This window comes from Cucumis melo, chromosome 5 (assembly GCF_025177605.1).
Source record: "Cucumis melo cultivar AY chromosome 5, USDA_Cmelo_AY_1.0, whole genome shotgun sequence".
Classification (NCBI taxonomy): domain Eukaryota; kingdom Viridiplantae; phylum Streptophyta; class Magnoliopsida; order Cucurbitales; family Cucurbitaceae; genus Cucumis; species Cucumis melo.
The window spans coordinates 21,340,781-21,412,869 of NC_066861.1; the positions used below are offsets into that span (position 1 = coordinate 21,340,781).

General features: G+C 35.3%; 4 protein-coding genes across 15 annotated transcripts; 2 read left to right on the forward strand and 2 right to left on the reverse strand.

Moving 5' to 3' along the window:
* Positions 1–1,473: 1,473 nt before the first annotated feature.
* LOC103492279 (protein trichome birefringence-like 5) lies at positions 1,474–6,084 on the reverse strand. The gene is made up of 5 exons (XM_008452585.3): positions 5,353–6,084; positions 4,316–4,508; positions 3,653–3,846; positions 2,655–2,813; positions 1,474–2,160 (listed from the first exon to the last, which is right to left on the reverse strand). The coding sequence occupies exons 1-5, from the start codon at positions 5,916–5,918 to the stop codon at positions 1,824–1,826; spliced, it is 1,449 nt and encodes a 482-aa protein (XP_008450807.2). The 5' UTR covers positions 5,919–6,084; the 3' UTR covers positions 1,474–1,823.
* Positions 6,085–14,622: 8,538 nt separating this feature from the next.
* LOC127149566 (uncharacterized mitochondrial protein AtMg00860-like) lies at positions 14,623–15,752 on the forward strand. Its single transcript, XM_051085351.1, has 2 exons — positions 14,623–14,649; positions 15,336–15,752. Exons 1-2 carry the CDS (start codon positions 14,623–14,625, stop codon positions 15,750–15,752), a joined length of 444 nt encoding a protein of 147 aa, XP_050941308.1.
* Positions 15,753–25,477: 9,725 nt separating this feature from the next.
* On the forward strand, positions 25,478–28,014 carry LOC103492297 (uncharacterized). The gene has a single exon (XM_008452606.3). The coding sequence runs from the start codon at positions 25,751–25,753 to the stop codon at positions 27,449–27,451; it is 1,701 nt and encodes a 566-aa protein (XP_008450828.2). The 5' UTR covers positions 25,478–25,750; the 3' UTR covers positions 27,452–28,014.
* Positions 28,015–52,166: 24,152 nt separating this feature from the next.
* LOC103492324 (uncharacterized) lies at positions 52,167–55,377 on the reverse strand. 12 transcript variants are annotated; one of them, XR_007820736.1, is made up of 7 exons: positions 55,106–55,370; positions 54,498–54,602; positions 54,246–54,356; positions 54,011–54,076; positions 53,378–53,568; positions 52,802–52,917; positions 52,167–52,504 (listed from the first exon to the last, which is right to left on the reverse strand). XR_007820736.1 is itself a non-coding variant. In XM_051084460.1 (7 exons), exons 3-7 carry the CDS (start codon positions 54,252–54,254, stop codon positions 52,466–52,468), a joined length of 327 nt encoding a protein of 108 aa, XP_050940417.1. In that variant the 5' UTR covers positions 54,255–54,274; positions 54,498–54,602; positions 55,106–55,370; the 3' UTR covers positions 52,167–52,465. The 12 variants fall into 12 exon arrangements, 4 of the variants coding, with proteins under 4 accessions (XP_050940417.1, XP_050940415.1, XP_050940416.1 ...); XR_007820729.1 differs by having other exon boundaries at positions 54,202–54,356; XM_051084460.1 differs by having other exon boundaries at positions 53,378–53,430; positions 54,202–54,274.
* Positions 55,378–72,089: the final 16,712 nt, after the last annotated feature.

A 72,089-nucleotide genomic window follows, 5' to 3' on the forward strand; every position in this document is an offset into this window, starting at 1 on the left:
GTTTAAAAGCATTAATGCAGACCAAAAACAAAAATAAGAGAACAATGCACAGAAAATGACGGCTAAATCTTTTAATCTGCGACACTTCTTGCACTTGTGTGACCTTCATTGGTTGATGCAAAGATGAACACTGCAGCACTACATGGCAGCGCCACAACGCTCCTTTGTTGGGAGCACTGTGAATGACATCGCAGTGCCAATTCTTTAGTCTCTCTTTTTACTTTCTTTTGCTTCTATTCATGTAATTGAGTTTCATTTTAGTCGGTAAAAGCTTCATGATCCTAACCTTGGTTCTACCTCTTTCATGCATGAAACATGTAAAATCACTGAATAAACATACAAAACCAAAGAATGAACTAGAATGAACTGAAACGATAGAGCACAATTTCAAGACATGTTCTGTAACGCCTCAGGTCCAGGATTCGAAATTCGGATCCCCAACATTCCCCTGCATCTCTTGCAACCTGGCAACATCACCCTTACTTGTCTTAAATGCTTATTAGAGTGAAAGTTCTCCCCATAAACCAATACGAGTTCTTTCAGCATGCTTTGTCTTCACTCACATGCATCCCAGAAAAATTCCTAAGAGGTCACTCAATATATAATTGCTCTTTAGCTTAACTTTGGAGTTCCTATGATCGAGCCAGAGGTCACCTTGTTGATATAGATAATAACTTTTAGTTCTTTTAGGTTTTTATTAACCTTACTTTTTATCGGATCCTGAGAACATCAAAAGTAAGGTTAAGAAAGACTTAAAAGAACTAAAGGTCATCCGAATCCAATAAAAAGTAGGATTAAAAAAGACTTAAGAAAACTAAAAGTTACTATCAATACCAACAAAGTGAACTCTAAAGTTAAGCTTGCTTTTGCTTAGAGCAATTCTATGTTGGGTAACCTTTTGGTAATTTTTCTAACATGCATGTGAGGGAAGACAAAATATGCTGAAAAGACTCTGTGTTAGTTTGTGGAGAACATATCTAGATCTATTGCAAAAAAGTTAACATGTGCTAATTATGAAATTAACAAAAGGGTTTTAAAGTTATCATCTCAACTCAATATTTGGAAGACAAATATAATAAAATGAGAAATATTGCATGAATAATTTTAGAATTAATGGGCTTGACCCATGGGAAGATTATGAGATATTTATGGAAAGATTATGAGATATTTAGGTTACTCGATATCTCATTTTAGTATTCTTTAGGGTAATCGATGATTTACAATAAGTACTCGATATCTCATCTAGGGTACTCAAATCATCTCAATATCTGTATAATTTTCTCTTTTTTTTAATTGCTTTCAATAATAAATCATGATAGTATAGCCAATCTTAGACTTAATTGGTTAAAACATATGTAATCGACCGAGAGATAAAATGTTTGAATCCTTGACCCCAATTATCAAACTAAAAAAAAAAACCCAGAAATTTTCAGAAGTCCTATCAAGCACGAGTACAATTGAACTTGAGAGGTGTAATGAACAAAATTGATCATTTATTATATGGATATCACTTTGCCAACTATATTGCATATCTGTAATATATATGAAAATACACCAAAACAAATCTTCAAAGCCTCCCTACCTATTGAATTTCATACATCTTCTTCCGAATCTGATAAGCATAATATAAATATAAGAGATTCTATACACAGCAGCTAGGAGCAGTTGGTAGCAAAAAGGAATGGTTAACAATCAAGAAGCTACGGCTGGCGTTTGCCAAAAAGCAGCCAAATCAGACTGTAGCCTTCACCAAGGGAAACTTCTTCAAGGAAACCCTTCTTGATTCTTTCCCAAATTAGGAAATGCATGTTGCTGTTGCTCAGCTAGATGGACTTGGATTTTTTCGATTGAGAAACTAAAGCAGCGTAAATAAGTTCATTCCAGGCATCAGGAACCCCAGGGAGGCACCAATGGCTGCAGTCCTGCCGTCTAGTTGAGACCTTTCTCGAAGCAGTACGATTCTTACCATAGATTGATGGGTGACCGTCCTTGCGGAAATTGGTTAACCTTGTGACATTCAAAAGTATGACTGGAACCCTCATTTCCTTAATGGTTTCCTCAACTATCTTCATTTTCAAAGGATAGTTGTCAAGGATGGCACCATTTGAGACTGGTTCAGTTTCACCATTGCATGACCCTCCTGAATCCCAATCTCCACCTCTGTTTTGCAGAGTTCAACATGTAAATGTAAAAGTAGACAGGGAATTTTCTATCCCTTGTGAACAGAAATCTTTTTCAAACATGAATATTTTATTGAGGAGTGAATCACTAAATCCATTCATAAGTCATTCAAAGTGAAAGACCCTTACACCAAAAAACTTGAGTTGAATGGTTACAGCGAGTACATTAATCTTGTATAAGATTCCTCTTCGCATGAAAGTTTAGATAAAACCAAAAAAGTGAAAAAAAGAAACGATACAAACTGACCTCTAGATACTATATAAAATTGCAACTAAAGTTTATGCTGAAAGGTTAGGTCTATATTTAATGTTAAAAATATTCTTAACAAGAACTTTGTAAGAATGGTTGATTACTTTGTCAATTTTCACGGTATAATCTTCAAAAAACTCTCCACCCTATCTTTCCATCTCATCAACATATATTGACATATATATACAAAACTATTTCAAAAGAAGAGGGAATGAAATTTGCACCTGAAATGAGCAGAAGAATATCCTCTATAGAAGACTAGCTGCTTAGCTGGATTTATATTATTATCGATCCAGTTTCCCCATGTCTTGAGTGCTCGTCTGTAAGCCTCAACAGCATCGAACTGCGGGTACAGAACGTCACCTTCTTTATAATAATTTTTCCTGCGTCATCAAACTGTATCAGTAAACTAAACTAAAGAATCAAATTAGTTCTCATACAAAGTTTGATTAGGCTTATTTGGTCTCTATATTTTTAAGCAATCTAGATTATTTATCTCTTTCAAACATTCTATGAAGATTCCTCAGTTTCAAATATTTTGTTTTGGTTCTTAAATTTTGTACAAAAAGTTATTTTAGTAATGTGTATCAATTTTCCTTTGTTTTGAACCTAATGCTAATTATTTTGAGCTCATTATCTTTCATGCCATGATTTGGTGTAAATGTACATCTTTCTAAAGTTCTAACCATCTATCCGATCTTTTGACCAATTGGAGAACTCTTTTGTAACTCCATTGGTTTCGCCTTCACTTTCACTCTTTTTTTTGTAAATTTTGTACATCAATTAAATTTGTTTCTTATAATAGTTTCTTTACAAAAGAAGAGAAAAAACCCTAATACTACATCATGTAGTTTAAAATATTGATCCACACTAGATATATGTATCTAAACAAAAGACATGTATGTGTTAGGTTTCCGTTAAATCATGTATTAAATAAAATTAAGAATAAGGACCAAAATGATTCTAATTCAAAGTTTAGCTAAAAGTAAATATTTAAAGATTGTATTTAAATAGAATAAGCATGGAAATTTAGGAACTAAATAAGATTCAAAAGTTTTTTAAAAATTTTGAAGAATTAAAAACTCATCGAAGTCGACTTTACTGCAATTCAGTTTTGTGTTTGTCAATTTGTTTGCAAACACAACTTTTTCTAGTTTCTGCGATAATGTAAGGTAAAATCCATTCAGGGTATTCCTTATGCAATTAGAAATTAAATCCTTACCCACGAGCGGTTTTTCCATGAGTCCACCAGTGGCCAGTATTAAACACAAGAATGTCAGCGCGCTTCCAGCGTCCAGAAGTCTTGTCAATTCGATCTATAGATAGAGTCGGATTTGAGTTTCCTTGAGCATTTATACGAATTCCCTCCCTCACAAGAAAATGTGATCTCACAAATTCGACAGTACAGTCATAATCCTGCCAAATGTTAACTGAATTAGTTATTTACTTACCAGTTACCAGTAGCTGCAAAAGCTGAACTAAACGAACTGGCAGTAATAGAACTGTTCAAGAATAAAGCAGGTAAGAAAATATTTACTAACTATGGTGCCAACAACTATCCCTCTAAAATATATATTTTCAAAATAAGATAGATAAAAACAAGCAGACTGGAACTCGAGAACACTCATTCCGTTGCCTTTATAAGTGGTTTAATGATCTAACATATACAAACAAACGGTTTCACCAAACAAAATGTCGGCTACTAGATGAAAACTGAAAGTCATATCTTGCAAAAAGTTATCGTGAACTATTTTCCTCTTAAATATGAAGACCTCTATCACACAAAGTTTTAATCTAACACAAAACACCCTGCCAAAGAAGTTATATTCATGTGAAGAAATCTATATTAACCGCAGTAGTAATATCATTGCAATTCTTTTATTACCTTAAACTTGAAAACGAAGTAACCTCTTCCCTTGGTAATTTTGTAGCCATGGGTCTCAAACATTCTCTTCTTATCTTGAAGGCCTTCTCTAAGGAGACAAAGGATTGATTCAAACTGGTTTCTGTTCATAGAATCTCCAACGAGCATCAATCTTTTCCCTCTCAGTCTCACCAGAAAGTCTGTTGCATTAAATCTGAGCTACAAGTGAAAAGATGATACATTTCTTAGTATACGTTAAATATCTACTTGACTGTAAAATACTCAAGCGCTCATTTTTGTTATTTTAATCAGAAGTAAAACATGAAGTCAAACAAACATAATTACAAAATCAAAGGAGAGAAGATAGTCAGTTAACGAACTCAAGGCATAGGAAACCCAGACACACAAAAATAGGAGCGGAAAACGCCCACTCCTTGGGGCTAACTCCAAAAGTAGACAACAAAAAGAATAACAAGATCCCACAATTCTCCAACTAGCTTTATGTGTACACCTTGGAAGACTCTTCAACTTCTTTGGGGCCTCAAGTACCTAAGTAATTTTTAAAAAAGCATTAATCCAACTTCCAAATTGACAGGAATCCCATAAAGTATGTGAACAAGACAGCCTCAAGTGTTTCTAGAAGAGACCATTGTTACGTTGAAGCATCAAGCAATTTAGCCCACCAATACCCAATAAATGATTGGCATAATTTAGATTTCTTTTACAAGGCTACACTACCAAGGCCATTTGGTAGACAAGGAAACGTGTGGGGACTTTTTTAAAGAATTCTATCCCTCATATTCATCCCTCAAAAACAACAATTACGCAAAAGCTCGATGATTAGCTTAAGTTGGATGAAGGTAAAATTAATATTATAGTAGCTAACGAGAACTCTTGAATGACTCCAAACCTAAATTTAATATTATATAATCTAACAAAATGCTAAAGAAAACCTATTAGTACCCAACTGAGCAGTCAAAGAAGGATACATTCACTCAAATCCATCTCAAAAAACTGACCAAATTAAAACCAACAAAATCCACACACGTTGCATATACCTCGGGAGATCACAGCCATAAGGCTTCCATCGCCATTTCGTGTACTCAGAATCAGCTCTCCCATTGTTCCCACAGTCGTAAGCCTCATCAACATAAGGGCAAGAACCCACTTTATAAATCGGATAATGCTCTTCATCTTTAACCCAAGTCCCCATGTAAAGATCACATTGCTTCAGACCCTCCATTGACAAATCCGGACCATCATCAGCCACAATAGAAGCAGCAGCTACACCATGAGGAACCGAACCATTTTCGCCATTAACAGATAACTTATTCTCAATTTGATGATTAGAAGTCTCTGTTTCTTGGGCAGATGGGTTCGTTAAGGACTCAATGTCAGAGGAACCAGACCCAGAATCAGGAAAAGAGATCTGGGGCTCGGATACTGAAGGAGGAGGAGGAGGGGCGAGAGAGACGGTAAAAGGGGATTGGGAAGAGAGGTCTTGGTAGAGAGAAAGGGAAACGTCGGCATTTCGTTTGGTGAAAAAGATGAAGGAACATAGGAAGAGGAGGAAGAAAATGGGAGCGAAGGTAAAACGGTAATTAGGGAGAGAGGAAAACGCCATTGAAGGAGCAGAGAGAGGAAGGCGTCAGTGTGTGTGATCTACAAAATGGTAGTGAAAAAGGGAAGAAGGGTGTTTGGATTTGGACATCAAACCCACTAAACTAAGATCTCTGTCACGTGTTTGTGTATTTGCTTTGATCACAGGGGGCAAATTGAGAAATTGGTAAAGAATGGTAGAGGTGATGGATTTATAGTTTTTGATATAGAAGTTAGATTAAAGTGGGAAAATGTATATAAACATTTTCGTTTTCTGTTCCTAAACATATTATTGAAATGTAGTTGTTATTGCTCTCTCCTTGGTCGAGTGAAATGTTTTCTTCTTTTTTATAATTTGTAATGGTCAAATACTCCACCATTAACATTTTTTAAACATTAATTAACATTGAATAAGAAATTTTTTAACCAATCACAAATTGATACGAAAATATTTATATTTACGATTAACTAAAAATTGACATGTGTCACAAATGTTAAAATTAAATAAAATAGACAATTAGATAAAATTAATTATTTTGATTGAGCCAAAGGTTGAATATGACCCCAACCCATGCAATTGAGCTCATAGGTTTGGTCCATGAATCAACTATGCCCAAGTTCATAAAAGTCAACCAAAGAACTCTATAAATAGAGAAGTTGAGCCAGAAAACTCTCTAACTCATAAAGCCATTGAAGTTTCTTTGAACATATAAGTTTTCCTCAAATTAAATTTTAGATATCGAACCATATCGCATCAAATCAACATAAATACAATATCAACCCAAGTTCAACTTCACGAATCAAATTTATCAAAAATCTATGTGAACAAATTGGCACGCCTAGTAGGACCTCTCTACCTCTCATCTCTCTCTCATCGTCCAAATCTACAAGAAAATCAATGGCTTCAAAGAAGGTTGCATCCAAATGTTTTGTTGCAAGCGATGCTTACACGACCCGTCACCTGCAGTCGTTCTAAGGAAATCATCCAGGAGCAGGATCAAGGTTCTGTCATCGCGCAAAGCATTATGAAACTGCTATTGCAAAATGAATTTATTCATGTACTTGTATTCCACAAAGGTTTTCCTAAAAATGTCATTCACTAATCGTTAGATTTATGTTTTAAGTTTCCTCATCTCCAAGTAAGTGAAGTGTTGAGGCCATGTGGTGGAGGTAAGTCGCTGCGTTTGGTCCAGGCGATAAGAGTTGTTGTAAAGTGTTGGAGTTTAAGTTTAGATGTTTTGGTCTTTAAATTACAAAAGTGTTTGTCTTTTATTTGTACTAAGTTGTGTTAAGGAATGAATAAGGTTTGTTAAGTTATTTCCAACTTGAAGTATTGTGTTCATATCTCGTAGCTTGTTCGTGGAGAGTTAAGTTAAAGTTTTGAGTTTAAGGTTTATGATCGGGCATTTAGGCACGTTCTTTAGGGGTGTTAGGATTACCCAAAGTCGTGTTCGCATCGAGAACGCGAGGAAGGGACGCACATTTCGGGTGGGGCATGACAACATAGGCTGCTGCCTTGCAACGTAGCGGCGCCCCACAAGGCCTCAAGTGGTGTTGTAAGGCAGAATGAAAGAATTTGCGAAAACGCCCAAGTGCTACGCCGCTGCCCTAGAGCTCCGCGATGCTCCATCGTTTTCTATATATGCTAAGTTTTCGTCAAACATTGAATCCTAGTTTGGATTCTAATCGTTTTAGGCTCATTTAATCCCCATTTTCTAAGTTCTTTCATGGTGTTTTGGTTTTCGAGCAATTCCTCATCATTCGACATGTGGATGAAAAGATAAGGTAACTTCTTATAGCTTGGGTACGTAGAAATCTTCCTTGTGTCCTTTGAGTTTATTAGAGTTTGAACTTATTTTTATTGTAATCTTGGTTTAGTTTTGTTCTTTGATGATATTTTGTTATATGTTTGGACGATGAAAAATATATAACTTTAGCTTTGTATTTAATCTTGGTTAGAGCAATAGGTTAGGTTAGCTCTTAAATCTACTTTGATGCATATTGATTCTAACCAATCTAGAATTAAACCTATTGAATGTCAATTAGACGATGGAGATTAAACATTCTATTTAAGGATTTGTAGAACTTAATGCTATTGAAAAGTTTAATATTGTATGATTAATCATATTGAACTAAAACAATTAGAACCTTGGGATTATTTAACTAACAGTTTCAATTAAATTGGTTAGATGAAGATTGCATATAGATAATTGATGATAGCTCGATGAATAAATTCTTTGGAGAAGGGAGAGATTGATAACCCAAGCTAACTCTTTTATTTTCTACAATTTACTTCCTTGCATTCAATTCCAACTTCAATTCCCCCTATTTATCACTTAACTAATTAATTAACTAATATTCGTGCTTTCCTACGGATCTATCAGGTCTTGCTACTTGTACTACATAGTAGTATAGGTAGTATCGATCGGTATAATATAAATTTCATTTGATTTGTCAATTTACAGGCAACAGTAAAAAGACCACAATAAATCTATAAATAAAGGAAAGGCCTTTATAAACCCGAAGTGAGCAAAGTTAAGCTAAGAGAGAGTAGAGACTAAAATTCTTGGAAAAGCAGCAAAGTTGGTGATGGGAAAAAAACACCAAAGAAACATGCAGTGGAAGACAAGGATCATGATTTACTCTATATATAAGGACCCGACTCCTTATACTAAGTTGAAGCCTTTACAAATTTTAAAAGAAATAAAATTTGTAAAGGCTTCAACTTAGTATAAGGAGTCGGGTCCTTACAGTTGGTATCAGAGCCTATGTTCTAGGTTATGTAGACTGGCTTACGATGTAAGTCTTTGTTTTGGTTTTGTTTTATTTTACCCCTATGGCTATACGGTCCTTCGTCACTCGCCAGGTATGTTTTAAGACTTTGCTAAATGTTATGGTTACAATCTTGCCTGAATAAAATGAGTGTAGTTAGTATAAGTTTTGTGGTTGTTTTGTAAAAAGTTTCTTTTGGTGAAACTTTAAGAAAATATGCCGCCGCGTAAAGGTGCACGTCGAGGGGGTGGTAGGAGAGGCAAAGAAGCTGGACGTACCCAACCGGAGGAGCAACCTGCTGTGTGTCAAGGGAATAATTGACCAAGGTATTATTTACCTATGGCCGTATGCCCGAATACCCCCATATCGCTTTATCTTTATGTCTTGAAAGTAGTCCATGTTAATTCTTTCGTTTTTGTGTCGCCGAGCCACAGTGTGACATTTCGGCTTTTTCATATGCAAGCGTGCCAAGGCCAAAAATCTCAATATGTACTATAGGGGGTACATGACTAGTCCAACCCCCGCCCAAGCCTTGTCGCACTCTTTGCAAGTTAAGCTATTTTCTTTGCAATTGACAGTCTTCAATGCTTTCTTTATGATGTTTTCAACTATTTACTTTCTCTCTCTCGTTTTATAAAAACATTTTTCCAAGAACGTAGAGGGAGGCTACATCATACCGCGAGTTTGTCCGCAGATTCTAAATTTCGAACGGCTGACTTGTTGATCGAGCTAAACAAGTGCCGCACAATCGTGTTGAGAAGTTACGATTGTGACAAGTGGTATTAGAGCCAGGTTCGGCTAATTGACGATAAGACCAAAACATGTCATTCATGAATCCATCGGGCAAGGCCTAGAAAGACCGATTAGTGGAGCTAGAAGAGTAGATGCTATACCTAGTCGAAGTTCCCGACTCCATCCGCTACTTGGAGTCTCGTCGCGACGAAATTTCTGAGAAAATCGATGCAATCGATGCGGTAGATGGTCGTGTCGAAGAGTTATCGATACAAGAGTTGTTGGCAAGAGTCGACACCCTAGAAACAAACATAAGCGTCGGAAGAACTGTTAACTACGAGCATGGAGACAGTTCATCAGGCTTTGCTGCCAATATGGAAGAATGTGTCAGCGAGCTAGATAGCTCTCAAAAGACACTATTAGAGATGATAAACGGCATGTCGGAGGATTTTAGAGTCACCCTCGATGTCGTTAGGAATGAAATCGCAGACGTGAACGCGAGGCTGAATCTCGCGATACGAGCAATGGCAAACCAAGCTCTAGCTGGAGGAGCAATTTCGGTTAGCAGAGTAAAGATCCCGGAACTAAAGCCCTTCTGTGGGGCAAGAGATGCAAAGGCTTTAGAGAATTATATTTTCAATCTTGAACATTACTTCAAGGCTACAAACACCATCACCGAGGAAGCCAAAGTGACATTGGCAATAATGCATCTGTCTGAAGATGCCAAGTTGTGGTGGAGGTCCCGATACGTGGACATACAGGAAGGGCGTTGCACAATAGATACTTGGGACGCCCTGAAGAGAGAACTCCGCTCGTATTTCTTCCCCAAGAATGTGGAAATCCTTGCTCGGTGAAAGTTGCGCGATCTAAGACACACTGGCGAGATTCGGGAGTACGTGAAACAGTTCGCGGGGTTGATGTTAGACATTCGCGATATGTCAGAGAAAGACAAAGTATTCTGTTTTGTCGAAGGGCTAAAACCGTAGGCAAGGGCCAAGTTGTATGAACAAAGGGTTCAAGACCTCACGTCAACTTATGCAGCAGCCGAATGGTTGTTCGATTTGACAAGTGACTCTCAAGATGTGAGACGTCACTAAAGTTCCTCACTTGGAAGGAACATGAATAGTCGTCCGAGTTCTCCCAAAGCTGTCAGGGGAGACGAATGTCCTGGTAAAGACCGCAGATCTCACCAGTCAAACACAGAGAACACATGGCGAAGGCTGAATAATCGGAGCCCACCCAAGCGTCCCCTTAGTTGTTTCATATGTGGGAAGCTACATCTGGCAAGAGAATGCCCGAATAAAGTCGACTTCCATGAGTTTCAGGCCTCATTAATCGCGGATTCAGACGATAAGTCAAATCAAGTTGAGGATGAAATGGGCCAGATAGGTGAGAGCAAAAAGACTCGAATAAGGGCCATAAAATACATGTCATCTCTCCAGAAAAAGTCAGGGGAGAGACACTTACCAACAAAAGGGGGCTTACTGTATGTTGACACCTGGATCAACCAAAAGCAGACTGAGAGCACTATGGTTGATTCTGGTGCAACCCACAACTTCATAACTGAGGCGGAAGCTAGACGTTTAAGGCTCCGTTGGGAGAAGGATTCAAGAAGGATGAAGGTCGTGAATTCCGTTGCCGTACCTATCGTCGGACTGGTGAAGCGAGCGACGATAAAGTTGAGAGGATGGAAAGGCCCCGTAGACGTTGTGGTTGTAAAGATGGACGACTTTGATGTAGTACTGGGAGTGGAGTTTCTCCTTGAACATCAAGTTATACCAATGCCCTCAGCCAAATGTCTAGCGATTACCGGATCTTTCCCCACGGTAGTACAAGCAGATATTCGTCAACCTAACGGGTTCAAAATGATATCGGCCATGCAACTAGACAAGAGTCGCGTCCAAGAGGAACTACCATCTATGGAGATCCTGCTTGGGGCGTTGGAAAAGCCGGGGGAGACAGTCCCCAAGGGCACTCTGTATGTTCCAGAGAAGTGCCATGGTGTGATGCCAAGTAGTTGGCCCAAGTCCTCGTCGATGCGAAGGAGAACCGACCATGGGGTAGAGTCGCCATCAGAGGCAAAAGCGCATGCGAAGAATGCTTATCGCATGACGCCGCCGGAGTTAACCAAACTTCGGAAACCATCAAAGATGTTGTTGAATACAGGATTTAGTAGACCTGTATAAGCTCCGTATGGAGCCCACGTCCTTTCTCTGAAGAAGAAGGACAGAAGCCCACAACAGTGTGTTGACCGCCGTACCCAGAGTAAGCTCACAGTGCGGTGTAAATATCCATTCCCCATGCTCATGAGGCGGGTGGACCGCCCCCATGGGGTGAAGTACCTCCCGAAGTCAGACATCCGATCGAGGTACTGTCGAGTAAGAACAACAAAGGCAAAGGGACTCGAGACAACTTGTGTCACTGGACATGAAGCATACGAGCTCCCCGTGGTGCCACTAAGTCTTACCGATGCCACGGGAGGAAAGTGTTGTTCTATGCAGAGCCAGATGAACATGCTGGGTCATGTGGGGGAGTGCCACCAAAGTGGGTTGTTGAAAGAAGAAGACACTCAGTAGAGTGAGAACCTCGAGTGTCAGGTCGCCTTCAATGGTTCAAAGCAAGCCATGATCGAGGGGCCAAGTCTTGGGGTCGTCGATGCGACCAAGACTCCTGAAGTTGAAGCCGAGCAATTCAGCTGTGAGCTCGGAGAATACCTGCATCATTGTGTTGATGGCAGACAAAAGAATTGGGTTCAACTGCTGAAGGTAGCCCAATTCGGTCATAGTGCTCAAACAGACTCGCTGATCAAGAGAAGTCCGTTTGAGATTAAAGGTAATAGGCATTCTGTTTTGCTGCCCCTCGCTGATGGCCCTTATGTAGGGAACCGCCCTCAAGTCCATCGAGTTGGAGAGGAATGTGAACAAATGGCCGACATCGCTCGAGTGTGCCTAAAAGAAGCTTCAAGGCCGATGGAGGAGAGGGGAGATCAAAAGCGATGCCCTCTCGAGTTCGAGTGGATGACCAAGCTTCCAATTGACGGTGCAACAACGTCGTATGATTATCTGTCAACCTGAACCTGGAGGAAGACAGAGAAGTCAAGGAAGTCCTTGCTGACAGAGTAAGAACTGGTAGAAGGCCCACGAGGGAGACACATAAATTCCTGTTGAAGCAGAAAAAGCCCCTCGTGGAGGTAACAAGAGAGGACATGTCGAAGACCTTAAAGCGTGGATGTAGAACACCGAAGAGCTCCAGATTCGCCAGTTGACGAGGACGTCAACCATTTAAGTGGGGGAGAATGTCAAGGGCATAATTGTCCAAGGTACTGTTTACCTATGGCCATATGCCCGAATACCCCCAAATCGCTTTATCTTTATGTATTGAAAGTAGTCTAGGTTAATTCTTCTGTTTTTGTGTCATCGAGTCACAGTGTGACATTTCGGCTTTTTCATATGCAAGCGTGCCAAGACCAAAAATCTCAATATTTACTATAGGGGGTACATGACTAGTCCGACCCCCGCCCAAGCCTTGTCGCACTCTTTGCAAGCTAAGCTATTTTCTTTGCAATTGACAGTCTTCAATGCTTTCTTTATGATGCTTTCAACTATTTACTTTCTCTCTCTCGTTTTATAAAAATATTTTTCCAAGAACGTGGAGGGAGGCTACATCATATCGCGAGTTTGTTCGCGGATTCCGAATTTCGAACGGCTGACTTGTTGATCGAGCTAAACAAGTGTCGTACAATCGTGTTGAGAAGTTATGATTGTGACACTGTGCAGGCAGCCAACCCTAACGCACCTGTCACCCAGGTGGATCTCGCTGCAATGGAGCAGCGATATCAGGACATGCTACAAGCTGCTTTAGCACCTTTTCTCGCTACCCAGCAGACCCAGGCCGCCCTTGTTTAGGCCTAGACCGTCCCTCCTCCAGCCCCGGTGGGAGCTCAGTCCGCGCCGGTTCAACTGTCGGCTGAGGCCAAACACCTAAAAGACTCTAGGAAGTACAATCCTACAACGTTTGATGGATCCATGGACAACCCCACCAAGGCTCAGATGTGGCTGACCTCTATAGAGAAAATCTTCAGGTACATGAAATGCTCTGATGACTAGAAGGTTTAGTGCACAGTTTTCTTCCTGGAGGATAGAGGCACCGCGTGGTGGGAGACTGATGAGAGGATGTTGAGTGGAGATGTCAGCAAGATAACCTGGGAGCAGTTCAAGGAGAGCTTCTATGCTAAGTTCTTTTCTACCAACGTGAAGTACGTGAAGCAGCAAGAGTTCCTAAACTTGGAGCAAGGCGACATGACTGTGGAGCAGTATGACGCTGAGTTTGACATGGAGGCCAGGACCGAGAAGTTTGTTAGAGGTCTTAGGCTAGACCTCTAGGGTATTCTCCGAGCCCTCAGGTTGACCACTCATGTTGATGCTTTACGCCTGGCTTTAGACTTGAGCTTGTATGAGAGAGCTGATCCGTCCAAGGCTGCCGGCAGAGGGTCAGCCCTTAGATAGAAGAGGAAGGTTGAGTCGCAGCTTGACTTGACACCGCAGCGAAATCTGAGGTCAGGAGGTGTTTTATAGTGGCATCGTCGGGAGCTTGCAGCAGTCGGGAGAACCTTGAGAGAGCTAACCGTTTGTCCTAGCTGTGAGAGAGTTCATAGAGGTCGTTGCTTGACCGAGAGCGGAGTTTGCTTCAGGTGCAGGCAACCAAGGCATACCTTTGACGCTTGTCCTTGGAAACCCATTGAGACTACCTCGCACCAGCCTCCCGCTTCTCAGCAAGGAAGAGTTTTTGCCACTACCCGTTAGGAGGCCGAGCGAGCTGGTACAGTGGTGACAGGTACGCTCCCAATCTTGGGGCACTATGCTTTTGTGTTGTTTGACTCTGGGTCATCCCATTCGTTCATATCCTTTGTGTTCGTTCAGCATGTTGGTTTAGAGGTAGAACCATTTAATGGTGTTTTTTCTGTTTCTACTCCATCTGGGGAGGTTTTGCTGTCTAAAGAAAAGATAAAGGCATGTCAGATAGAGATAGCAAACCAGATGTTAGATGTGACCTTACTTGTGTTAGACATGCAGGATTTCGATGTAATCCTAGGCATGGATTGGCTGTCTGCTAACCATGCAAGTATAGACTGTTTCTGTAAGGAAGTCGTTTTTAACCCTCCCTTTGGGACTAGTTTCAAATTTAAGGGGACAGGAATCGTATGTATACCCAAGGTCATCTCAGCTATGAAGGCTAGTAAGCTACTCAACCAGGTACTTGGAGCATCTTGGCAAGCGAAGTAGATACCAGAGAACCAGAAGTTTCCCTGTCCTCTGAACCAGTGGTAAGGGAGTACCCCGACGTTTTCCCCGACGAGCTTCCAAGACTTCCGCCTTCTAGAGAGATAGACTTCGCCATCGAGTTAGAGCCAGGCACTGCTCCTATCTCGAGGGCCCCTTATAGAATGGCTCCAGCTGAGCTAAAGGAGCTGAAGGTACAACTGAAGGAGTTGCTGGACAAGGGTTTCATTCGACCTAGTGTGTCACCTTGGGGAGCACCAGTGTTGTTTGTGAAGAAGAAGGATGGGTCGATGCGCCTTTGCATTGACTAAAGAGAACAGAACAAGGTGACAGTCAAGAACCGCTACCCCTTGCCCAAGATTGATGATTTGTTTGATCAGTTGCAAGGAGCCACCGTCTTTTCTAAGATCGACCTGCGATCAGGCTATCACCAGTTGAGGATCAAGGATAGTGATATTCCTAAGACTACTTTCTGTTCCAGATACGGGCATTATGAGTTCATTGTGATGTCTTTTGGTTTGACTAATGCTTCTACGGTATTCATGGACTTGATGAACAGAATGTTTAAGGATTTCTTAGACACGTTTTTCATAGTGTTCATTAACGACATTTTGATTTACTCTAAGACTGAGGCTGAGCATGAGGAGCATTTGCACTAGATTTTGGAGACTCTTCGAGCTAATAAGCTGTATGTCAAGATCTCCAAGTGTGAGTTCTGGCTGAAGAAGGTGACTTTCCTCGGCCATGTGGTTTCCAGTGAAGGAGTTTCTGTGGACCCGACAAAGATCGAAGCGGTTACCAGTTGGCCTCGATCGTCTACAGTTAGCGAGGTTCATAGTTTCCTGGGTTTAGCAGGTTACTATAGGTGGTTTGTGGAAGACTTCTCTCGTATAGCCAGCCCCTTTACTCAGTTGACTAGGAAGGAGACTCCTTTTGTTTGGAGTCCAGCTTGTGAGAGTAGCTTCCAGGAGCTTAAGCAGAAGCTTATGTCTGCATCAGTCCTTACAGTGCCAGATGGGTCTGGGAGCTTTGTGATCTACAGTGATGCCTCCAAGAAAGGACTAGTTGCATGTTGATGCAACAGGGCAGGGTAGTTGCTTATGCCTCCCGTCAATTGAAGAGTCATGAGCAGAACTACCCTACCCATGACCTAGAGTTGGCAGCAGTGGTTTTCGCACTGAAGATATGGAGACATTACCTGTACGGTGAGAAGATACAGATTTTCACTGACCATAAGAGCCTAAAGTACTTCTTCACCCAAAAGGAGTTGAACATGAGATAGAGAAGATGACTTGAGTTGGTCAAGGATTATGACTGTGAGATTCTGTATCACCCGGGTAAGGAAAATGTAGTAACTGATGCGCTGAGTAGGAAGGTTGCAGATTCAGCAGTGCTTATCACCAAGCAAGCTCCCTTACTCAGAGATTTTGAGAGAGCCAAGATTGCAGTCTCAGTAGGGGAAGTTACCTCACAGTTGGCTCAGTTGTCAGTGCAGCCGACCTTGAGACAGAGGATTATTGTTGCTTAGCTAAATGATCCTTATCTGGTCGAGAAGCGTCGTTTGGTAGAGACAGGGCAAGGTGAGTATTTCTCCATATCCTCTGACGATGGCCTTACGTTTGAGGGACGTTTGTGCGTGCCGGAAGACAGTGCAGTCAAGACAGAGCTTTTGACTGAGGCTCACAGTTCTCCATTTACTATGCACCCTGGAAGTACGAAGATGTACCAAGACTTGAGGTGTGTCTATTGGTGGAGGAACATAAAGAGAGAAGTGGCAGACTTTGTCAGTAGATGTTTGGTGTGCCAGCAGGTGAAGGCACCTAGACAGAGGCCAGCAGGGTTGTTGCAACCCTTGAGTATGCTGGGATGGAAATGGAAGAGCGTGTCGATGGACTTCATTACAGGACTGCCCAGGACTCTAAAGGGCTATACAGTCATTTGGATTGCTATTGACAGACTCACGAAGTCAGCCCACTTTGTTCCAGAGAAATCCACTTACACTGCCAGTAAGTGGGGATAGTTATATATGACCGAGATAGTGAGACTGCATGGAGTACCGTATTCATCGTTTCTGATAGAGATGCTCATTTCACATTGAAGTTCTGGAAAGGACTTTAGCTTGCCTTGGGCATGAGGTTAGACTTCAGCACAACTTTTCATCCTCAGGCTGATGGTCAGACAGAGAGGTTGAACCAAATTTTAGAGGACATGCTGCGAGCTTGTGTGCTAGAGTTTTTAGGGAGTTGGGACTCTCATTTACATTTGATGGAGTTCGCCTATAATAACAGTTATCAGGCCACCATTGGCATGGCGCCGTTTGAAGCTCTCTATGGTAGGTGTTGCAGATCTCCTGTTTATTGGGGAGAGATAGGTGAACAGAGACTGCTAGGCCCTGAGTTAGTGCAGACCACCAATGCACCATAAAGAAGATTAGAGCTCGTATGTTGACAGCATAGAGCAGATAGAAGAGTTATGTTGATGTACGGCGTAAGGATCTCGAGTTTGATGTGAGAGACATGGTTTTTCTGAAGGTAGCACCTATGAGGGTGTTCTGAGGTTCGAGAAGAAGGGGAAGCTAAGTCCACGTTTTGTAGGACCATTTGAGATACTGGAGCGGATTGGTCCTGTAGCTTACCATTTGGCGTTGCCTCCATCATTTTCTGCAGTACATGATGTATTCCATGTCTCCATGCTGAGGAAGTATGTCGCAGACCCGACGCATGTAGTTGACTTCGAACCATTGCAAATTAATGAGAACTTGAGCTACGAGGAGCAACCTGTTGAGATTTTGGCAAGGGAGGTCAATAGGCTCCGTAATCGAGGAATTGCACTGGTCAAGGTTCTTTGGCGAAACCACGGAGTTGAAGAGGCCACATAGAAGAGAGAAGAGGACATGAGAGCCCAGTACCCCGAGCTGTTCGAGGATTAGAACTTTCGAGGACGAAAGTTTTTCAAAGGAGGGAAGATTGTAACACCCCAAATTTTGGATGTTTAATATTATTTGATTTGTGATTATGTGATTTTGTTAGACATTACCAATGGTGGTGGTGCTTGGGAGTTGTGTTAATTGGATGTATTTGAGAAAACTTGATTAATGAAATTTTTTGTTGTGTAATTAATTAAGTTTTGAGGAATATAATTATTTTATTTGGATAATAAAAATTGGTAGAGATATTGTTTGTAGATAAAGATGATTGGTTGGTTGAAGAGGGAGGTTATGTGATTTATTTGGGAAAATTAAAAAAAAAAAAGAAGATAAAATGGGAAATTTGGTGAGATTTATTTGAGGAAAGAGAGGATTTGTTGTTTGAAATAAAATAAGGAAAAGGAAAGGAAAATTCTTTTATTGATTTTATTATTAGTGTTTAAATAGGCATAGGAATCCGTGCACCAAAACCCATTATCTCCTTCTTTGGAAAGAAAAAGGAGAAAACCCTAGCCGCCGTCAGACCCGCCGTCGCTGTGTTCATCTGACCGCCGCCTGAAGTGAACCGCGACTGTTCGTCAAAGCCGTGAGCCCGACCCACACGCTCGTGTCCCTTCCTCCGCAGTCTACCCCGATCCGTCGTCGTCTGCACCGATCCACCGAACGCCGCCCCGTTCTATCGTCGACCATTGGAGTTCGCCGCCACCAGGTCAGCGTCGCATCGTCGAAAGACCGAGCCCCACCATCTCAGCCGTCGCTCGAACCCGATACTCGATCCACGCGCCCGCGTCTTCTTCACCACGTGAAGCCGGCCCAACCTGCGTCCCTTCCCCGCAACCCGAGCTGTGCCCACAATCCGCACCGAGTTGAGCCCGCGCATACACCGTAACTGAGCTGCATGCATGCCGCGCCTGCCTGAGCCACCCTGCACGCGCGCGAGCCGCCTATTCGAGCTGTCTTTTGCTTTCTAACCGAGTCGCCTAGCCGTTTCACCTGTCTTTGAGCCGCCAGCCTGCTTTCGATCATTTTCACCTAGTTTGGTAAGTTTGATTGGGTTTTGGAATACCCAACTAAGATTTGAATTTGTTGGATCTCAAATAATTTAATTTTCGGGTTAAATTAAATTATTTCTCTTAAGGAACATCTTGGACCAATTGATTTCTAGAGCGTGAGATTTCTTCAGTTAAGGGCTCAAGCGTTGCAACCTCGACCTAGGGTAAGTTACTTCAACTGAATGTTTGGAGTCTTTGATCGTTTCGTGTTTCTAACCAGTAGGACTTCGCTGCTGGAAAAACGTGACTTTGCGATTAGAACTCGTTGAGCAAATCTCCAGGTAAGAGATTCTACTACTAGACCTACAAGTAGAATTAAGAGATCGCATATGTTCTTAGTTGTGCACATTGGTGACTAGACTACATAACGGCATGGCAATTAATGATGATATGATTTGATATGATGATATGACATGACATGATGATATGATTTAATATGATGATATGATGTGACGTGATGACGTGATGATGCTATGTTACGTGTATGCTATAGTTAGGGTGCATGTTAGCTTATCCTATGAGAGTCATACCTGCATGGGTGTCCTTCGGGATCACCACCTATTTAGGACTGCGTAGTCCAACGGGACCACCAGTCTGGCATTGATATAGACATGATTCGAGTGATTCGACGGGATCGCTTGCAGCCCGATTGTCTTAGTGTTTCCTCCAGGTACGCTACAGACCAGTTTGTCCTAGGTATTCTTTCGGGTCACCGAAGACCATATTTTGTTCCTACGGGATCATATGTTGCACGTGTTCGGGAACGTGCCAGTTCTTGGGTACCATTTTCAGAACTCTAATAGGAAGTTAACAGGTACCTAGCGGGACTAGTAGTGAGTCCCTTACTGAGTATTTTATACTCACTCTTTCCATTTCATTTTTTTTCAGGCTGAGCTAGAGGTAAGGGCAAGGGCAAGCTGGCGAGCGCAGTAGTGACCGTGGCGAGCCATAGGGATCTTATGCTTCCCCTTCATGTCGTAGTTCAGACTTTAACGCGTCATTTTAGTCTATTCTTTATTCGTTATTTTATTTCTTTAAAAATTAGATAGGGTCCGAGTTAGGATTTTATTTTTCACTTATCTCTAATTGCAGTTGTTTAGGCTTTTAAATAAAAAATTTTGAGGTTTTGTTTCATTTTTTCAAAACTTTACAAATTTTATTTGTCTTTTAAAATTTGTAATGGCTTTAACTTAGTATAAGGAGTCGGGTCCTTACACTATATGCATCTAAACGATTTAGAAATTAACATGTTGTAACTAAACAACAAACCTAAACGAAGAATATAGAAGGTAAACGATGAGCTTATCTTTCTAGTTCTCAACTTCTTCTTCGTTCCAAAATTTCTTCTCTGCCTGAAGATCACGAGCAAAGGACAACCACTATGTTAACCTACTAATCTCAGGACTAAGAGTCGAGTTGTGGGACTCGTTTTTATGAAAGATATCTTAGAAATAGAAGGAGGAAGGTGTATCGTTTAGAGGTTTTTCATGAGATTTTTATCATCATCTTCTCATTCTGTAAATGAAAGTTTATATAGAAAGTTACATGAAAAATACATGCAATTTTCTTTTATGTAATCTCAACACCTAACTAATCCATTAACCCTTAATGGAATTAGTTTTTCATGAGATTTTTATCATCGTCTTCTCATTCTGTAAATGGAAGTTTATATAGAAAATTACATGCAAAATACATGTAATTTTCTTTTATGTAATCTCAACACCTAATTAATCTATAAACCTTTAATGGAATTAGTGGCTTATAAGTTCATTACAGCTGCCACATTTTTCACTAACATTTACTAATAAATATATTAGTCAAAGGACAATTTGGTCATTTGACCAATTAAGTCAAAGTCAAACTTTGACTTTTCTTAGTCAAAAGTCAACTTTTTGACTTTTCTTAGTCAAAAGTCAACTTTTTGACTTTTTGCTATTTTATCCGTCTTGACTAATTTCAACCTCCCGAGTATGAATCCGCATACATTTTTCTAAAATTCAAATCATATTTGAATATAAATCCGATCAAAGTTTTATCTTTCAAAGTGAAAAGTCAACATGTTGACTTTTATAACTTCGACCATTTCAAAACTTTCCAAGCTTCTAAATATAAATCCATATTCATATTTTTATTATTTATATTATTTATTTAAATCATATTTAAACATAAAGCTTGAAGTTTATATTTACCAACTTATATCATATACACTTGTCAGTCTCTCTCTCTTTACCTAATTCGAACAATTCAAAGTTATTCCAACATATTGTTCTTAGTTGAATCCATATGAGCTAATAGGGGAACCTAATTGACCTATAGATCATGGGTTCCAATGATTCGAGATTAACTGGCTAAACTCTTTTAGACCAAGCTTCATCAACATTCATTAACTAAAGAGTCATTCCACAAAAGACTCTTAGTTGCACTCCCCTCACTATAGATATATTTCTGTCCACCTGATATAACCATGATGAGTAAGTTGATCCTCCACAAGTTGTTCATAATCTTGGCTGGGTCAAAATACTATTTTACCCTCGAGATTACATCTTGCTCCTTAAGACCCACTGATCCACTATTGAACAATTGGTTTAAGGTCCAACCTATAAACCTGAATCCTTCTCGGGGCAATGAGAATGTGGGGCTCCTTGTTCAAGACTTGAATTCAATTCTTAAGGGAACAACCTATCTACTAACCCAAAAGTGGGTAGGAGTGAATTCCGTCTTGCACCTTATGTCCCTAGCTATCCGCTCGCTCTTATCCCTGAAATAGGAGGCTTATTGGGCCAACGATGATGAGCTGCCCTCACCTATGCAGATCTAAGGATACTACCGAATGAACAGAAGTTCGTAGTTAGCTCAGGATTAAGATCAAGTTACCTAGGTCATAAAATAGTCAGTTTATAGTTTACGGCGTTATAACTAAAAGTGACTATTTCATGGTTCCAGTCTTATGCAAACCATTTACATAGGACACCCCCACTCCCATGTCTCCTATATAAACGATTCAGGATTACATCATTAGTACTAACTACGGAGCGGCCTGCATCCATAGTGCTTTTCCAGAATAAGGCGTCTAACCTTCTTCATACACTATAGACTATTTGGGTTATTAACTCGAACTTAATTCATGTTTATGTCTCTACATAAAGTTTAGTGTATTGACAAACTTAGTAAAATAGCCTCATGACCTTAATTTGTTGGTTTTAAGATTATAGCATTCAATAATAAATTTTATTGAATCAAATAACAAAGTATGAGTTTTAGGATATAAATTTCAACAATTGGGACACATATGTGGAAAGAGGTGTGCTATAAAGCTGTAGACGTAAAAAAATAACTCACGTTGTTATTAGTGACCCTTCAAAATGTTATTATGGTTTAAAAACCTTTTTCTTTTGATTTATGTTTATTATGCGTTATAAAATTTTCTTTTCTAGTCAGCTATATTTTTTTTTGTTTTTTTATTTAGATCTTTAATTTAATTTTCAATTTTAAACAGTTGAATATTTAAATTTATATATTATTTTGATCTTTCAAATTTAAATATTTAATATATTTATTTAAATATTTTCTAAATTTTCAATTTTGCAACAACATGATTATATGTTATTTTAAATTTAAATTTATTACTCTTAGTTCCTTCTAAGTTAGTTAGAATTTTATCTTATATAAATTCTTCCACAAAAATATTTATTAAGACAAATGAATTGAACGAGAAATAATATTTCAAATTAAAATTTAACAATAATAATATCTATTGTAATTTGTTATTAATTTCATAATGGGATTTATGTATATTTGATATTGTTAATGTCTTATAAACTATTTTTTATGTTTTAATGAATTCTATATACATTTTTACTTTTTGCATAATTAATTTATACTTAAACTAAAAAAATGAGCGAAAATGTTATGAAAAATAACACAAGAAACTAAAAACAAAAAATGATTATCAAACAAATTTGTGTTTCAATTTTTCAAGAAACAAGAAATAGGAATAGTTATCAAACATAGTCTCGTTTCTTGTTCTCAACAGAGAAAAAACAAAGAAGAAGAAACATGAAAAATGAAATGGAAATATCAAATGGGCCTCAATTACCAAATACATGTTTTTTAAAATTCGAGACTAAAAAAATGATTTTTCTATAAAAATTATAAAATTATAGTCCCAAAGTAATTTAGAATACACATGTTCAACAAATAACACACAAGTTTTAAAAAAATTAATCTTCCTATAAGAATTATAAACTATATATTCATACAAAGTTTTTTCTTGTTAGAAAATTGTTATTGTTATTATTTAAATTTTTACCGTTTGGACAAAAAATTATTTTAAAATATAAATATTAGATTTAAAACCACCAAGAAAACATAGCTATTTTGAAATGTGGGAAAATGAACCAATTTTTCTTTTTTATAAAATATAGTAAAATAACAAAGATAGACTATATAGGGGTGTAAGAAAAACCCGACAACCTGAATAATATGAACTGTCCAACCCATATTATAAGGGTTGGGTTATAGTAAAATAACAAAGATGGACTATTGTGTAGGGATGTAAGAATAACTCGACAACCCGAATAATCTGAATTACCCAACTCATAATTGGATTAAAAAAATTGTATTTTTCAGGTTGGGTTGAGTCTCGAGTTGGGGATTGAGAAATTGGATTCAACCCCTGACCCAACCCAACCCGAATTTAATGAATATATATATATATATATTATATTTTATTATTAATTTAGTAAAAGTAAATTTAGGTCTCACATACTCACCTTGTTAACATTACTTCACGTGGTGCTTCACATCTCTCTGAGTTGTCCTTTCCCTCTTATCTCAGTTTCTCGAGTTCTAATCTCACACTTCGCGAGTGTTAGCTTCTTGTCTTGACTTCTCATCTCACACCTCTCTTTCTTAGTGTCTAACACTGTCGGCTTCTCATTTCACCGCCTCCAATTGTCTCTTCTTCACAATTTCAATGTTAGTGATTATTTATTTTGAGCTTTGCATTTTTTTTTTCATTTAATACAACCCAAACCATATTTTAAGAGTTAGGTTGGGAATACTATTTGAATTGTCAATCCAACCAACCTGAAAATACAGGTTGCATTGGAAATGTCCCCCAACCTAACCTGTTTACACCCTTATTAGTGTGTCTATCCATATTATGATAGATACAAATAACACTATATTTTAGTCTATTATAATTAAGTTGTGATATTTTACTATATTTGTTAATATTTTCATCAATGTTTTTATTTAAAATAGGCTAAATTACAAAAAAAAAAGTCTCTAAATTTTGTAGTTTCTGTAAAAAATAGCCTTAAACTTTCAAAAGTTAAAAAAATGTTCTTAAAGTTTCAAAAGGGGTTCAAAAATACATTTATTGTTAATTTTGGATAGAAACGATTAAAAGTTTGTTTAAAAAATAACCATGAACTATTAAAAGGTTTCATAAATATCCTTAAGTTTAAAAAATTGAAAAATATTATATTGACCCAAAATTTACACCAATTTTCTCACAAACCAAAACTAAAATCAAAATCAAAATTTCAAGTTAAAACCTTAGTTTTAAATTTATTTGACTAGTAACTCATAATGATAGATCATGAACACAAATAACTTAAATTGTTATTGTTGTAATCAATGCACAATTAATTGTCAAATAAAAAATGTATTTGATTATTAACACATGATGATAGTATGATAGGTCTATTAGTGTAATTTTTTTTATTTGACTAGTTATCGTTTTAGTATACTTTAAAGAGGATATTTTTCTGAAACTTCATGAGATTTTGTGTGTTGTAATCAAAGTTTAAAATATCGATATTGATGGATATACCATTAATTTTACATAAATTTTGATTTTAAGGGATATTTTTGGAAAAATTATATAAAAAAAAAACTTCAAAAAATAAATTTAAATTAGTAATAAAATATTTTATTATTTTCAAATAAGTAAACAGATTTATTATTTACTGGGGTCTTTTAAAAAATATAACAATAATATACATATAACAATTTTAAAAACGGAAAAAGCCCATATGCCCACAATAAAAAAAATACAAAAAAATGATCCGTCAACCATGTCGTCAACAATGCTCATAATATATTTGGTATACGATCGTTTAAATTTGGCTATTGTTTGATACATGATTGTTATGAATGCAAATCTAAACGAAAATAGATATTTGATACACGATTTTGAAAAAAATGACATTTTGAAAAAAAAAAGAAGAGAAAGAGACCAAAGAAAATGGAAAGAAAAAACATCACAGAGGAGGAAAAGAAGAAAGACGATGAAAAGGAAAAAGACGATGAAAAGGAAGAGCAAACCTAGAATGTTTAAAAAAATGGTCACCTGCGTGCGGTTTCTCATTTTGTTACGCAGACTGTAAATATTTGGTTGTTTTGTTATATTTATGAAATTTTTTTCAATTATTTACATTTATATTAATGTTATTTTGATGTTTATTTTCTTGTGATTTGTGAATTTTTGTATGAATGAATGGAAATACTCTTTCTATTGATATCAAACTTATGAAAACGTGAAAATATTGATAGAAATACCGACATATGAATGAAAACTTAAAGCTATAATTTTAAGTTAAAATTTTGGTTATTTATTATTAATGCCAATAAATTTGATGTAAAAAGTTAGTTTAAGAAGAATATCATTTAATATTTTTGAAACAAAGCTTAGTCTATGGGTTATTTTGGAGGCAGATCATGAAGTTGAGAGATATTAAAATAATTTATTAAAAAATTATGAAAAATTGTAAATATGAAAAAGCTGAGGACCGAAAATGATATTTTAAGTTAAATTTTATTTTCTGGGATTTCGAACGGTTCTGAGTTAAGCCCCCTCCCCAAAAGCTCATTTAGGGTTCTCTCTCAACGCGAACAGGGGAGACCAAAAATCTCCTACCGCCGCCGTTCCACCTTCTGGGAATTGGGAAATTCCGATTTCATCAAATTCATTCGTTTTCCCTCGTACCCATATCGTATTTCAATCATATTTACCCTTTTTGTTTTGATTTCTTCTCCTCTCCCTTTCTAACTCTGATAGCGGACGATCGAGTTTTTTTGGTGAAAGAAAATGGAGGAGGTGGTTGAAGGAGATCAAAATTTCACTTCATTAGTCAAGCTTTTGGCGTCCTCCAACAAGGCGACTCGTGACAAGACCCTTCGTGTAATCATCAAGACATGGCTTCCAACTCAAACGAGCCTTTCCGATGGCGATATGAAAAAGCTTTGGAAGGGTTTGTTCTACTGTGTTTGGCATGCCGACAAGGTTCCTGTTCAATCTGAGCTTATTAATCGTCTTGCTTCTCTGCTCCTCCATCTCGACCTATCGTTAGCTGTTCAGTACTTCTCTGTTTTTCTTCTCACTATGCGTCGTGAATGGGCCGGGATTGATGCGCTCAGGTTAGATAAGTTTTATCTTTTGATTCGTAGGTTTTTGCACCAGTTTTTTGCTTTGTTGAAGAAGCATTCTTGGGATTTGGAACTGTGTCGTTGTTTGGTTCAAGTTTTGGAGGAAAGGGTGTTTTTCACTGATGATAAGTTTCATGGGAATGGTGTAAATTATCAAATTGCTTCTGTGTTTCTTGAGGAACTTAGGCCGTTTCTTCCTCTTCAGAAGGAAGTTGTTGATGTCCTGTTCAAGCCATTCCTTCTTTCAATGGCTAAACTACCAGATAAAGTGTTGTTGGGAAAAATTAAGTCCAATCTTTTTGATGTGATACTGAAAATGGGGAAGCAATTACTCGAGAGTCGAAAACGTGGAGATGATATTGATTCTGGTGATGATACGGCTGTGTATGGGACAATTTCATTGACAAATCAATTCTCAACAACATTTTATGAATTGGGTTCTTCACCTGATTGCTGTCAAGGGAACAGAAAGGTATTGTTTGCCATGCACGAAGAGTTTCAGAAGTTGGAGAAAGATTTTTTCTCATCAGGGATTGAGATTTCGTTTCCAGATCTTCAAGAGCAAGATGGGGATGAAGTGCCTACTTTGGTTCCTATTTCGAGTGAAGAAGAGGCTCCTTCGGAAATTTCCATGGTTGATGTTGATGTGGATGCCGAATCCACTGATAAGGCACTTAAGAAGCAAAAAAGGAGTAAAAAGGCCACTGATGGAAGTGGCAAGAAGAAGGCTAAGAAGGCTAAGAAGGCAAAGAAGACCACAAACGGTATTTCTGATCTTGTTTCTGAAAATTCTCCTGCGAATAAGGACAATGAGAATATAGTTGTTGCTAACGGTGAGAATTCTAATAATGAACAGATTAGTGATGGAAATATGATAACCTTTGATGAAACTGTTATATCAAACCTTCAGATGCAATTTGAGAAGGTTGCTGCTGAAGCTGATTTTGGAGACAGTATTGTGAGTCCTGTAATATCAACCAATGGCTCGGTCAAGAAAAGAAAGAGAGCAAAGAATGTTGATGAACTGCAGAAACATGATGTAGCACTTCCTAGTGAAGCCCAGGCTGAAGGAAATACAGCTGCAAAAAGCGAAGAGAAGAGTGTTAAGAAGGTAAGGTTTTCAATGAAAAATAACTTGGTATGGAAACCCCATAATCCTTTACCACCTGAAAGTTTGAGGCTGCCTCCCTCTGTTACTCCAAGGGGAAGTGCACTTAAGAAAGGAATACCGCCAGGTCCTATCTTGGAATTCCCTGCCACAACAAAAAGGACAAAAAGGAGGGCGGTCTCAATGAGGACTAAGAAAGGTGTAAGAAGCTTGCCTGTCAAACGTTTGAAGAAATTGAAATCTAAGAGTACTTAGATGCTTTTTGTCTTAGGGTATGAAGTTGCAGAGGTCCAAAGCTTACAGATTTTAATCATTTAATGATTGTCTTAATTGCTTCATTTCATTTGGGCGTTGTTCTCACATTGACTTTCATGATCTCAACAATTTAAAGAGAATGATGATTCTGATGCATCGAGTTGATGATACTTGAAATTGATGCCCTCATGGAATTCTAGTTTAAATGATCAAATTTTCTCTTTGCATTTCATTTTGGTTTTTCCTTCATGGTCCTTTTTCTTTTCTTTTTCCTTAGAGTTCTTGTGGTACAAGGCGGTGGGAGAAGACGGTTTTGCAGCATAAATGAGTGAGAGCTAGTGTAGAATTTTGGCAGTGTAATGGTTGCCGTTTGTACTTTTTCCTTTTGTTTAGTACTTGGTGCCTTTGTAGTTTAGTAGAAAAGGTTCTGTCTTTGGTAGAAACTACTTGAATGCACCAAATAGTGTTATAGCTTATAAGTTGACTATTGAAATCTGATAAGAAGAGCTGGAAATGATTAAAGTTCCTAAATGCCTAATTATTTCAAGCTGTCTTTTGCACAAGTTTTTCCTTGCAGAATACCATATTATTTGCTCCTAGCCAACTATTGAGATGGTTATAAGGCGAAAGCATTTTTGTTTCTCTGTTACAAGTATTCATCTGCAAATGACTGGAAATGCGTATTGTAGATTGGACATTGCATATTCATTTTCTCATTTTCTTGTTTCTAATGGCCATTGGTTATGCTTATCTTTATACTGTACAGAATGAACAGCCTTATATACTGCCAAATGTATTAGGGGTGAACCAAATCGACCTATAGAGGGAGAATTGGCTGGAAGTGAATAGGTTAGGTCCAGTTTGTCAGATCTGAACTCTGTTTAATGTGAATCAAGATTAAAATTTGAAAAGCTACTCAGTTGGAGGGTGGTTGCTTTTAGAGCTGTAAATGGGTTTGAAGACATTCACGATCAAATTCATATTTTGGGTTGGCAACCTAAATAACCCGATAATATGGGTTATTCGGATTGTTAGGTTATTCAAATATTTCTTTGTATTTCATTTATTGTTTTTTCTGGTCTTGTTATAGAGATCCTTTATCCAAAGGTGTAATGAGTTAGTTTAGATCTATATAAATAAGTGATGATGAACTATTGTATTCGCTTAGCAAAAACGAAACCCACGAAGAAAGATTTATATAGTTGATAATTTTTACTTAAATATGTTTTATACAACACACCAAAAGAGCTATCAAGAGAATAAATGTACAATATTTTTTAAAAATTAGAACTGAATGAATAAAATAAAAAATTATCAAGAGAATAAAGTTACAATATTTTTTTAAAAATAGAACTGAATGAATAAAATAAAAAATCTACAATTCAAGGAAAGAATTCTTGAGAAAGCACTCTCGAGTTTCCACAAGAATTCCCACGCCATTTAGAACAAAATTGAAAAAACAAAAACCATCAAATCGTAGAACTTGGCTAACCACCCAGGGATGATGCAAGGTAGATGGATATAAAGATTGTGTTCCTACCAAATATTATAGATAGTAAATATACAAAGTGACTTCGTATAATGTGTCAACCAAATCTAAATGAGATCTTGATAAATAGCTAACCAACAAGAACTTGTAGTGCTTCAAACTAGCTCAAATGCAAAGGAAAATGATGCTCTACCCAACTCAAATGAAGCGTTTGCTGAAAATCAATGTGAGAACATTCCAAAGTTAACCCTATCATGAAACTGTTATTATGCCACAGGAGCCAAAAATAAGAGCAAGAGGTGAAAGAGTTAAAAGAGGAGTTAAATGATGCCCTCCAAACTAATGTTCAAACCTATACCAGAAAGTTGCAACCCTTCAAGATCCAGGAGATTTTTGATCTCCCAATCGAAAAATTAAGATTCATCCACATATTTAAGGTTATATATTCCTATCTATTTGATGACTTGTATTTATGATGATTCATGTATGAAATTGACGAATTTTTGCTTAACCTATATAATTAGATGAAAGGGTGTGACCTTTCAAATTGTGGCTAGCGTTATAATTTTCACAATTAGAGAATTGAAGTTCGAATGAATTTTTATAATGTTGAAGTTCTCAAGCTTTGGTATTTTTTTGTACTCGTGTTTAGAATGCATGTTTTAGAACTTTCAATCTGGTTTGATTAATTAGATTGTGAAGAATCTAAAATTTGGAAGTTAGGAATAGACTCTCATTTCTTCTTGATCTTTAATCAATCTATTAACTCAAATATGTTTATCTTTCTTGGGGTTGGTAATCAATTCGTTATTGGAGGCAATAATTATTATTGTTGTGGGATTCACCTTAAATAAGAAGAGTCCTCAGACGTAGTAGAGGTAGTTCTTTTCATCATATTTGTATCCCTATAAAAGATCATATGAGAACACCCTCCCAAAAATAGCATGTTGCCCCCAAATAGCTTGGCTAAAAGAGTAATGATCAAAGAGCAAATGATCTTAAACTCAAATTTATCCGTGCACATAAAACATATACTAGGGACACCAGAACACACTACCTATTAATACGATCAAACATCTGTAATCTGTTTTGAATGGCAAACTAAACAATGAAAGAATGTCTAGGAATATCACATTTAAACTAAAGAAGATTAGAGCAAGGCACCACAAGATGTCTAAAACGAAAGGAAAACTCTTGTGCCTTTGTGATAGAAAACACCCCATAATCACAAGGGAGCCAAGTCACACAAATTCTCCTTTCCAACCTCAACCACAATTAATTGTATTTGCTCGAAGAGATCAATTAGCTCTATAAAATTGAAAGCTCATCCCAAGTCTCACAAGGATGGAAGAAATCTCCGACTCTATCGCGAAGGTAATACATTTGCATTCAAAATAACCTAAAGAATAGGGTCCCTTTTTACCAATGGTCAAGTCAAACTATACAATGTCACCCATCTTTAATAGAAAAGCATACCAAGAGTCGCAAATTGTTACAAACACGAAGGGATAACTAAAAAAGAAATCTCCCATTTTTTTATACCGCTTGTATACCTTTTCCTTTAACTTGGGAAATTGCCAAAAATAGGTTAAAAAAGGAGGGTTAAATGACTTTTGGGATAATTTTTCAAAATGAAGAGTTTTAGGACAATTTAGGTTTGAATGGACAAAAATACCCTTCATTAAAATTCTCTTTCTCTTTCCTTTCCCTCTTCCACGTTCGCTTTCCCTTCTCTTTCACGTAGAACACCTCAAGTAAAAAAAAAAAACTCCTTTTGTTGGCTTTTGAAATTTCCGGCTTTGCTCTTCGAAGATACTTCGACTGTTTGTCGCTTGCCGTTCATCGGTCCTCCAGTGCATTTCGTCGCTTCTTCTTTTCGAACTATTCAATCAACTTTGAGCGTTTTCTCTTATTTCAGTGAGTTTTATCTCTAACCCATTTTCAATTTATTTGTTGTAAATGTTTGGTTTAGGTATTTGTTGTGAGTTTCATCCGTCTGGTTTAGGCTTTTTTGGAATCAACTTATTTGCTGAAAATGAGTTTAGTCAAAGTTTGGTTTAGGTTCTTTGAAAGTTAAATGGGTAGTGAAATGAATTGAAGTTAGATATAGTTGGCATTTTGGTCCTTTTTCTTTGGATCCCTTCTCTAACTTTGAATTTGTTCGTTTTTGTTCAGGCTTCAATTATGACATCGACATCGACTGACGGACCCGTGTACAAGATTAATCCTTCCCATCATTTTTATGCCCTAGTAAGTTGTTTGTCTCATTTAGAAAAGACAACATATAATATTAAAGCCAAACTCAAACCCGATCAATTAGCCTTATTTAGGAAAACAAAGTTTGGGCCCTTTTTGGACCTAAATATTGTCTTTAATGGGTCACTCATCCACTACTTATTGTTAAGGGGGGTGGGAGATGAAGGAAGAGATTATATAAGTCTCTTACTAGGGGGCGTTGTTTGTACTTTGGATAGAAGAGAGTTTAACATCATAACGGGTCTATGGGGTCCTAAAGAGGAGTCTATTTAGTTGGTTGGAAATAGTAGATTATTGGAGAAGTTTTTCAAAGACAAGGAGTGTATTTATGTAAGCGACTTAGAGGATATATTTTTGGAATATGAGGGTGATGACGATGATATTGTGAAATTAGCTCTAGTCTACTTTATAGAGCTATCTTTGTTAGGAAAAGATAGGCGAACCAAAGTCGACATTGGTTTTTTCAAGATTGCCGATGATTGGAATACATTTAATAATTATGATTGGGGCAGGATTATTTTTGGACGCACGCTAAGTGCGTTAAAAAGAGCTTTGGACAAGCAATATGCCAAGGGAAAGAAGAAATCAACTAAGACAAAAAAATATACTATCAATGGATTTCCGCATGCATTATAGGTATGCTACTTCTTACTTCTTACTTCAAAACTTATGCATACATTTAAAATTAAACGATCGTTGAGTTATTTTAAACGATCGATTAGTTATGTTAAACGATCATTTAGTTGTTTTCAAACGATCGTTTAGTTATATTTAAACGATCGTGAAACCATTTTTTTATATATCTATATCTATCTTATGGCACTTCCTAAAGTTATTTGTCAAATGTGGAATAGGTTTGGGCATATGAGTCTCACTACAAGAAATTCACCTTTTGCCAATGACAAAAATCGTCGGCATATCTTCAAAAACCGTCGGCACAAACCGTCGGTATAGGTCTGTCGAAAGAACCTAAGCCGACGCCCGAAAAGAGACCGTCGGCAAATATTGGAATCGCCGACGAAATGGAACTAATGGAGCTATACCGACACTAGAAATTAACCGTCGGCGAAAGGGGTATTCACCGACGGAAAAAATATTTCGTCGGCATATATTACGCCGATGGTGTAAGAATGTCATCGGAATATCCTTGTATTGTCGACGACATTTATAGCCGACGGTGTTGATTTATTATGCCGATAGCTAAAATTTTCGTCGGCAAATCCATGAAATGCCGACGGTTTAAAATAATGTCGTGGGCAGTAGCTTTTTTTTTTAATATATATTTTACATTTGTATTGGTTTTCCACAATTGTTTTGGTTTGTACCTAAACACAATTCAAACTATAGAAATATAAAATATTAAAATTCATTTAATGTTTCAATGAAAGTTAAAATTGTTTCTTACACAATTAATATAAGCAAAAACAGTAAATTCGTCCAAAATAACAAAAATTACAACAATACATAAAACTACATAAACTTCTAATTTGCTTGAAGTGATCCCCATTGAAAGGTGAACCTGAAAAACAAATAAAAATAAAACAATAGAAACATATTTAATAAACTAAGTATAATTTACACTTTACATATATATGTATACACAAAAAGTACTTTACATACTTTAATTTCTTGAAAAACAAACTTAGAATAACAAGTTACGTACTTTTCTCTACAACTAAAACAATAACAATTACATACTAAATAATCAAACTTTACATAACCAAAACAATAACAAAAACAACAATAACTTACAAAAAGAAAACTACATTTCATCCCACATCCAAGAAAACAAATCTAAACTTCAAATCTAAACCTATGTTCATGAACCTTTCTCTACAACCAAAACATAACTACTTCATACTAAATAATCAAACTTTACATAACCAAACCAATAATAACTTACAAAAACAATGACAATCATCTTACATTTCCTCATCCCACGTTAAAAAAAAAAAAGCAAATCTAAACTCAAAATATAAATCTATGTTCATAAACCTTTCTCTATATACCAAAACATAACAACTTACATCTACTAAACTCCGTAATCCAACTTTACATAACCAAAACAATGACAACCATCTTACATTTTGTCATCCCACATTCAGAAAAACAAATCTCAACTTGAAATCTAAACCTATGTTCATAAACCTTTCTCTACATACCAAAACATAACAACTTACATCTACTAAAAACTCCTTAATCCAACTTTACATAACCAAAACCATATCAAAAACAAAAACAACTTACAAAAAAAAAAAAAAAACTATATTTCATCCCACATCCAAGAAAACAAATCTAAACTTCAAATCTAAACCTATGTTCATGAACCTTTCTCTACAACCAAAACATAACTACTTCATACTAAGTAATCAAACTTTACATAACCAAACAAATAATAACTTACAAAAACAATGACAATCATCTTACATTTTCTCATCCCACATTCAAAAAAACAAATCTAAACTCAAAATATAAACCTATGTTCATAAACCTTTCTCTATATACCAAAACATAACAACTTACATCTACATTTTTTCATCCCACATTCAAGAAAACAAATCTACATTTACATTTCACTACATTTTAGGCAAAATTGCATAATAAATCAGAACATCTCTCTTAAAAACATCTCAATTGCTACCATAACTGCAGGATAGCAACAAATTCAAAGAATGGTAAATCTAAGCAATCCCTAAAATGGTAATGTATTACAGTTGCTACCATAACTGCAGGATAGCAACAAATGCTCAAACAAAGGTCATATGAATAAAATAATAGTGCATACCTATTTCGAAACTCCTTCTTGTGACGCCATGAATTGCTTGATTAATTCTTTCAAACCGTCAACCTCTGCCTTCGTTGCCATAAGCTCTTCCTTTGTTGCATTCCTTGCTTCTCTCTCTTCTTGAATCTCCGCCTTTTGCATGTCTAGTTGTTCCTTCAAATTTCTTATCTCAATTGCTTGTTCATATTCTTTTTGCTGAATTGATGAGATCGATTCTGACGAGTATCTATGTTTCCTTGGCTTTAATTTTAGACCCCCTGGATGTCTTCCCAACACTATCTCACATATTTCTTCCTCTGGTGGTGGTTAACTCCCTTCTGAAGTTGGTAATCCTTCTAACTCTACCATCCGACTCTGCAATTGTAACAATGATCAATGCACAAGAAATTTATGTAACATGTCATATATAAACACATATTATATGAAATAGGACAATGGTTTACATGCGCTGCATGGGAGGCCTCATTCACCCAATTATCATTTTTTGCATGTTTTTTCTTGAATAATTCAATTAGTCCACACTATTAACCATCCTTCATACTCTATAATCGAAATCCCACCAAAAGTAAGCACATAAGTGATTAAACAACTGAAATGTAGATAATTCTTCTCATCATGCAAGTCTTATAAGTTCTTGTTGTATGTTGATGAATGTCTTGGGTCCAGCTTGATGATTGTATGTCAATTTTTCTCGATTCTTTTTGTTAGTCTCTGACGATTTCTAATAAAAAAAGTACACAATTCAAAAATGGATAAAATAAAAAGACTAATGAATACCACCATTGCTAGTGAATAAATATCATTTGCCACCTTTTCTCTTTGAACCTATATAATTACATTAGAACATTATATATAAATACATACATAAAGATACGTGTGTGTGTTTAATTTGAATTTGAGAGAGAGTTCTATATACTACATACCTGAGATTTGAACCAATCAGGAAATCGTTGTTTATGCATTTGTTTGAGATCAGAAGAGTTTTGTGCTTCTTGATGAATTTGTCTCAAATGTTCTACGATATGGTTCTAGTTGTGGAAAATTGTTCAATATATACCAGTGTGCAATTCTCTTCTCATCTACTGATAAAGTCCTTAAAGTTGAGGTCCCTATCGGTCGTGCATTTTGTGTGAACACTTCAAATTCACCGCAAACATCATTGTCGAGAATTCTATCATCATTTCGTTCATCTCGATTGAATCTCGTTTCAATTCCACATAGGTACATTACACAAAAATTAAGTGATTCATTCATTATAAATGCTTCTGCAATAGAACCCTCGAGACGTGCTTTGTTGCGTACATATTGCTTTAAGGTCCGTAAACTCCTTTCAATCGGGCACATCCAACTATAACTCACTGGACCAACCACTTTGAGTTCATAAGGCAAATGAACCGATAAATGCACCATTACATCAAAGAATGCTGGTGGAAATATTTTTTCCAATTTACAAAGTATGATTACAATATCTGCTTGTAATCGATCCAAGCCACTTATGCGTACTGTTTTTGCACATAAATCATGAAAGAACTTACATAACTCAACAATAGCAGTTGCCACATCCTTTCGTAAGTATGCTCGAACGCCGATAAGAAGAAGTCTTTGAAGTAAAACATGAAAATCATGAGTTTTTAACCCCCATATTTTCCATCTTTCTCATTCACACAACGAGATATATTTGATACAAATCCATGAGGAAATTTTACTGATTTCAAGAACTTACAGAACCAACTCTTTCATGAGTCGTTAATGTATACGCAGCATGTGGTTTTACAAACTTAGAACTTTATTTCGCAAATGTAAATCTTTTCGTATCTTTAAATCTTGTAAATCTAATCGTGCATTGGTCGTGTCTTTTGTTTTTCCATTAATATTCAACAACGTGCCTATCAATTTGTCACAAACGTTTTTTTCAATATGCATCACGTCCAATTTATGTCTCAACAACAATCGTGACCAATATGGAAGTTGGAAGAAGATGCTTTTTTTGTCCAATTTAGATCACATTTCCTTTTCTTATCTTGTTTCCTTGGATGTTTGCTAAGCATGGGAAGATTTACTGTACTTAATTGTTCTAACATCTCTTCTCCATTCATTGTAATTGGAGGAGGTCTATGTTCAACCTTTCCATCGTGTTGCTTACTTTTACGCCAACTGTGATTTTCAGGCAGATAACGTCGGTGACCCATAAAAGAATTCTTTCCTCTAATCCTAAACGATGATGTATCCTCCTTACAAATGGGGCATGCTTGATAACTCTTAGTACTCCACCCAGATAAATCACCATATGCTGGAAAGTCATTAATAGTCCATAACAAACTTGCACGTAGTTGAAAGTACTCACCATTAACACTATCATAAGTACGAACACCAACATTTCACAATTCTTTCAACTCATCTACCAATGGTTGCAAGTAAATGTCAATTTCCTTTCCTGGAGATTTAGGACCTGGTATAAGCAAAGACATGAAGAAATTTGTTTCTTTCATGCATTTCCATGGTGGCAAATTATATGGAATTAGCATAACAGGCCACATGCTGTAAGAAACATTCATGTTTGCAAATGGATTGAAACCATCTAAAGCTAATCCTAAACGAACATTTCGTGAATCTGAAGCAAACTGAGGAAATTCACGATCAAAATGCTTCCACCCTTCTCCATCAGCTGGATGTCGTAATATATCATCTGTTACAACGTGCTTTTCTTTATTCCACCTCATTTCAGATGCAACATGCCTCGATGCAAACAATCGTTTCAATCTTGGAATCAATAGAAAGTGGCGTAAGACTTTATGCGGGATCTTCTTACCTTTTTCATCGTTAATTTTATACCGAGGCTCATTGCATATTGGACATTGTTGGCAATTAGATAATTCCTTCCAATATAATATGCAATCATACTTGCACACATGAATTAGGTCATAACCTAGCCCTAAGTCACGTAACTTTTTCTTAGCTTCGTAATATGAACTAGGTATAGATGCGTCCGTTGGAAATGCGCTCTTTAATAGTTCAAGTAGCATATCAAATGACTTGTTACTCCAATCATTTAAAACTTTAATATGCATCAATCTTACTAAAAAGTTCAATGAAGAGTATTTTGTACAACCTGCGTACAATTGATTGCATGCTTCACCTAGTAAATCCTCAAATAGTTTCGAATTATCACTCTCATGGACATTAATGGGTACCTCAGTCTCGATATCTTCTTCATGCAACTCTTCTTCAAAGCTTCGAACTTGTAAATCATTTAGAATATTCAACATCTCGTTTTCTTCAATTGGCACATCAATTAACTCTTCAGGATTTAATTCTTCACCACGTATTTAATGAGTTGTTTGATTTAATTCTCTAGATAAATTACTTGTTTCACCATGATAGACCCATTGACTATACAATGGAGACATTCCATATGTGAGCAAATGTCGCTAAACCCCGTCTAATGATTTCCACACTGTATTCATACAATTTTTACACGGACACCTTGTTTTCCCCAAGTTATTGACATGAAACTTTACTTTTTCAAGAAATTGAGTTACTCCTTCCATATAAGTCATTGAAAACTTATCCCGAAGATGAATCCAACCTCTATCCATTTTAATTATATTCTTTCCAACTAGATAATAACTTGACCTAGAGTGTTAGAGCCCCAAACCTATACGAACAGCACAAACGATCAAAGTTAGCCTTAACTAACTTTGAATCACATCCCCAACATCTAGAGTCTTATTGTAATTATACAAATTAGGAATAGTTCATTAAAAATAAAATAACTAATAATCATACTTGAATGTAAAATTATAAAAATTAAGCTAATAACAATTCATTCTAAACAATACATTATAACAAACTGTATCTTGAGGCATTTGAGTATTCATAGACACGATTTGGTCGAGCAAATGAACCAAGAAACCACTATACATTTTAGGCTATAAGTATCAAAATTTCTCAAGATCTTAAATTTCAATGCAATTTTATTACAAGAAAATTCACTTTATACCACACATGCTTATTATATCCAAGCAGAAAAGTAACTAAAACATGATGATCATCAACTTGATTCAAAGTACTTAACCTTTTATGCAATATCTTTAAGAGTAAAAATCATTAAATTTTTATGTTGATTATGAGTAGTAATTATGTGAACTTATTTGTTCAATAAAATCATAATTCATTGGTTCTAAAATGTTTGCCCTAAAAATTAAAACAAAAATTTATGAATTCCATTTACACTAATTAATTCAAACAAAATCCTAAGTTGAAATTGAAACAAGAACAAACCTATGAAATACAGAATAATGAAAATGGATGATAAATTGACAAGAAAGTAAGAATGAAAAAGAAGGGAATTAAATTTGAACTTACGAAGAAGAATTGGAGAAAGAAGAAAAAAGGAGGGCACTCCAACGACGGCGGCTAATGGAGACTTGCGATGGTTGGCGGCCGATTGAGTCAGAATTGGGAAGAAGAAGCAGCGGCCGATGGAGGGTGTTGGTGGCAGAAAAGTCGTCTACAGATGTTCTCGGCTGCGTCGGCGTATTCTGGGAGAAGAAAGACAGAATCGGAAAGAAAAGAAAAACCCTACTTTTGTTTTAAAAGAATTACCGATGGTAATTTTAATTCCGTCTCCATTTGTTCATCTAAGCCGACGATCATAATCCACCATCGATATATGCCTACAAATGCCGACGGTAAAAAATATGTCGTCGGTAAAAACATATCTACGACAACACTATAATTATTGCCGTCGGCGATTCCACTTATTGCCGACGATAACATAATCCATCGACGTATACCACTTCTATCGACGAACTTTAAGGGCGTCGACATGTTTGTCGTCGGCAAAGGTAAAATTTCTTGTAGTGTCTATACCAACCATCATTGGATGTGGTGTAGATAAAGTAAACGATGATGCCATACCACGAATGCTGAGGTGGGTGTGCCAACAATCACCAAAGTCCCAAACTATAAACCAGGTGTTTGACCTATTTGTTTACATCGACCACACTTATGCAATTTCGGAGCTTTACCAACACTTGAAATCCTCTTTTTCTTCGGTCGACCAACTCTTTTGACTACTTTTGGAGGTAAAACAGTCATATGTACGTAGTTTTCGTTTGTCTTCCAATCTGACTGATTCCCAACTGGGTAGACAGCCTCTGCATATGCGGCCAACAAACATTCATTAGTGTAATAATTAGCACATAAACTATAAACATTTATATTGCGATCCCGTGCTGCAGCAATGACATGTGAGTATGGTAGTTGCTCAACTTGAAACTCCTTGCAAGTGCACTTTTGAGTCTGAAGATTTACGACCTCCTCCTTATCTAAATCTTTGACATGAAGTTGTTAACAGTCAATTTGGTTGACCTTCATTGTCAAAGCTCATTTTTGTTTCTTTTGAATAACTAACTCTCCCATTTAGTCAATGTAGATGTCACTTTAATGCCTTCTTCTCGACGCTCTCAAAATCAACGTTGTAGCAAAGCTCGAACATGTTTAAGGAATGAAGCAATAGGTAAATCTCTAGGTTCTTTCAATATAGAAATTCATGGATTCTGCTATATTTGTTGTGATCATGTTATATCGTTTTCCTGGGTAGTGAACACGAGACCACTGTGCTATTCCAACATCATTTAAATATTTCCCTAAACTATTAGAAAATGCAAGAAGATGTCTCCATGCTTCTAGAAACGTTGATTCACGATATGTTCTCGATGCATTGTAAAACAAAGTAGCAACGATGTCATTCTTATATTTATCATGCAAATTTTGAGTCAAATGTTGGACACAAAGGCCGTGGAATACAGAGGGGAAAACTGATGAAATACCCTTGGAGAAGCATGTTTTCCGATCTTTCACGAAGCCTCGATTACGCACCTCCCCTATTGCACCTTTCAATTTTTCTAAGAACCACTGTATTGAGTCATCTGTTTCTCTATCAACTACTCCAAAGGCTAGAGGATAAATTTGATTGTTACCATCTAAGCAAACGACCACTATCAACTTACTCCGATATTTATTCTTAAGAAATGTTCCATCCATGACTATGACCGGTCTAAATGCAATTTAAGAATCCTCTAACACATAGACCAACAACCATAAAAAGATATTTAAAGAAACGATCATCTTCGAGTTCCATGTGAAATATTATACCTAGATTTGTAAGTTTGAGTGTTTCACCATATCTACGAAAAAGATTATATGACTCTTCAAAAGACCCTCACACTCGTTCATATGCATTTTCTCTGGCACACCATGCTTTTTCATAACTCATATTTATGCCATAGTCTTGCATCATGTCTTCTATGATATCACGTGGTTTATACAGGCGACCGGCTCCCTTGAATTTGGACTTTATTAATTCTCCAACAACCCAAGATTTTGCTTGCCTATGGTCACGATTCAAAAACTTAGGAGAACACGAATGAACTTTGACATACTTTTTAATCTTGAATATATTTGAATCCTTCAATCTCACCGCTCGCAATCTCCAACCACACTTGTTGTCGATGCATCTAACAAAAAGAACCTCTTTTGTAGACTTTTTTACTACAAACTGAATTTTGTTTTCATTGCCAACACACTTAATCTCATTGACAAATCTCTCTTGCAAAAAAATATTTGTCCTACATCCAACTCCTCACTTCTAGAGCTTTCTTCGGACCAACCACTTCTTTTTGTCTTCAACTTTCGACTAGAGGAGCTGTAGTCAACTTTACCTTTTCCTTTGCAATCTTTTGTAGGAGCATCTCTTTATTGTGGGATGTCAAACAATTCATTGTTCATCTCAACTTACTCCCATGTAAAAGTATCATGTTCTGAATCATATGGCTCATATGATTCCCATATAGCCGAATTGGTCCTTATCATGTTATCACACAAGCCAACCTGAACTTCACTAATATCAACTTCATTGTCATGTAATGTATCCATTCCAATTGGAGGATGAGGGTTTAAATTTTGAACTTGGTTGCTCCCATATACTGAATTGTAATCTTTGTTTAACACTTTCTTGCTTTGATTGTTTGTAGGCTCAAATGATAGGTATAGGGGGACCTCCAATAGATTTTCACTAAAAATATAAAACTTCAAATCACGGTCATTGCTTAACTCAAATGGAGGAGCTTTCTTTTCCCCTTTTATCTCATATATACATCTTATCTTTATGTCGAATTTTATAGGGTCAACTTCTGCAAGGTCATATAATTCATCCTGTAAACCTTTGTGTGTTATTTCTTTACTGACGACAATGCCTTTTAACACTCCTCCTTCATATTTTCTTCGTCCCTCATCCCATGCTCCACAGTAACGCACTAAAATCCGAACATGTGACATCCTTAAACTACTTAAGTTTTTTAGTTCCTGCAAAAATTGATTTGAACTTTAGAACCTACGAGATGCGTGCGAGATGTTTGCGAGATGCAAAGAAATAACAAAAATAACTGCGAGATGCGTGCGAGATACGTGCGAGATAAAGCATGAGGGCCTAAGAGACTTACTAAACATGCAAAGAATAGCTCTAAATGGATTAGAAGGTGTACCAATTTGATTTTGAAATAAATAATGAAAGTTTGGAACGTGCGAGATGCATGCGAGATAAAGCAGGAGGACCTAAGAGACTTACTAAACATGCGAAGAATAGCTCTAAATGGATTAGGAGGTGTATCAATTTGATTTTGAAATAAATAATGAAAGTTTGGAAGGTGCGAGATGGGTGCGAGATAAACCATGAGGGCCTAGGAGACTTACTAAACATGCATAAAAACAATTAAAACTAATGCTCACAATATAAGATAATATAGAATAGATAGAAGCTAAAGTGGTTTGAGAAGCATCCATAGCAGCAGCATGAAAAATTGCTCACAATATAAGATAATACAGAATAGATAGAAAGCAATGTGGATAAAAGAAGAAAAAAAACCTCTATTCCTTCTATTCCTATTGCTTACTCCTCCTCTATTTGACCCAACTAAATCCTCTAGTTCAATTCATTTTTCACTATCCATTGAACTTTCTAAGAACCTAAACCAAACTTTGACTAAACTAATTTACAGCAAATAATTCCATTCCAAAAACCAGACATTTACGGATGAAACTAGCAACAAATACCCCAACCAAACATTTACAGCAAATAAATTGACAATGGGTTAGAGATGAAACTCACCGAAATAAGAGAAAATGCTTGAATTTGATTGAATGGTTCGAAGAGGAGCGACGAAATGCACTGGACGATCGACGAACGACAAGCGACGAACAGCAAGGGACGAATGGCCGGAGTATCTTCAGGTGTTTTACGCGAAAGAGAAGGGAAATTGATTGTGGAGAGAAGGGAAAACGAATGTGGGAAGAGGGAAAGGAAAAGAAGAAGAAATTTAATGAAGGGCATTTTTGTCCATTCACACCTAAATTGTCCTAAAACTCTTCATTTTGAAAAGTTGTCCCAAAAGTCATTTTAACCCTCATTTTTTAACATATTTTTGGTAATTTCTCTTTAACTTATTCCTATAATGACCCAAACTCTTAAACTAAGTGTGATCATTACTCAAAGGTAAATTATGTTTGACATTTTCTTGTAAAGAAGAAAACTAAATCTTTATTAATTTTTTTTTCAAACAACTGTTCATAAAAATAAAATTTAATGAATTCCGTGAAGTACCATGAAAAAAATGTTAGCAGTTGGTTTTACAAATTTTAAAGATAATAAAAATAAATAAATAAAGTAAATTTTTTAAATAAAGCGTTTAAAATAAAAAAATATAGAATTTGAAACACCTGAGCAATTGGTACTGTAGGAACACCCCTAATCGTGCAAGTCATCTTGTAGGAACACCCTAGTCGTGTATGTGATCTGAAGGTACACACTCCTAATCTTGTTTGTGATCTGTAGGTACATCCCTAATCGTGCGAATGATCCCGTCGAAATATCATTAGTCGTGTGAGTGACCCTGTATGAACATAGTATAAATGTCCCCTTATCATGCATGTGATCCGTAGGTATACCCCTAATCGTGCTAGTGGTTTTGTAGTAACACTCCTAGTCGTGTGAGTGATCCCGTAGGAACATAGTATAAATGTCCTCTAACCATCCATGTTATCTGTAGGTGTACCCCTAATCGTGTGAGTGGTTTCGTAGGAACACCTATAGTCGTATGAGTGACCCCGTAGGTAGGAACAAAGTATAGGTGGGGTATAAAGCCTAATAGCCAAAGTTAACATACATCATAGTCTAAAAGTATTTAAGAATCAACATAAACATGACATAAATCATCAGTCATAACAATCCACAATTATGTAACCCATAAAACATGCACAATCACCATAATACATCAACAATAAACTACAACATCTCATTATGCATTTTCAGCTACTATCAATGCATAACCATAAAATATATGTAGGTTTTTAAATTTAGTTCAAAGGTTCGATATAGAATATTCTCTTACCTGAGATTAGCACAAAATAATCTTTGGTTTATAGTAAATTTTTCTCAATTAATTCAGTCCTAAACAATCTAAAAGGTGACATGAAGCCAACAAATACTGTTCTACTACTCAACGATACCTGCTGGCCCTACTTGCACTACTACATTAATAACATTATTTGATGCTTTTTTCCAGTTAAGTATTTGTTTACTTGATGTTTTTAAATGCATCAAGTAATCTAGTGTCAAGAATAAGATAATTATTTTTGACAATTTATATACGTCTAGATGAAATGTACTTGGCATGTTATAAATGTCAAGTATATGAGATCAATTGACTTGTTTTATGTATTAAGTATTTGTTTAGTCTTTACATTTATTACTGGTCAAGAATATTTAACCTTAACACTTATTACCTATCAAATGAGAGCTTTTCTTGACACTAAAAAATTGACAACTTAGTTATTATTTGATACATTTTGCATGTCAAGTTTTTTTTTCAAATAAAAAATTGTAGAATTTGAAATACCCATATAATTATATTGCACCTATTTTGAAGTCCAACAATGGCATACAACACATAAGTAAAGCCTTAATTTTAAGATTTTTATCAAAGTTGCTAAACTAACACATGTTAATTGCATAATTTAAGTTTCTTGAATCAACCCAAACTTTTTATAAAAAAACTAACAAATTGCATATATCATTAAACCATATCGTCATTATATACTCACAACAACCTAAAAATCTATCATATGCACAAATTGTACTTCATTGAACCTAGGAAGAAATATGACATGACGCAAAAGTAAACAAAATCTCTTTTCTTTGTCCCTCCACTAAGTATCTTACTCTTAATTCTATAAAACTACCCATCAACTTCAGCATTGTTTTTCATAGAGAGAGTTAAACAATGGAGAAAATAATGACATGACGCAAAAGTAAACAAAAAGTTCTACGTAGAATTATACACAAAGAAGACTACAAGGAAGCTAACACAATATCACCACCAGGCGATTGCACAATACTTGGAAAAAAGAGAGTTAATTGGAGTAACTAAAATTGTCAAACGACAAAAAGCATTGACAAAGATTCACGCTGCAACTTTTTGAATGGTTTTCCTTATGAGATATGATTGACATTACACATAAGTGTTTTAAAATGTTCATAATATTCTATTTCTAATATTTGCTACAAAATTCTGAAACGAATACATAAATCTGAGTGTATTAGTCAAAAAATTATAAAACTCAAACACAACCAACGAAACTGCAAAGAGAGATTGATAAAAAACAAATGATCACGCTACCATATAAACATAAATTCACTAAGCCACTACAACGCATTCAAAAAAACTTACGAGCGAAAGTAACCAAAAAATCAAATACCAAAAGTTTATACTTTGGAACCAAAATGTAAGAGTGCAACTTGAATAGTTCCAAACACGAGCCAATATGAAAATTGCAAGTCTTCCAACTTTTCTCTAGGGAGATTGTACGGACCTTTATCACTTCATTACTAAAATTCCATACAGTTCTTCTTTAATATATGGTGCAGAACAGACCTCTAATTCAGAATATAAGAGTACAACTTAATTAATTCAAAAAATTACAACATACTAAACAACCAATAAAAATCGGTAGACAAACACACTACCACCGCGAAAAATAAGGATTACAGCGCATAAAAAATGCAATGATAAACACATCAACATTAGTAGTTAAGATGTAGAAAACAAAGAAACACCCGGCGTCATTACTGAGCATAACATATCTATCACATAAGCACAAAGATAAATATTGAGTTCTTAGTTCTTATTTCCTTTCAAGGCTCAGATGTAAGGTTGACAACCAGTTAAACGTGTTAGTTGAAACTTAAGCACAAAGATAAATGTTGAGTTCACAGTTTTCATTTCCTTTCAAGTCTCAGATGTAAGGTTGATAACCAGTGAAACGTTTTAGTTAAAACTTAGCAAACACAAACAGGACAAACTATTGTTTGACGTATTAGTTTAAATATATATCTAATCTAAACTACACAAGTATTTCAAACAGACAAAAATAAAAGTATGTTTAAAATTCAAACCTCACTATGATGTTTCAGCAACCAGTTGTAATACCCTGAATTCTTGAATAGATTAGCTATGAGTCGTATGCTTGTCCAAATATTTGCAGCAATCACTGAAGCTATTGTAACCTTTCGAATCAGTTCTAGAAGATTACGTGGCAAAATATGTAGTCTCGACTAAAGACCCCACCCGAACTCCACATATTTTTTGACTTAGAGAGAAAAAAATGGGTCGATTCATTACTCTCACAACAAATTTTTAGTTGCAATATACAGAAACGCTTGGAGATAATAAGCGGTGTACCTATATGAAGAGGGAGCGTTAATCAGCCAAAGGAGAGGCCAAATGCTGCAAGCCAGTGGACTGAAGCCACCGAGCCATGACAACATCACCAACATTGTTAGTGGGACCTGCATTATGCAGGGTCCCCACCGCCGGCGTAGTCGTAAAAGGCAGTCGCTGCCACAGCATTGGTTAACTGCATCTGGCTACCCACATGATGCTTTCTTTGTGGAGCCAATTTTCAAGGTCTGTTTAACACCGCTTCATCCGAAAAAATAAAGTAAATCAAGTATACAAAATCACTATTAAAAAAAAAAAAACAACCAGCCGATCCTCCATGTTTAACCAAACAACAAGAGTAACGAAAAAGAAGAATACTTAGAGTGAGAAGAAAGTTTGAATCCGAAACAGAACATGAAAAGAATTACTCAAATACGAAATTCAAAACCAAATAGAATCTGCAACAAAAGTCACCGGATGGAATTAAAATAAATAAATAAAACAAATAATTGAGAGCTAATTCCAAACATTGAAACATACCAAAATTGACCAAGAAATGAATAGGTTTGGAAGGTGGAGATCTATATAAGGAAGAATCTAAAGATGGGAATCAGAGATCATATCTGAATCAAAACCCTAATCTCATCAAGAGAAGAAAGAGGGAAAAATATACAAATTTGTCAAACCTTTTTTTTTTATCTTCATGAAGAAATGAAACCGAGAGAGAAAAATGAGTTGGCTAAATATGGAAGAAGAGATGCGGTGAGATCGTAGATCGTAGAGATGCGAGACGAGAGATACGAAGGGAAGGAACGGAGGCGGCTACTAGTGAGTTAAAGAAAAGCAACGCAAACCCTAAATTAAATGGAAAATATTAATTTTATAAACATAAAAAAATAAAAATTAGCTTCAATGTCGGTTTTAAACTGACATTAATCCCTCCTCTTTAATGTCGGTTTAAAACCGACATTAAACATCCGTGTTTTTAAAACCCACATTAAACCTCCGTTTCTATTTTTTCCAACCGACATTAAAGGTCAAATTTCTTCTAGTGTATGTTTACACTTACCTTCATTATTTTCCGTTTTGTTTGTTTTCGACCATTTTGAATATTTTTCTGGACTTCGAATGATTGTAATATAGCCCTAGTGCATGCCAAGAAACAACTACACGTTATAAGTAAACTTTAAGATGGAAAACGTCACGAATGAATTATAAAATGATATTAGATATGTAACAGGCAAGTAAGTGAGCTTCTTACATATGGCGTTTTCCGTCTTAAAGTTCATTTTATTATAACGTATAGTTGTTTCTTGATAAGGGCTATTATAAATAGTAAACGGAAAACATCTAACAAGTGCGTTTTATTCCTTCATCACTTGTATCCCAACAAGCGAACAAATGTGGGGTTTAAGCACCGAGAGGTAGCTTGCCTTAAAGAAAAGAGGAAATGTGATGCTTATAACTAAAGAAACTTAGATATAGATCGTCTAACACATTCTTAGCATTTGTATCCTGAAAGGTGAACAATTGTGACATTTAGGCATTGAGAGATATTGTTCGCCATAATTAGAAAATAGCTAAACTATATATCGCGTATCAAAGACGTAACTTATAACTCATATCGCATACAACAACAAAGACTTTCTTGCATAACTCTGTTAGTAATTTAGTTCACATTTCATGTTATTCCGTTCCATTCCCCCTTCTACTGAAGCACTTAGTATAAATAATAGACTTTACTTTTGCGATATCGTGAATATAAAATATTGTACAAAAATGAGTCACATGAAATTGACTTAGGCATTATAACCTAAGTTTGATAAGAAATTCCCTGTATTCGACACTGACTTATCCAATAAACCTCTCGCTTCGCTTACAATTGAGCAAACAAGAAGAAAACTTGTACTCAATGCAAACTATCATTAGACGTAGCAACGAGTAGGCATAGTTAGCATCTTTTAACGTATAACCATGTGTTCTTATTGTTTAGCTAAAATCACATACTTAGAACACCAATGAAAAATCTACAAATTAGGAGGATAGGATGCATCTTTTATAGTAAATAAAGCGTGCCATCCTGTCCGTCTACCATGTATATATAGTAAATAAATGCTAAAATAGTATACTCAACACACCTAAAAAATGTCAATCTGCATATAGTTTTACTAGCATATATCCATCCAGAGATAAAAATTTGAATTCACCTCTATTTCAAATGTTTGAGTTGAACTACAAAAATCACACACACAAATTTATCATACTTTTCACACACATCTATAAAACTAGCATCAATCAACTCATAAAATAACAACAAGCAACGTCAATCTCCACCACCACAACCTCCTCCACCACAGCCTCCGCCACCACAACCACCTCCACCACCACCATCGCGACCACCTCTTCTCCTTCGAATTTTAAAGAAGTCGTTACAAGCAAATAATATCATTGATAAGAGAGAGATGGATAGAAGAATGAGAGAAAACAAGCATAAGACCCCCGAGCTGGACATGGTGACATCTCCAATAGTAGCAACAATTGGCCTCCCCATTTTCTTCACACTTGATGAAATTTGTCCAAGGATATATATATATACTGTCATGCTGTATATGGTCTGATCAATAGAAAATATTTTCCATAATTAATTATATGATAATGTTAGAAGACGACTTTCTCGGAAGAATATTAAATTTGGTTTTAAGTGAAATCATCAACCTGTGTGTCGCAATTGCTGGCAAAATCAAGGGTTTAAGTTGAAAATTCCAAGTTTGACTTTTGGATGATACATCACCTGCCGACCTTTAAAATTAAGTCGTAATATGTGATTGGTTATAGCAAAGATTAGGAAAAATATTTGGTCTCTAATTTGTTTTGGATCCTTACGTTTTAAAAATGTTATATATATTTAATTTTTTTTCATTTTGAGTTACAATTTTATCGGGGTCTTTTAAAAAATATAAAAAAGCGGTAAAATATTTGCACTCTATCGAACAATTCCAAAAACGGAAAAAGCACAGAGACCCACCATGTAAAATACAAAAAATGCTTCGTCAACCACGCTGTCAATAACGCACGCGTAATATATTTGCAATCGTTTAGATTTGGTTATTGTTTGATACGTCATCGTTTAGATATGACTACAATTTATACGTGATCGTTTAGATATAGTTATATATACACGATCGTTTAGATATGACTATAATTTATATGCGATCGTTTAGATATGACTATAATTCATACTGCGATCGTTTAGATATGACTACAATTTATACGCAATCGTTTAAATATGACTACAATTTATCTTTTCGATTCCATCGTTTAATTTTGTTATATGATCGTTTTAGATTTGGGGACCCAAATCTAAATGTTTTTTTTTAAATTTTGGTACACGATTTTTTTTAATTCTTTTGGTACACGATCGTTTAGATTTCTTTACACGATCGTTTACATTTATAATTTACACAATCGTTTACTTTTTTTACACGATCGTTTACATTTGGCTACTCCAATCCAAATGATTTTTTTTCAAGATGTTTTATTCTTTTATTTTTTTATAGGATCGTTTACTTTTTTAAACGATCATTTACATTTGGCTACTCCAATCTAAATGATCATTTTTTCAAGATTCATTTTTTTACACGATCGTTTACATTTGGCTACTCCAATCTAAATGATTTTTTAAAGATTCTTTATACATGATCTTTTAGATTTTGCTATTTTGTTATATACAGTCTTATACACAGTTGTTTACATTTGGTTACCCAAATGTAAACGCGTAAAAAAAAAATACAATGGAAAGAAATCGTAGCGAAAAAAGAACAGGAAAAGTAGAAAGACGATGGAAAGAAATCGAAGCGAAAAAAACGAAGAGGAAAAGAAGAAAAACGATGGAAAGATTAAACGACATAAATAAATAATTAAAAAATAAGAAAGATGATGGAAAGAAATCGTAGAAAAGAAAAAGAGAAAAGAAGAAAAACAAAATCGCAGTGGAAGACGGTAGGAAGACGAATCGCGAGGAAGAAAAGAAAGATGGAAGGACAAACCTGGAATATTTAAAAAATGACTAATTTTATGAGCTTTGTTACACGGGCCGTAGATAGTTTACAGTTTTGTTACATTTATGTAAGTTTCCCTCATTTGATTTTGATTATATTTTTTTCAGGGATATGCATTTTTTTTAACAAAAAAACTAGAAAAAATTAGGTTATTGAATGCATTGGGATATCTCAACTAAATTAACGTCATGACTTAGTACCCTTGTAATTTTAACTTAGGTTATACATCTTCAAAACATTAATCCAAACAAGGAATACCAAAAATTTTCCAACTTTAACATAGTTCCATCAGATTTAGACATTTAATCAAAAGGTTTAGAAATTCAAATTTCTATAGTTATTGTTGGGAAGAAAAACGTTGATCATTGTTGTGTCATGTCGAACCAGTGTCTTAAAAGCAAAATTCGGCGCAACCTTAATTAGTGCTAAATCACATATACTAATTGCTCCTCAAGGTTAACACATCTTCCTAACTCAAGCATGCACTCGCAGGAGTCAGGAATGGAATAAAAGAAAAACTTTTACTTAGAGAAAAACAAACTAAGTTTTTTCTTGGAAAGAAAAGGATGAAGAACTCAACCACACTCTAAAAACTAAAATATTTTCTTTAAAAAAAATATATAAAAAGAATAATGATTTTAGAACTATAAAATATATTAAATATATCATATATCCATAAAGCGATTACAATATTTATTACCAACAAAATAATAATAATAATAATTATTATTAATTTTCAATTGAAACTTTAATTATTAATTAGTACAATGATAATCATTTCCAACCATGTTGTTATTGAAAATAAAAAAATAATATAACTTTTTTCTTATTAGGTATTTTTAAGTTGGATTACAACAAAAGTTTTTTTTTTGTTCTTCTAGTCAAAAATAAAAATATTGTATATTTGTTGTCTAAACGTATAAATATGAAAAGGAAATAAATTTAAAATTTGGAGACAAAATGTTAGTTCATTGATTAGTATTAACTATTAGACAAAGTTGGAGATTTGGGCAAGTTATTGACTTGGTCGATCGCACCAAAATAAACTATAATGATTTTTTGGCCTACATATATATTTCATTGGTGAGCTGTGAATTATATTAAGAAGTCAAAGTTTTCGCCATTTTTTCCCAAAAGATTTATATCTTATCTTATTTATGTGAAGTTAGATTTTTTTTTTTTTTTTGATTCTGGAAAATGTATTAATAAATTAAAATAATTATTTAGGAAAGTTTGTTATGAATAAAAAAATGAAACTAACAAAATTTTAGATTCAATCCATCCTAAACACGATATATTAACTCTAGACTTATTAACTAATTTTATTCGGTAAGGCAAACAACTCGCAAATGTGTAAAATTTTAAAATCTAGAAATTTTAATGAAACAAAACTCAAATTTTAATAATAAAATGGGAAATTTACATTCTTTTCTTTTTTTTCTTTTCTACGATTTCTTTCCATCATCTTTTTTATTTTTCAATTCTTTATTTATGTCGTTTAATCTTTCCATTGGTTTTCTTCTTTTCCTCTTCGTTTTTTTCGCTTCGATTTCTTTCCATCATCTTTTTTTTTATGCGTTTACATTTGGGTAACCAAATCTAAACGACTGTGTATAAGACTCTGTACAATAAAATAGAAAATCTAAAAGATCGTGTTAAAGAATCTAAAAAGAAAACCATTTAGATTGGAATAGCTAAATGTAAACGATCGTGTACAAAAATAAATGATTGTGTATAAAGAATCTTGAAAAAAAACTCATTTAGATTGGAGTAGCCAAATGTAAACGATCATTTAAAAAAGTAAACGATCCTGTAAAAAAAACAAAAGATCATGTATAAAAAATCTTGAAAAAAAAAAACACTACTACGAAAACAGACTCTCTTGATGTTTCTAAACTATCAAGAATTATTATCCTTGACGGTTTTAAAATCGTCGTTGAAGCCAGTGTCGAGAAAGTCGAATTTCTTGACGGTTGCTAAAAACGTCAAGAATAGTGAACATTGACAGTTTAAAACCGTCAAGAGTATGAGTATTCATGACAATTTAAAACCGTCAAGAATACGAGTATTCATGACATTTAATAACCGTAAAAAAATTGATTGTTTATGACATTGAAAAACCGTAAGGATATACTATTTTATGACATTTTAAAAATGTCAAGAATGTACTTTTTTATGACATTTTAAACCTGTCAAACATGTTCCGATTTTTTTTAAAATTGTTATTAAATTAAATTTTTGTTCCTGTATTTTGCTCTCATTGTGTTGTATAGTGGTCCAACAACAGTTTCATAAATATATATAAACGACGATATTCATAAAAAATAGTTTAAAAAATTGAGCATAAATATGCAGGAGGACAATTCCAAAACTTTAACATATATTAACATTTTAACGTATATGTATCAACATTTCGAAAACTTTACATATTTGTTCGATATTGTCATATAAAAAACATTACTTCTATCTACCCAACCTAATATGATAATTCCAAAATTACAAAACCTTTCCAACTATGTTGTTCCAAAAATCATAAGACTACAATTCTAGTTCAAGAAATACAAACTTAACTAAAGAAGCTTGAAACTCAATAACTTTAGATGAAACTTGGCTTCAAATAAACTTGCATTCGCATCCTCTATCTTCAATTCATGAGCTAAAATAAGTACCACCAACGGCAGAGCCAATCTACAAGAAGATAACATCACAACAACAAAGTATGTTCAAAACTTATTTAGTCAGAGAAATCAACTAGCAACTATTAAAAATAAGCTGATCATACTACACAAATAAAATCACAGTTTCTATTCTCCAACAACCATAATGAATTTAATGCCTAGAGTTGCTTCTAGGCCACCAGTATCATCAACATAGCTGATCGTTAATACTTTACATTGTTTTTTAATAGACCAAACGGTGCCTGTCAGAAATTGACCATAAAAATAGTCCTTAATCCAAGACAACGACAAATAAAATCTAAATTACCTCCACAACATTATTGATATTTGCATAAGGCAAGCAACTCTCAACCTTTTTTCCATGCTTTGTATAACATTCGTGCATTGCAAATCTGCTTTTGTATATGTATTTCTTTTGTAATCCTGCATTAGACAATCATCAACTAAAGTAAAGAACAATTCTACAACATAGTTCGTACTAATTTATTAAGGCCCAAATTAAACATCAAAAGAAAAACAAACTAAAGAAACATCCCAAGCAACAGAGTATAAACATCAAAGGAACTGAAAATACAAAACATATAATTAAGAATTGAAGGTTGAAACTTACCCAATAATGGCGCAGAAGAACAAATAACAGAGGATTCAAAGAGAAGAAACAATTCAGTAAAATCAAACTGACCCAACAATGACGCAAAATCCTACCGAAGAAATAATTCAGTAAAATCAAAGATTTATTCCCTTTACCACTTCCAAGATGAATAAGCATATTATTACTTCGAAAGATATATCTGAGCAATATTACTTCCCTTTACTACTACCTCAAATAATAAAACTACAAACATAGTACACAAAAATAAATATAAAAGAAGGAAATACTGACCAACAAGTAGGTAGTTGGCAAAACTGCGTGCAACAACATCCTGAGGAAAATATCTGATATGCACCAACAGATCTCAGATTACAAGCAGCCAGAGTCATTATTGATAATAGGAGAAAAGATCGGATGCAATTAGAACACTAGAAAAGGCTTGGTCATCCAGATATGTAGAGGGCATACGAACAAGAGAAGCCCTGAAAACATAATGAACATGCACACAAAAGCCATTGGAATTTTTATTTTATACCTCATATACAGAGAGATACTACTTTCAGAATTAGAATTGTCTAAATCTCAGTTGTATGATTCCCAAAAGAGAATATGTGCCTCTCATCCCTGGTCTTTCAAGTTATAAAACACAAGCCGATTAAGGATTCGTTTTTTTTTCTTTTGACTCCCTATTGAAAAAACCATAAAGGAACATTTCTTGAGCCCTCACTTAGTTACCTTTGAAAATTAGGCCTATGAACACCCACTACACCTTTAAACTTTTTGGTTTATGATCTAGTTTCAACCAATGTTTTCAAAAACTGCCAAAATTTGAGATTTATAACATAACCACATTTTCCTCCTTTTTTCTCTATTCTTCAATATGCTAAATGATTTGTATCTCAAGTGAAAGGAAGGGAACATTACACACTGAAGCTGTCACCATCTACCCAGTTAGAATCATTCCGAAGCTGTCCCTTTTTATTTCCATTACTTGGAAGGAAAGAAACATCAAAGTTCAAACCAAATAAATTAGCAATAATTTATGCATAATACCAATGAATTAGCAATAATTTACTCCATAAAAAACTAGTTACATTGTGGAGACCAAAATTTACCTAAACCAATGGTACAAGTTTAATTGTGCTGAAAAATCACTCACATTGGTCATTTGCACTAGGAGAAGTTTAGCTCCCATTCAAAAAACACAGAAAATTAGAACAAAAACACCTTATGAATTAACCTTTGATTTTGGAGACATTTGATCAAACATCTTGCAAGCATAAACAAAAAACTTGTTACATTGTGGAGACCAAAATTTACCAAAAATGGAAAATCAAATGATAACCAATGAAGAACTTAAAGAAACAATATAAACAAAATTTCGTACTACAGTAGTTTACTAGATGAGTACCTTCAGAAGCACATTCAAGATTGTATCACAAGCCTAGAAGATGGATCCATCATTGTCAATCCAGCCACCGTGCTTGTGAATCAAATTTATAAGGCATTTTACAACCTGTGTGCAAACCAAAATGCTCACTGATTAAGAACTTCGATCTGGCAAAAGTAATAAATAAAAAGTTTCAGAGTTCACAACACCAACATGAGGAACCAAAATATACATGTGCTCAGACGTTCCAGTATACATGTTATATTTTGAAGGAAAAGTATTAGTGTCATTAAGTTCAAATTTAAGAAGTTTCATGTACATTACACTTCAATTTAGTCAAAGTTAATGCACACATTAAACGAAACATTGATAAGGTATGCCCACTTGATAAATCTTGGTTCGGTTAGTATGATGAGGATACTACATGAACATATCCTCATGACGTCAACAAAAAAGATCAAATAGAAACATATTAACCTGCCCCTTACACAAAAATCACCACATTGCAAAATCCACATTCCCAAATCAATCCAACAACAGAGCGAATCCAATTACACAGTAAAACAAAAGAGAACCCAAAAGCAGAACAAACAACAAACAGTTGATGGGGGTTAAACATAAAGACCTACTTCTTTCTTCATATCGGCCTTCCTCGACATTACAGTCACGGAGAACCTATGTGGGTGGAGCGTCTGCATGAACGTGAACATCTGTGCACGATGGAACGTCCATGGTGCGAGATCGTTTGGTGACGGTCCATCTTAAGGGATCGTTCGCGCAATCATGGTCGAGAAGGGGAGCGTTCGAATCGGAAAAAATCGGGGAAGAGTGAAAACTTTTGGGAGAAAATAGATAGGTTTTTTTTAGAGATTGGGAAAAAACGAAACATTTAGGGAAAAAAGAAGAGGAAAAAGTTTTTTTTTAGAAATTGGGGAAAAGTGATTTAAGGGCTTTTTTAATTTTTTTAATAAATGAAAAATTTAATATTTTATTTTTTAATTATTTAGTAAATCTTGACGTTTTTAAACGTCAAGTAAGGTACTTTTCCTTGACATTTTAGGGTTTAGGGTTTAGTCAAGGAAAAGTACCTTACTTGATGTTTAAAAAACGTCAAGAAATTTGAAAAATGACCCCATCCACTTTTTCATAAAAATTCTTGACGTTTTAAAACGTCAAGGATAAGTACATATCATTTGACGTTTAAAAAACGTCAAGAATGTCGAACTTATAAAAATTCTTGACATTTTAAAAACGTCAAGAATGTAATAGATAATACTTTATGGTTTTGATACGTCAAGTAATATGCATTTTTCCTTGACGATTTAAAACCGTCAAGAAAGCTGAAAATTGATTACCCTCCGCCTTTTCGTAAAATTTCTTGATGGTTTTCTTCTAAATCACCCATTTCTTGATTTTTTTTTAAAAATCGTCAAGAAATTAAAATTACAACCATCAAGAAAGACTCTTTTTCTAGTAGTGAAATCTTGAAAAAAATCATTTGGATTGGAGTAGCCAAATGTAAACGATCATGTAAAAAAGTAAACAATTGTATAAATAAACGTAAATCATCGTGTAAATAAACGTAAACAATTGTGTAAAGAAACCTAAACGATCGTGCACCAAAAGAATTAAAAAATCGTGTACCAATTTTTTTTTAAAAAAATTTAGATTTGGCTACCCAAATCTAAACAATCGTGTAACAAAATTAAATGATGAAATTTAAAAGATAAATTATAGCCATATCTAAACGATCGCGTATAAATTGTAGTCATATCTAAACGATCACTTATAAATTGTAGCCATATCTAAACGATCGCAGTATAAATTATAGTCATATCTAAACGATCGCGTATAAATTATAGCCATATCTAAATGATCGCGTATATATTGAACCATATCTAAACAATCTTATATATATTGAACCATATCTAAACGATCGCGTATAAATTGTAGCCATATCTAAACGATCGTATATCAAACAATAACCAAATCTAAACGATCGCATTACGTGCGCGTTATTGATGGTGTGGTTGACAGGGCATTTTTAGTATTTTACACGGTGGGCCTCTGGGCTTTTCCCATTTTTTGAATTGTTCTATAGAGTGTAAATATTTTGCCATTTTTTTTTTATATTTTCTAAAAGACCCCATCAAATGAAACCAAAACTAGAAGTTAAAGATCATTAAATTACTCGGTGGTCCAAAAAATTTCAATTATCTTTCCTTAATTCCTTTAGATTTAATAATGGGGCATTTTCAAATATAGCGAAAGCAGCATGAGAGAAGCTTCAAACATAGTACAATGGAGTAGATTCCGTAAAAACGGTACGTCTTCAAACTTTAAAAGCTAAGTTTGAAACTGTGCATATGAAAGAAGGGGAAGTCATCTCAAACTATATTTTTCTAGACCGTTAACTATCATCAATCAACTTATAAAAGAAATGGTGAAAAGATTGATGATGTTAAAATCATGGAGAAAATACTAAGAGCATTAGATTCAAAAGACTTGGAGGTCATGGCTATTGATCAACTCATGGGTTCATTATAAGCATATGAAGAGAAGAAAAAGGAAGGAATCGAGGATCAATTGCTTAAGTTACAAGTTTGATTCTACTAGTGAAAAAGTTAATCATAATAATAGAATTAGTGAACAAAGACAAGAACGTGGTGTACATTGAGGACGAGGAAGAGGACAAGGAAAAGGACGTGGTTGGAGGCTCAATGAAGACAACAACAATAGCTAAAAAAGAGGATCGAGAAACTCAACAAGAGATCATGGACATTGCAACTCAAGATCAAGGTATGATAAATCAAACATTACACTACAAGAAATATCAGTTATGATAGCATAAAAAAAACGCTATTGTCGATTGTTGATAGCATTTTCGAAATGTCGTAGCCAATATTATTGAAAGATCATGACTTTTCATAGCATTTTTTCGTCGCTATGCAAAATGCTATAATATGTCCCTAGCAATAACACAAATATGATGCTAGAAATGCTTCTTATAACGTGAGAAAAATGCTATCGAAACATTTTGATGGCGTTTTTTATTGTGTTGAAAAAACGCTATAAAATATTTCAATAGTGTTTTCAATAACATTGGAAAAACGCTATAACATGTCTTTTATAGCGTTTTTTTTTTGCGTTCGAAAAGTGTTGTCAAAACGTTTCACTAGCTATTTTAAAATCATTTGGCCTCATTAACATTTCATAATCACATTATTAATAGAAGATTTAACATAGAACTATACATATAATATCTCATTGAATAATATATTTAATCTTCTATGCATTACAATTTTGTTTATAAAGGAAAAAAAATCCTTTGAGAACAAACCTAAACAAAAAACAACTATCCTGTTTTAGAAAACTCAATACATCACTGATAATCTGAAACATTTCTTTGTTTACACAACTCAAAATGCATGATTAAGATACATGATAACAAAAGAAAACTAAAGATGGGAAGGTAAATGGACAATTATAGATTAGACTCAGAAATCACGATTTCTACCTGAAAAGATGAGCTAAAAAGGTTCAGTGAGTGACTACTTAAATAAAACATACCAATTTATAGGGTCTTGCTCTAGTTCTTTCCAATGAAGGCTATCGATACTATATATTGTTTCTTGATGATTATAATAGACATGTTTAGGCTACATCCTCTCAAACAAAAAAGTGAAGCTATTCAGGCGTTCAAACACTTAGGGGTCATTTGGGGAAATGGTTGATTTGTGGGGGGTTAGTGTTATGATAAAATGCATTTGGAGGAAGGATTATTATAGATAGTGTTATGATAATATGTGTTTGGGGAAAGTGTTATGATAGGTAATGTTATGATAGTATGCATTTTGGAGAAGGATTACGGTAGGTAGTGTTATGGAAATATGAGTTTAGGGGAAGGATTATGATTGTAATGTTATGATAATCTTCGTTTAAAGGAAGAATATGATAGTAGTGTTTTGATAATATGCATTTGGTAGAAGGGTTATGATAGTAGTGTTATCATAATATGCATTTGGCTATGATAGTAGTGTTATGATTTTTTTTAATGTATATCCAATAAACAAATTTAATATATTTATTTTATTAAATCATATAACTTTTTTTGTAACTAGTATTGCCTTATTTTTCTCACATACCCCGTAAATTGGTTTAGGTTTATTCCGTAAATTGGTTTGTAAATCGTTATCTTTCACTCCGTTTATTTTTTTCCGTCGCGTGCACACGTAATGCGTAACCGAAATTGCAATGCAATTAAAATTTGAAATATTAATTTCATAAAACAAAACTTCATTAATAAAAATAATGTTCATACAACAACAGTATTACAATAATAATAAAAGTAGAGAAACATAGTGAATCATATGAAGCAGTAAACACACAGGACAAACTACGAAAATGGAGAAGCACTTAAGCGTTATCTTGAAGAATGACCATGTAGTAGTCCAATTTCATGTTATCTAGGACGTCCAAGAATGTTATCATGTCGTCCACATTGTGCATCAATAGATGCATAGAGCAAGCCCTGTCAAACCTACTAAATTTGGTAATTCTCTGCAACTGACTAATGACCTCCTAACGTGTTGTGCTTGTATCTTAGCGTTGTACATTCAGTCATTCTGCAATGGCCTTCAGCTGGTCATTCACATATTCCATTGCATTGTGAATGATTTCCATCCTTTCTATCGACTGGCCTCCCCTCTTTCTCTTCGACCCATTTTAACCAGTCCTACGGGCACCTGCGCGACTGTCTAACAACCTCCCTACAACTGTCTAACGACCTCTAAAAGTGTGTCCATTATGTTGTCAGGCGACATGTCCAGTCCCTGACTGTACATCCGTAAGGATCTCCATATGGTTTCCATCATTAGCGAGAAACCCTTTGTACCCTCAAAGCATTTTCGACCCAACATCAGCGAATGTCTCGACGTGCTCTTCCGTTGCACGATCACTCCAAAAGTAGCATAGGTCGTCGTAATGGGGAAAGGATTTGTTCAAGAGGTCTTTAGCAGCAAGATGACTCTGTTAAGTATTGCCGTAAATTGTTCGTTTATTTTCTACAAGAAACGAATAATAGTTGGCAGCACGGCTAACGTACGTTCACCGAATTGTTGAACAATTCCTTCTATGCAATGATGTACTTCAGTTCATTGTTCCAATCGAACCCACTACACGATGGGCCCTTCATTTCTACTATAGCTTGGAATGTTCTCTTAAGCGTATTTATACGACAATCAATGGTCGATGCTTGTATGTTACGCCCTGGCATCCTTTCAGCCATCATTATTTGGAGATGAATATGATACCCAGGTCTAAATGTCCCATTATCAGACCTCCAGCCATTGGCGGAGACCAACTCTACCTAGCATTCAACGAGGGTGGCCTATTCTTCTTTTGTCCATAGGTGTTTAGCGGCCCTTGAAGAACTTGTCGTACTAGAAAGTAAACGCGAGCATATTAGTAAGTTTAATACATTATGCTTCAAGTCAATTGGTAGTGTGTCATTGATGTCGTTGGTAAACAAATACATTTATAAAAGAAATTTATAGCATATAGAAAAACAAATAAATTGGGCATCATCAACAAATAAATGCAATCATTGTACTACTACTACACTAGCGGTTCTACTGATTACACAACTTCCAGTCACTAAATACTTCGGCTAGCTTGTCCCTCCATTGACTCCATTTGTTTGAGGTCTCTATGTAGTAAATATCGTCACCTGCAGTTGTCATGTAGGTTGAATCACCCTCATCTACGTCCTCCAATATATTAGTATTCGTCATCTCCCTATTGATGAGGTTGTGCAGTAGACAACATGCTAATATCGTGCGAGTTTGAACTTTGACGGGGTAGTAGGACTTTCCTCGAAGGATTGCACATGGATCCTTCAACAGACCAAAATCTCTTTCAATAACATTCCGTGTAGAGGAATGTTTCATGTTGAAGAACTCTTTCATCGTTGAAGGTACATTTTCCGCTCCACGTCACCCCTGTAGGTGGTATCTTTTTCCTTTGTATGGAGCTAGAAAACTCTCAGCATTAGGGTACCCAGTGTCGCATAGGCAATAGTACCCTATGAGGACATCGCACACTTTAAATGTCGTAACTCAGGAGGAAAAGTTATACTTCAAAGGAAAATGTGTACGTCTTTACCCTTTGACACCTTCAGACCATTTGGTCTTGTGATGGCATCTCGAAGGATGCTCGAGTCTGCAACTGATCCTTCCTAGCCAGCTAGTACGAAAACAAATCTCATTTTGTATCACATAATCCAAGGACATTTGTGGCAACTTTGTCCTTTTGTGTTCTATACCTCGGTCGATCACTTGCCATCATGCTCACCTTGATGTATATGTCATCTAATGCACCAAGACAATTCTAAATTTTACAAACAACGGTGAATCAACACTGATAGTGGTTTGGGAGTCGTTAAAGTACAAACTTTGTTTTAAAAAAGCGAACCTCAAACCACCTCCATTGTGGATCTGTGAAACTGTTTGTCACTAGTTGTGGTTTCTTCAACAATTCATCATGCAGGCGTAACACTGCCAACAAGACTATGTTGAAGTGTCAATAAATAGTCTTACTAGACCACAAAAACTCCCTTTGAATCACTCGATTCTTAACATCGTGTACCAATACGTGGAGGAACATTGCCACCATCTCTTCGACATCGACGATTTCTGTCGATGTTAATCCAGCAATGGTTAGAAGTATGTGGCATAGAATGGCAAAACATCTTCGGTCCATTCTCGTACTTTGACAACATACTAGGATGGACTCATGAATCATGTGGAAGTATGCTAACTGACGAATTCTATGCCTAGTGCTGTGAGGTACATGAATTATCCGCTTGTTGTCATTCATGAACAACTCCAACGACACTAGTAATTGACGTTGGGATGTCATGAACACGTTAAGTAGGGACCAAATGTCTTGTTCATCCATTACAAATTCTATAGCGATACCCTATTGAAAGAAAGGCTTTTTTTTAAAAGTTTTTATCAAAAAATTAAAATCGGTAGAATAGAGTAACGTCTATAATGATTTTTCTTTTTATAAAGAAAGCATAATGTGAGTTTGAGGTAAGACATGTCTTCTAGCTACAATTCTAGAATTATAATATTTTGAAAAGAAGTTTTTAAAAAAATTTTATATGGAAGTTACGACGTTCCCCTTTTGTTTTCCTTTGAAGAAAGACTAAAATGATTTTGAAATTCCCCTTTTCTCCCATTGTTTCTCCATTCAATTACTTTTTTCTCCTTACTGTATTTTTTTCTAAATTTCTCTATTGCCTTAAGTTTTTTTTTAATAATAGCTCCCTATTTAATTTCTATAAAAATAATTTTGACGTTCACCCTACAGCCGCTTAAACCCTTGTACTCTCTTCCCTTTCTCACTCTCATCCCTAATTAACTATCCTAAGTTGGTTTGCAGTTTCAACATCCAAAAAGTATGTGACGTTAAATTGAGAACTTTAGAGTTATGGAAAAATTCTACAATATTGTAGGAAAGTCTTTAGAAGGTTATATGTATGTATGTATGTATATGTATATATGTATGTATGTATATATATATGTGTGTGTGTGTGTATGTGTGTGTGTGTGTATATGTGTGTGTGTATATATGTATATTCATTACGTGGAAAAATGTTAGCCAAAAAAGAAAACACAGTTGAAAACTATTGTATAGTTAAATTTCGTAAAGTTGTTTCTACCTTAACTGCAAGCATAATTCTACCATTTTAGCCATGAATTATCCGATTTTTTCCTAACCTAATACATTCCCGACCAAATGTTGAACATTATGACAATGAAGTGTGATAATGGTTTCCTAACTTAAGTTTACATATAGGTAACATTTATGTTAAGCGAAAATAGGGAAAATGAATTTTTGGTAAACTATACATATCATAAAAAGTTTAAACGATATATAGTACACAATATGTATTAAATATGAAATTAAAGAATTATAAAGTCCAAATACAAAAAATTTTTTACAATAACAAGTTGTGTACAAAATTAGAATAAGTATTACAGTACTGTTAAGAAAAAATAGTGTGAAAGGAAGGGCCAAAATAAAATTTACATGAATAATAACCCGTATACCTCGAAAACAAAAACGTTTAAATAGACTAACCTGAAACGATGAACGACAAAAGTGAATTTAGAACATATTTCACTTAAATTCGAAATTAAAAAATGAAGTGTAGAAAAAGTTGTGATAACATATTGCTCCCTTACCCGAAATTGGCCCTTACAATTCTGTAAACACGTACGATTAAATACGTAAGATTTAGTAAATGAAGTAAGAAAAAAAAGTAGCTTCAGAGTTATGAAATTCATTCAAGCTCATTGAACTAGAATTTTCTTGAAGTAGAATTTCATGTAGTGGAAAAAGTGACCTCACAGATGCAATGCAAAGCAAGCAATGACAAATTATAACATGTGTATGAAGAATTTCTTCTTCATGCACATGCTATCAAATTACAATGGAAATGGACGTATAAGAGAATAACGGAAGCACAGATGTAGTACGAGAATGGTAAACATATTAAAGAGGTAAAAATAGAAGGATGACAAGAGAGATAAATTAGATCAGCATGTGTGATAAATAATCAAAGCAAACATTTAAGAGAAGAATGGTAGACCTACCAAAGAGGTAAAAACAGAGGGAAAATTTAGAAAGCCCGATGATGCTAAGGAATGAGTTCTATGAAATATTTATAGTGATGGACGATGGTAATAAATTAGAGCAGCAAGCAGTAAACAACCAACAACAGATGAAATGAAGGAATTGACCCATATCAGCAGAAGAATGAAAGTCAAACATTAAGACCAAATAGAAAAATTAGGCAATTAGGTATGCAAGTCCAAATTCTGTACAGCAGCACAAGTACACAATAAGTTCTAAAATATGGACCTAAGCACAAATGGATTGTGGAGGTGAAATAATTATGAGCAAACATCAACAAAGTAACAAAGTTGCAAAGTAATAGGCAGTAACAAGATTGGATGGAAAGAAATGGGAGAAATTTGTAAGGAAACCAAAATAAACAAATCCGAGAGAATTCATTAGAACCAAACAAAGAGACCTTTTGTTAAAATACCATATTCTTAAAACTAATATGAATGTAATTAACTAGAATTTGCACAACATAACATATATGATGCAAGAAAACAAGAAAGTAAACAACTGAATAGAAACAAGTAATATGCAAACGAAATGCAATGAAAAATGTTTCAGAGATTGACCATTAGTGGACCTCATCATTGGCTACACAAATCGGAGAAAAGAACGAACCCTCTGTCGTGCTCCGTTGATGCCCCTACCGAGCCTTTTTGATGTAGCATATGTTAAAACAAGGGCTATTTGGGTGTAGCATTTGTCATTTGAAGGCCATTTGGGTCAAAACCAAATCGCGGCTATGTACGATCAGAGCGGTAAGGGTACATTGAAGCGGCAAGTGTTACAGCAAAACCATACATGGAAACATAGAGAAGATCAGACAAAATGTTTTGGAGGCAACATGTGAAATACAATTGATCGACGAAACCACAGAGAAAGGAAGGAGAACTCGTTTCAGAGGCAACGTCGAAATGCAACCATCAATGAAACGAAAATGGTTTCAACGGCGAAGATGAGATTTCGGGGATGAAAATGCAACAATGATGGAAGATGAAAATACAAAAAAGCCTTAATCCCCCACTTAATATAACCTGCAGCTCAAACGATGGTTGGGCTATAATGCCCAACGTAATCCCCCATAAACCCTCCCCCAAACAACCTCTTAGTCTCTTATGTTCACACGCAGTTTAACAAAACTATAAAGGCTATTCAGTTTAATAACATGGGGGAGTTTGTCAAAATACATCAGCTATGTAAATCCATGGAAATCGTATCACATTACTCGTGTCCTTTTACGTTTGTTCAAAATGGACTTGCTGAGTGGAGGCATCGACATGTTATTGAAACTAGTCTAACACTATTAGCTCAAGAGACCATGCCTCTTAAATTCTGGTACGATGCCTTTCTAATAGCTGCTATGTTCATTAATGGGTTGCCAACACCAAAGTTGCAAGGTAAGTTACCACTTAAACTGATGTTTAATTAACCAATGCACTTTTTTTATCTAAAAACTTTTGAGTGTGCATGTTTCCCTTATTTACGTCCATTTCAGCCTCCCAAATTTACTTTTCACTCTGAGATAGCCTAGTCAACACGGTCACTATTGTTGCACTTCGGTTTTTCAATACACAACACGTTTAGATTCTGCAACTGGTACGACAAAGGCAGAACAACAATGACAGGATGGATCAATTGAGGAACAAAAGAAAAATGCAAAACAGAAAGAGATTAATACGCTGAGTCGCGGAGCATGCTCTCTTTAAGACGTTTCGTAGCCCTGCTCTGGATTATGTAAATAGATTGTTGCCCTGCCGTCCCCAAGAAAAAACAACCTCAATCTTCGATTAATTTTGCACAGAAATCAACTGATAATCACTAAATCACTCAAAATTAATAGACACACACAACTCGGGAAACTTGTGAATTATGAGAAGATCGTTTTGTTTTTGTGTTATGTTTAGAGATGAAAATTGAGGGACTTATATAGTGGTGGAAGAGATCAACAACAATTTCTAATATATATAATTTTATCTCTCCTTTCCTCGCCACGCCCGACCAATGGCGGTGGTGGCGTGCGCATGGAGATGTAGGCATATCCTCATTTACCTATCTCCTCTCTCCTTTCAAAACTTGGGTGCCCTAAGGGTCCAAATCCATTGGTCAATCAATAGGTATATGAAGGAGCCTTCACATTCCAAAATAATCAATTTGGGAATGTTTTAGAGAATAAAATAATATATTTTTTCTCTTTACAAATTTTTCATCCAATAATCCCCCACTTGAAATTTTTTTACTATCAGTCCTCCACTTGAAAATTTTTAAAAACATTTTCATCGAGCAATGTCTGTCTCTTTAGTGTTATGCTTGAGTAAAGGTGTCTGATGACTTCGTAGTGACAATGGTTTAGAGTATTGTAAAGTAACTCGTAGTTTTGAACTTTACTTCTAACGCTATCGCATACACAACATTATTTGAGTGAAGTTCTAAAAATAGCCCATGCTTTATGGCCTTGAACGTATATCCCCTTTTAGTTAATGCTCTAGGAATCTGCCTAGAATTCCATAGGAAGCGGCCCTTACTTCCACATTCACAAAGGTGAATCTATCAAGAGTACTCCTGTAGCTAGGTACCCTACTTGATATCAAGTATAGATTTCATTAAGAGTAAAGTTCAGCCTCATCATACGCTTCAGGATGTCATGCTAATCATCAAATCATAAGAATGGAACTTCTAATTATTTAGCATGATTCTCATCATATTACTTGTGATTAGTTATTACCCATTGAACTTGTTTCTTGTTGTTTCTTGGGATCTCCAGTCTTTCAAGTTGGGTTTACCTTACAGTAATTCAAGTTTTAATAGGCTTGAGTCTCATTCTTTCTGAGGTTTTAAGAACCCTTTCTCTAGCAAATCCTTTCGTCAAAGGATCAGCCAAGTTATCATCAGACCGTACATAATCCACTATTACTACACTAGTAGTGAGCAATTCTCTAATGGTATTGTGCTTACGACGTATCTATCATCTCTTATCGTTATAATAACAGTTCTAAACTTTTGTGATAGTTGTAGTACTATCATAATGAATTAGTATGGCTGGTATCGGTCTTTCCCATGTAGGAATCTCTTATAGCAAGCTTTGAAGTCAGCTTGCTTTTTGACTAGCAGTAGCTAGTTCTATCATCTCTGACTCCATTGTTAACTAGGCTAATATTGTATGTTTCTTGGATTTCAAAGCAACAACTCCTCCTGTTATATTAAAAATATAGCCACTTGTAACCTTTGAATCATCTGAAAGGGAGTTCCAATCAACATCGCTGTAACCTTCAAGTACAACGAGAAACTTATAATAATGTAATCTTAGTTTTTGGGTTTTCTTAAGGTATCTCATTACTCTCTCTATTGCATTCTAGTGTTCTAGACTGGGTCTGCTGGTAAACCTACATAGTAATCCTACAACGTAAGCTATGTCTAGTCTAGTGTAATCAGCAGCATACCTCAAACTATCTATGATACTAGCGTACTCGAATTGGTTAACACTGTCACCAATGTTCTTGAATAATTTCACACTAGAGTCATAAGGTGTACAAGTTGGTTTACTTTCGAAGTAGTTGTACTTCTTTAGAATATTTAATATGTAATGAGATTGATCTAAGGAAATTCCATTTTCAGTTCTTGTAATTTTGATGCCTAAGATTACATCAGCTTCACCTAGGTCTTTAATGTTAAAATTTACATTCAACATGACGTGCAATTTTGATCCAAAGATTAACATGTCATCTACGTATAGGCATATGATAATATATAACCTACCTTCAGTCTTATAGTAGATACATTTGTCACTTTCATTTACTTTGAATCCTTTTAACATGAGTAAGTTGTCAAACTTTTCGTGCCATTGCTTGGGAGCTTGTTTTAGGCCATAAAGGGATTTATCTAGTTTACAAACTTTGGATTCTTGGTCGTGAACTACGAAACCTTCAGGTTGTTTCATATAAATCTCTTCTTCTAAATCACCATTTAAGAAAGCAGTTTTTGTTAAGTAAATTTGTTAGTTGTCCTTGTCAGTAGCTAAAGTCCTAGTATTTTGGAGTCTGTTATTCGTGTAATCACTTTCCTATTTGTTAGGTAGCATATTTCTATTAGTTGCTTATTTTCAGCTTTTATCTGTTATATGTATTGTCTATTTAAAAGACTTCTTAGTTGAATAAAATTGATATGTTAATCTCCACTTCCTTTAATCTCTTCTACTATTATTCTAAAATTCTATTGTTATGTTATTATTCTAACAGTGGTATTAGAGCGAAGTTAATTTATAAAGCAGCAGATGATAGTTTCAGCTTAACCACAATGGCCTCTGAAAACTTTATGCATCCAGCGATTCCTCGTTTCGATGGTTACTACGATCATTGGAAAATACTGATGGAGAATTTTCTAAGATCAAAAGAATATTGGCATGTTGTGTCTGATGGAATGCCAGAATTAACAGTAGCAATGACAGACGCATAAAACACTGAAGTTGAAGGAATGAAATTGAAGGATCTGAAGCCCAAAAATTACTTGTTTCACGTTCAATCTTGGAGATAATTCTTTGCAAAGATACATCCAAGCAGATTTGGGATTTAATGAAGAAAAAATATGAAGGCTCGACAAAAGCACAGAGGCAGCAGCTTCAAACACTACATACCGAGTTTGAAAACCTTAAGACGAAGTCGGGTGAGTCGATTGCTGTTTGTTTCTTATGAGTCATGACAATCACCAACAAAATGCGGATGTTCAGGGACAAGTCAGAGGATATCATCATCATTGAGAAGATACTTAGATCCTTAACACCAAAACTTAATTTTGTTGTTTATGTAATTGAGGAGTCTAAGAATATTGATGATCTCTCACTTGATGAGCTGCAAAGTTCTTTACTGGTACATGGACAGAAGCTCAAGCAACAAGACAACAAGAAGCAAGCTTTGAAAGCTTCAATAAAAACTCCATTGTCATCAAAAAGAGGTAGAGGCAGAGGTAAAGAGAAGAGAAGCAACTACCAATGGAATCAGCAACAACATTAACCACGGTACAGTCAATCTCAAGGAAGAGGAAGAAGACAAGGACAAGGAGGCCATAGCTCAGAAAGTCATCAACGGAGGTCGGTAGACAAGTCAAATGTTGAATGTTATAGGTGCCACATGTATGGTCATTATCAATCAGAATGTCGAACTAATTTGAATAAGCAAAATAGGGAAGAATCAACTAATTTTGCAGAACAAGAGGAAGAAGTTTCTCTTTTGATGGTGTGTCATGTGTGGTGATAAGGGAGTTTTTTTCGAACTAGACAAAACCTTTCGCAACACTGTCAAGTTTGGTAATAACTCCACGGTATATGTTATGGGAAAAGGAAAAATCACTCTCCAAACCAAAGGTGATATCATCCATACTATTTCAAATGTCTTATTTGTTCCAGATTTGAAGACCAACTTACTAAGTGTGGGTCAGTTGCAAGAGAAGGGGTATGAGATCTTCATCAAAAATGGTGTATGCAGAGTTCATGATAAAAAATTAGGCTTGATTGCTCAGGTGAACATGACATCGAACCGGAAGAAGCCAGCACATAGATGTGAAGTTTCATTTCCATTGTAGTTCAAACAAGAAGGATCCATTGCAATTTATTGCGACAACAGCTCAACGATTAAACTTTCAAAAAATCCAGTTCTACACAGAAGAAGCAAGCACATAGATGTGAAGTTTCATTTCCTAAGGGATCTTACGAAAGATGGAACAATAGATGTTTTCTATCGTAAAAGTAAAAATCAAATTGCTGACATAATGACCAAGACACTAAATTTGTCCATGTTTCAGAATTTTAGGAAGTTGATAGGAGTCTGCTCATTGGATGAACCTAAGTAAACTTAATGTTTGAGAACTTTCAATTTAAGGGAGGAAATGTTAAGTAAATTTGTTAGTTGTCCTATCTAGTCTATAGCTAAAATCCTAGTATTTTGGAGTCTGTTATTCGTGTAATTACTTTCCTATTTGTTAGGTAGCATATTTCGATTAGTTGCTTATTTTTAGCTTTTATCTGTTACATGTATTGTCTATTTAAAAGACTTCTTAGCTGAATAAAATTGATGTGTTAATCTCCACTTCATCTCTTCTACTATTATTCTAAAATTCTACTGTTCTGTTATTATTCTAACAGTTTTAACATCCGTTTGATGAATTAAGAGATTGTTCAGGACAGCTATAGATATCAACACTCTAATAGAAGTGATTCTAGTGACCAGGGAAAAAGTATCAAAGAAATCTATGTTCTCCTTATGCCTAAATCCTTTTGCTACTAATCTAGCCTTATACTTACCTCTACTGATCCATCAGGTTTGAGTCTTTTTCTTAAAACTCATTTGCAGCCTATAGCTTTACATCCAGGGGGGTAAATTATCTAGGTGCCAAGTTCTATTGGATTCAAGAGAGTGCATTTCATCATTGATAGCTTCTTGCCGTAAATTGACATCTATTGAGGATAAGGCTTCTGTTAGATCTTTTGGATCTTCTACATTGTACATTTCGAAGTCTTCTCCAAAATCTTTTACTGTTCTAGCTCTCTTGCTTCTTCTAGGTTTAGGATCTACTTCTTGTCTTGGGTTTGGATCCTAATTGAAGATAAACTACTGGTTGAGCCTCCACTAGTTTGACTATTTAGGCCCATACTATTTCTAGATTTAAAAGAAAATCTATCTTCGAAAAATCTACATCATTCGGTTCTATGATTACTTTGTTTTCTAAGTCATAGAACCTATAGGTTTTACTGTTTTCAACGTATCTAATGAAGACACTAATGGAAAAAAAATACCAAGAGCATGCAGCAGCGGAAGAAATGATCATATTCTACTCTATATGCATCTAAACGATTTAGAAATTAACATGCAACTTCTAAACGAAAGATCTAAACGAATAGTGAAAAAGGTAAACGATGAACTTACCTTTGAAGTTCTCAATTTCTACTTCGTTCTAAAACTTCTTCTCTGCCTTCAGATCACGAGCAAGGACAATCACTAAGTTGACCTACTAATCTCAGGACTAAGAACTGAGTTGTGGGACTTGTTTCTATGAAGAAAATCATTTAGAGAGAAGGTAGGTGGTTAGGTGTATCGTTTAGGTAATCTTTTTTTTAGAAAACATCATCCTTTTCTCATTCTGTTATGAGAAGTTTATATATAAAATTACATGCAAATTGCATGCAATTTATTTCATATAATCTCCACACCTAACTCTTTAATGGAATTAGTGACTTCTAATTCACAATAAGCTACCACATTACCCACTAACTTTTAGTTAATTAAGAAATTAGTCAAAGGGGCAATTTGGTCATTTGACCAATTAAGTCAAAGTCAAACTTTGACTTTTCTTAGTCAAAAGTCAACTTTTGACTTTTTGCTATTTTACCCATCTTGACTAATTCTAACCTCCCAATTATGAATCCACATTCATTTTTCTAAAATTCAAATCATATTTGAATATAAATCCGATCAAAGTTTTGTTTTTCAAAGTCAAAAGTCAGTATGTTAACTTTTACAACTTTGACTGTTTCAAAAAACTTTTCAAGCTTTTAAATATGAATCTACATTCAAGCTTTTAAATATGAATCTACATTCATATTTTCAAGCTATAAACCTGAATCTTTCTCGGGCTAATGAGAAGGTGGGGCCTCTTGTTCAAAACTTGGATTCAATCCTTAAGGAAACAACCTATCTACTATCCCAGAAGCTGGTAGGAGTGAATTCTGTCTTGCACCCTATGTTCCTAGCTATCCACTCGGTCTTATCCCTGAAATAAGGGCTTATTGGGCCAGCAATGATGAGTTGCCCTCACCTATGTAGATCTAAGGATACTACCGAATGAACAGAAGTTCATAATTAGCTTAGGATTAAGATCAAGTTACCTAGATCATCATAATTGAAATAGTCAGTTTATATAGTTTACGGTGTTATAACAAAAAGTGACTATTTCGTTGTTTCAGTCTTATGCAAACCATTTACATAGAATGCATCCACTCCCATGTCTCTACATGAACGATTCAGGATTACATCGTTTGTACTAACTACGGAGCGGGCCGCATCCATAATGTTGTTCTAGAATAAGGCACCCAACCTTATTCATACACTATAGACTATTTGGGCTATCAACTCGAACTTAATCCATGTTTATGTCTCTACATAAAGTTCAAGTGTATTGACAAACTCAGTAAAATAGCCTCAGGACCTTAATATTTATTGGTTTTAAGATTATAGCATTCAATAATAAACTTTATTGAATCAAATAACAAAGTACGAGTTTTAGGACATAAATTCCAACAGACACATCCATAGGCTCTAGTTGCTAATTTCCTTCTTTTTGGATCAGGTATTCTAACATAAGCTAGACAACCCCAAGTTCTAAGATAAGATAAGTTTGGTGTTTTATGTTTAAGAACTTCGTATGGTGAATCTTTACTGTTTGATTTAGGAATCCTATTAAGGACATAATTAACAGTTTTAATTATTTCACCCCAACCAAGATGGTGCTGCTCTTGACTCAAGTAAGATAGTAACTACTAACTCAGTTAGAGTTCTATTCTTTCTTTCTGTTTTTCCATTCGTTTCAGGAGAATAAGGTGCAATAGTTTCATGTATTATTCCTTTTGCGTTATAAAACTCATTGAAGGCAACTAAATCATATTCAGTTGCTCTATCACGACGAAGTCTCTTAATTCTTTTGTTAAACCGATTCTCTATTTCAGTTACAAAAACTTTGAACATGTCATAGGCATCACTCTTATTTTTAAGCAGATTATAAATAAAAGTGTAGTAAAAACAATCATCTATAAAGGTAATTACATACCTTTTACTGTTTCTAGTTAAAGTGTCATCAAATTCACATAAGTCAGAATGAATTAATTCAAAAGGCTATGTTACTCTAGTTATAGACTTATGCAAGATTTTAGTTATCTTA

Bases quoted from the DNA above. Each gene is read 5' to 3' on its own strand.
- LOC103492279 (XM_008452585.3), bottom strand. From the start codon at position 5,918: ATGGCGTTTTCCTCTCTCCCTAATTACCGTTTTACCTTCGCTCCCATT. The intron at 4,509-5,352 runs GTATATGCAACG...CTTGTAGCTCAG, and splicing joins TATGGCTGTGATCTCCCGAG to ATTTAATGCAACAGACTTTC. The intron at 3,847-4,315 runs GTAATAAAAGAA...AACATTTGGCAG, and splicing joins ACTTCGTTTTCAAGTTTAAG to GATTATGACTGTACTGTCGA.
- LOC127149566 (XM_051085351.1), top strand. From the start codon at position 14,623: ATGAAGGCTAGTAAGCTACTCAACCAG. The intron at 14,650-15,335 runs GTACTTGGAGCA...CATTTGCACTAG, and splicing joins CTAGTAAGCTACTCAACCAG to ATTTTGGAGACTCTTCGAGC.
- LOC103492297 (XM_008452606.3), top strand. From the start codon at position 25,751: ATGGAGGAGGTGGTTGAAGGAGATCAAAATTTCACTTCATTAGTCAAG.
- LOC103492324 (XM_051084458.1), bottom strand. From the start codon at position 54,281: ATGGGAGCTAAACTTCTCCTAGTGCAAATGACCAATGTGAGTGATTTT. The intron at 53,431-54,010 runs GTAATGTTCCCT...GGTGCATATCAG, and splicing joins GATGGTGACAGCTTCAGTGT to ATATTTTCCTCAGGATGTTG. The intron at 52,505-52,801 runs GTAATTTAGATT...ATCTTCTTGTAG, and splicing joins ATATCAATAATGTTGTGGAG to ATTGGCTCTGCCGTTGGTGG.